We start from the raw sequence: 72,089 nt of genomic DNA, 5'->3' as shown, positions 1-72,089 counted from the left end.
CTCATGTTTCCCTTGTAATTATTCTCTCAATTCCTGTGTTTTTATGGCAAATTTTCTATTCAGCTATTTTTTTTAACTCAGAAATGACTGGAACTTTCCTATTATGTTAAATGTTCATTTTATCCTCCATAAGAATATGACTAGTTTTATTAGATTGTATATTCTCATTTGTTAACTTAGATCTTCTTGAATATCTTATCCCAAAGTCTCTATGTCTTTATGGTGATGGCTGATAAATCTTGTCATCTTCATTGTGGCTCTTTAGTATTTGAATTTTTTCTTTCTTTCTGGCTGCTTGCACCAAAAACTCAGGATTTTTTTTTTTTTTTTTTTGCCACTCACCCTGCGTCCAACCACATTGCTTAGTCTGGGCACACCTATCATTATATTGATAGAAGGGAACACATTTCTTCATTTTGACATCTTTCAAATACTTGATGACTTTTCAGATATGCATACCCTTGATAGATTGGTTTGTTTCATGGGAGTACTTAAAATGAACCCAGAGATTTAAACCCTTGCCTAGCAGGGGTTGTAGGGTTCTTTGGAACATAAGAATACCTCATCATTTTAAATGATTATCCAGGACAGCTCAAGGAAAGAGGAATCTTTTATGAGTTCTTAAAAATATTATGTATGGGATCTTTTTTTGTTTGTTTGTTCAGACTTTCAAGTATACCAATGAATCTGTTATTATCTTTCCTTGTTCTGTTTTCATTGCCAATTGCTTTTTTTCCCATGATATACTTCATATTTTCTTCTCTTTTTTCAGTCTTTTGACTTTTTTTTTATTCATTTTTCCAAATTATCCCCTCCCTCCCTCCACTCCCTCCCCCCGATGGCAGGTAATCCCATACATTTTACATGTGTTACAATCTAACCTAGATACAATATATGTGTTTAAATACCATTTTCTTGTTGCACATTAATTATTAGCTTATGAAGGTATAAGTAACCTGTGTAGATAGACAGTAGTGCTAACAATTTACATTTGCTTCCCAGTGTTCCTTCTCTGGGTATAGTTATTTCTGTCCATCATTGATCAACTGGAAGTGAGTTGGATCTTCTTTATGTTGAAGATTTCCACTTCCATCAGAATACATCTTCATACAGTATTGTTGTTGAAGTGTATAGTGATCTTCTGGTTCTGCTCATTTCACTCAGCAACAGTTGATGTAAGTCTCTCCAAGCCTCTCTGTATTCCTCCTGCTGGTCATTTCTTACAGAGCAATAATATTCCATAACCTTCATATACCACAATTTACCCAACCATTCTCCAACTGATGGACATCCATTCAACTTCCAGTTTCTAGCTACAACAAAAAGAGCTGCCACAAACATTTTGGCACATACAGGTCCCTTTCCACTCTTTAGTATTTCTTTGGGATATAATCCCAATAACAGCAATGCTGGGTCAAAGGGTATGCACAGTTTGATAACTTTTGGGGCATAGTTCCAAATTGCTCTCCAGAATGGCTGGATTCTTTCACAACTCCACCAACAATGTATCAGTGTCCCAGTTTTCCCACATCCCCTCCAACATTCATCATTATTTGTTCCTGTCATCTTAGCCAATCTGACAGGTGTGTCATGATATCTCAGAGTTGTCTTAATTTGCATTTCTCTGATCAGTAGTGATTTGGAACACTCATATGAGTGGAAATAGTTTCAATTTCATCATCTGAGAATTGTCTATTCATATCCCTTGACCATTTATCAATTGGAGAATGGTTTGGTTTCCTATAAATCAGGGTCAGTTCTCTATATATTTTGGAAATATATTTTCCTTTTAAAAATATTTTCCCAATTTGTTACTTTCCTTCTAATCTTGTTTGCATTAGTATTATTTGTACAGAAACTTTTTAGTTTGATGTAATCAAAATCTTCTATTTTGTGATCAATAATGATCTCTAGTTCTCCTCTGGTCATAAATTCCTTCCTCCTCCACAAGTCTGAGAGGTAGACTATTCTCTGTTCCTCTAATCTATTTATGATCTCATTCTTTATGCCTAAATCATGGACCCATTTTGATCTTATCTTGGTATATGGTGTTAAGTGTGGATCCATATCTAATTTCTGCCATACTAATTTCCAATTTTCCCAACAGTTTCTTCCTAATAATGAATTTTTGTCTCTAATGTTGGTATCTTTGGGTTTGTCAAAGATTAGATTGCTATAGATGTACCCTTTTTTGTTCTTTGTATCTAATCTGTTCCACTGATCTACCGGTCTATTTCTTAGCCAATACCAAATGGTTTTGGTGACTGCTGCTATATAATATAGCTTTAGATCAGGTACACTTAGACCACCTTCCTCTGACTTTTTTTTCATTAGTCCCCTTTCAATTCTCGACCTTTTATTCTTCCATATGAATTTTGTTGTTATTTTTTCTAGGTCATTAAAATAGTTTCTTGGAAGTCTGATTGGTATAGCACTAAATAAATAGATTAGTTTGGGGAGTATTGTCATCTTTATTATATTCTTTCGGCCTATCCAAGAGCACTGAATGTCTTTCCAATTATTTAAATCTGACTTTATTTTTGGGGCAAGTGTTTTGTAATTTTTCTCATATAATTCCTGACTATTCTTTGGTAGATAGATTCCCAAATACTTTATACTCTCAACATTTGTTTGGAATGGAATTTCTCTTTGTATCTCTTGCCGTTGCATTTTGTTGGTGATATATAAGAATGCTGAGGATTTATGTGGATTTATTTTGTATCCTGCCACTTTGCTAAAATTCTGAATTATTTCTAATAGCTTTTTAGCAAAGTCTTTGGGGTTCTCTTAGTATAACATCATGTCATCTGCAAAGAGTGATAGTTTAATTTCCTCATTTCCTACTCTAATTCCTTGAATCTCTTTCTCGGCTCTTATTGCCGAGGCTAGCATTTCTAGTACTATATTGAATAGTAATGGTGATAGTGGGCAACCTTGTTTCACTCCTGATCTTACTGGGAAAGGTTGCAGTTTATTTCTATTGCATATTATGCTTACTGAAGGTCTTAAATATATGCTCCTGATTATTCTAAGGAATAATCCATTTATTCCTATACTCTCAAGAGTTTTTAGTAGGAATGGATGTTGGATTTTTTCAAATGCTTTTTCTGCATCTATTGAGATGATCATATGGTTTTTATTAATTTGATTATTAACATGGTCAATTATACTAATAGTTTTCCTAATATTAAACCAGCCCTGCATTCCTGGTATGAATCCTACTTGATCATAGTGTATTATCCTGGGGATGATTTTCTGAAGTCTTTTTTGCTAATATCTTATTTAAGATTTTAGCATCAATATTCCTTAAGGAAATTGGTCTATAATTTTCTTTCTCAGTTTTCGATCGACCTGGTTTAGGTATCAGTACCATGTCTGTGTCATAAAAGGAGTTTGGTAGGACTCCTTCATTCCCTATTTTTTCAAATAGTTTATATAGCATTGGGGTTAATTGTTCTTTAAATGTTTGGTAGAATTCACATGTAAATCCATCTGGTCCAGGGGATTTTTTTCCTGGGGAGTTGATTAATAGCTTGTTCTATTTCTTTTTCTGAAATGGGACTATTTAAGCAATTTATCTCCTCCTCTGTTAATCTAGGGAGCCTATATTTTTGGAGAAAGTCATCCATTTCACTTAAGTTATCAAATTTATTGGCATAAAGTTGGGCAAAGTAACTCCTTATTATTTCTCTAATTTCCTCTTCATTGGTGGAAAGATCCCCCTTTTCATTTGTAAGACTAACAATTTGATTTTCCTCTTTCTTTTTTCTGATCAGATTTACCAAAGGTTTATCTATTTTATTGGCTTTTTCATAAAACCAACTCTTGGTTTTATTTATTAATTCAATAGTTTTTTTACTTTCAATATTATTGATTTCTCCTTTTAATTTTTGTATTTCAAGTTTAATTTTTGGTTGGGGGTTTTTAATTTTGTCTTTTTCTAGCCTTTTAAGTTGCAAGTCCAATTAGTTAATCTTCTCTTTCTGTATTTTCTTCAAATAAGCCTCTAAAGATATAAAATTTCCCCTTATTACTGCTTTAGCTGCATCCCACAGATTTTGGTATGATGTCTCATCATTGTCATTTTCTTGGGTGAAATTGTTAATTGTTTCTATAATTTGCTCTTTCACCCAGTCATTCTTTAAGATGAGATTATTCAGTTTCCAATTACTTTTTGGTCTATTTACCCCTAACTTTTTACTGAATGTAGCTTTTATTGCATTGTGGTCTGAGAAGAAGGCATTTATTATTTCTCCTACATTTAATTTTGAGATCTTTATGTCCTAATATATGGTCAATTTTTGTATAGGATCCATGAACTGCTGAGAAGAAAGTATATTCCTTTCTATTGCCATTCAGTTTTCTCCAAAGGTCTATCATACCTAGGTTTTCTAATGTTCTATTTACTTTTTTAATTTCTTATTTGTTTTGTGGTTTGATTTGTCTAAATCTGAGAGTGCAAGGTTGAGATCTCCCACTATTATAGTTTTACTGTCTATTTCTTCTTGCAACTCTCTTAACTTTTCCTTTAGAAAGTTAGATGCTATACCACTTGGTGCATATATGTTTAGTATCAATATGGCTTCATTATTTATGCTACCATTCAGCAGGATATAGTTTCCTTCCTTATCTCTTTTAATTAGATCAACTTCTGCTTTTGCTAGATCTGAGATAAGGATAGCTACCCCTGCTTTTTTGGCTTTACCTGAAGCATAATAGATTCTGCTCCAACCTTTTACCTTTACTCTGTATGTATCTCCCTTCTTTAAGCGTGTTTCCTGTAAACAACATATTGTAGGGTTCTGATTTTTGATCCAGTCTGCTATCCGTCTCCGTTTGATGGGAGCGTTCATCCCATTCACATTTACAGTTAAAATTACTAATTCTGTATTTCCTGCCATCATATTATCCCCAGATTATGCTTTTTCCCTTGACCCCCCTGAACCCCTTCCCCAATATTTAATTTATAGACCCCCCTTGTGATGCACAGCCCTCCCTTTTTTTAGTATCCCTCCCCCCTCCCTCCACGTCCCTTCCCTTATTCTCCTTTTCCTTTTCCCTTTTCTTCTCCCCCCTTTTAATGAGGTGAGAGAGAATTCTCTGAAAAACAAATATGACAATTATTTACTCTTTGAGCCTCTTCTGATGAGAGTAAGATTTACACAATGATTCTCCCCCTCTCTAAATTCCCTCAGATACGGTGTATTTTCTATGCCTCTTCCTGGGATGTAGTTTCCCTCTTTTTATCACACCCTCCCCTTTTTCTGATACTACCCCCTGCCCTTTACTACACCCCCTCCTTTTTTTTTCTTTTATATCAGTAAAATCAAATTATCCATGCGTACTTTCTATATACCCACAACAGAGTTACAGTTTTCAAGGATTCTGTGTACCTTTTTCTGTTTCTCTTCAGTCTTGTGGATGTAGATCAAATTTTTTGTTTAAGTCTGGTTTTTTTCTTAGAAACATATGGAATTCCTCTATTTCATTGAATGACCATCTTCTTCCATGGAAAAAGATGCTAAACTTAGCTGGGTAGTTTATTCTTGGTTGCAATCCTTGATCTTTTGCCTTTCGGAATATCAGGTTCCAGGCCCTTCTATCTTTTAATGTGGAGGCAGCCAGATCTTGTGTGACCCTTATTGAGGCACCTTGGTATTTAAATTGTTTTTTTCTAGCTGCTTGCAGGATTTTCTCCTTTGTGTGGTAATTCTGCAGCTTAGCCACAATATTCTGTGGTGTTCTTTTTTTAGGGTCTATTTCAGAAGGAGTTCGATGAATTCTTTCAACATCTACTTTCCCCTCTGTTTCTATTATCTCTGGACAGTTCTCTTTGATAATTTCCTGTAAAATAGAATCTAGGCTCTTTTTTTGGTCATAGTTTTCGGGAAGTCCAAAGATCCACAGATTATCTCTCCTAGATCTATTTTCCAGGTCTATAGATTTTCCCAGTAAGTATTTGACATTGTTCTCCAACTTCTCATTTTTTTTTTTGTTTTGTTTGACTGATTCTTGGGTTCTCTGTGAATCATTCATTTCTATTTGTTCCATCCTGACTTTTAAGGAGTTATTTTCTTCTTTCACAGTTTTTAGTTCTTTTTGTAAATGCCCAATTTTGTTTTTAAATGAATTATTTTGCTCTATTGAATTTTTTTCCATTTCCCTATATTTTTTTTTTGAGAATTATTTTCTTTTTCCAGTTCAGAAATCCTATTTTCTTGGGACTTTTTTATCTTCTCCAATTCAGAAATCCTATTTTCCTGTGATTTTTTTACCTTTTCTAATTCACTACTTTTGTTTCCCTGCATCTCCTGTGAATTCTTTATTTTTTCCAACTCCAATTTCAGAACGTTGTTATTCTCTATCATTGCTTCCCTTTCCTTTCCCCATTTTTCTTCAAACTCTCTTAACTTTTTAATAGTCTCTTCATGGAGAGAGTTATGTGATGGGGGGCAGGAATTGTTCCCCTTTAGGTTGTTATCTGCTGTCTCTCTGCTGTTAACTTCCTCGGGGTTGGATACCCGCTCTTTCTCTGTGTAGAAGGAATCTATGGTTTTTTTGGGCTTCTTGTTCATACTTAAAATATCTTTTGGGGTCTGTCCCTGGGGTAGGAAATTATTTATTTATTTCTTTACCAGCTTCTTCCCAGACCTGCGCCTGAGCTAAGAGAGAGCTCTGGGAGAGAGTTCCCCACCCCCTCCCTGGAAGTGCCTCAGAGGTGACTAGCACTGCTGTGCCCTGAGGGCGCTGTGTTTTAGCGGCTTCCCTGAGGTTGAGACTGAACAGTAAAGGCGACTCAAAGCCTAGCCTATTCGTCCCGGTGGGGTGTGGATGTCTGCAGCAGGTGACTTGAAAAGCCCCTGCACTCAAACTGGGAAGTGTCTGCCAGAAACCTTGGTCCCTAGTTCAAAGGTTCTGCTTCTCTGGGACTTCCGTTCCACAGCCTCCAGCCAAGCCAAGCACTATGAGTTACCGCCCCGCCCACTCTTCAATCTCTTAACTACCCAGAGGCGAAAGCCTGGATTGCCTATGTCGGCCACACCCCTGGTGCCGAGATCTGCTGAGTCACCCCCAGGATCCGGGAAGATCCAATCTACTTTTAAATTTTAAAGTGGCTTATATTTCTCCTCTGAACTGCTGTTTTATAAGCAGAGAAGAGCTGACAGCCTGTGCCAGATTCTTTTATGTCAGTGGATTCTCTGATCCCAGAGCCCTCCCCAGTGCGACCGGAGCAGTGTGCCAGCACCCCACTGTCTGCACTGGCCTCTCTTCTTCCTCCCCTGGGAGCTGACGTTTCCTGCTGAAACTCCAGATTCTCTTCAGCTGGTAAGTCGTGCTTCCAGTCCTTGTGGATTCTATCAGTCCAACGCTATTTCTGAGGCTGATTAAATCTAGTTGGTTGTGAGGGAAGAAAGGAGCTTACACAGTGGCATGTATCTTCTCCTCCATCTTGGCCAGTCTTTTGACTTTTTAAAAAATTTCTTGATGTCTCATTAGTTTCCATTTGACAAATTCTAATTTTAAAGTTTGTTTTTTTTTTTTCCCCAGTAAGATTCTGTATTTCTTTTCTTAAGGTGTTAATTCTCTTTTTTATCTTCTTCGACTCTTGCTTCTTTCTCCATTTTTCCTCATCTGCTCTCATTGGTTTTTAAAAAAAAAAATTTCAGTTCCTTCTTTGACTCTTGCTTTAACTCTTCTAGAAATTCTTGTTGCCCTTGTATCCAAAATGTATTATCTTTGGCCAAATCAGTCTTCTCCTGTATTTGTGTCTTGAACGTCTCTATCACATACTTTGCTTCACATACTTTTTGGTTGTGTCTCCTAGTTTTTAATTTTTTTATTTTATTTTATTTTTTTCCAGTCTACTTTACTCCTTGACTTTGGATTTTGTATTAGTACTGGGATCAGTACACTTTTGGAGAGGGGGAAATATAAGCTTCTGTTCTCTTATCTCTTGCTGCTTTCACAACTTGGCCTTGGGGCCTTCAAACTTTCAATGCTCCCAATGTGGGTAGAGGGTGGAGGCTTACTGATCTGAGCTCTGCAAAATCCTGACCCATGTTTGGCTCTATTGGCTTATTTCTAGTTGGGAGTTTCAGCAGCCTGGGTAGCTCGCCAGGTTCAATGAACTGCTGGTTCTCTCTTGGATTGGGATGTTGTGCTCAGGTCCTGTGAGCAGTCGCACAATTATGGCTTCTTCACCCAATTTTTACATGCTCAGTACATAGCTAAGGTTAATGCTCACAACTGCTCCTCTCTGCCTTGAATCTATGACTCACCACTGGATGGTGGTACTAGAACTGCTTGAACCCACACTTACTCAGGGATCTGCTGAGATCTCTTTTGATCTCCTCAGCCTTCTCTCAGTTCCTGGGTTCTTCTATAATGCTTCCTACATCAAACATCATTATGTTCCTGACTGTTGCCAGCCCCAGTATCCATAGATCTCTCTCTCTCTCTCTCTCTCTCTCTCTCTCTCTCTCTCTCTCTCTCTCTCATCCTGGGCTAGAAAAAATGACTTATTGTGACTTATTCTTGGCTTTTCAGATCAGAATTCAATTTAGTCCATTGTTAAGATCTTTGTTGGTTTGGGTTTGGGGGCTTTGGGGAGAGACTGAGAATCCAATGCTTTTTTTCACTGTCACATCTTGATTCTGCCTCTTTTTAGCAACTTTTTAATTGTACCATATTTACCATAGATTTTTTATGAAACAAAACTGTATTTAGAAAATAGTTTAAAGATGTAGTTAATATAAATATATAAGATGCTTGTTAGTAATATAGGCACTTGAGGAGAAATTAGAGAAGGATTTTAAATTTTTTTTGCAGCTTTTTCTCAGTTCTCAAAGGGACAGACACTTAGAAGTGTCCATCTAAATTCTTGATTTCATGGAGTATAGGCTTCCTTGAAGCAACTTGGTCTGCTTAGTGCTCAGTCCTATTATACAAAGTATAAAACATCTTCCAGGATCCAAACTCTGTAATGATATTATGGTTTTTCTCTCTGCCACAGCTCATCTCATTGCCCTATTTCCTTTCTCTTGAGAGCTGATTTCCCACCAATCAATCCAAAGGACTTCAAGCTCAAATCTGTATGAGTCCAGTCTCTTACCTAGGCTAAAAAGAGAATGAGACTACAAATCTCAGAAAACTTATTTGGGTCTGTTACAGTAGAAAAAGTTCAAGAAAATAATGAAAATCTCTCCCAATATTTCAATCGCTAAGATTCAATTCCACTTCTGTAATGTTCTCAGAAGACTCTTGAGCCATCAAATGGAGAAACATCTTGGAGAATAAAATTGGGACCTGGGAATCAGGATGACAGTAGTTTCAATTTTGCTTCACATACTTACTAGTTGTATCTCTGGAATTGTCATGAAACTCTTTTAGACTCAGTCCTTTTATCTGAAAAATGGGGATAATAATAGCATCTGCTTTATAAGGTTATTGTGAGGATCAAATAAGATAAATTAAGTATTTTGCAAAATTTAAGGGCTGTGTGTTAGCTTTTATTATTATTAACAAATAATCACAAACCTCTACCTTCATAACTGACATTTTCTACAAAGTTTATTGACAAATAAAGGTAATTTGGCATTCTCATCAATTCAAGAAACATTTTCCCATGTGTGATGTAAGTATCTTTAGGACAAAAGAAGTGAGAAACCATATTAAGGAAACATATTAAAAAAGCCGGCCCACAGCCTTCTATCAAAGTTTTTATTTTAAATTTTCTTGAAATAGCTTGGGGAATACATAGAGAAGCTATCATTATCTTTTATGAAACAAAAACCATCAGTTTAGGATATATGAAATTGAATTTTTCTACAATTTAAAAAATGCAACATCAGTCTTTACAAAGGCTTCAAGGAGAAAAGGGTTAATTGATTTGTCAGTGTTGTCCTTTAAAAAATACTTCAACTAGTCTGCTTGAAAAACATGGGTAATTTTTTAAAAATCTGAATCAAAACATTTTCATTATAAAGGCCCTTTTAGAAAGGTCTCTTTTCTTTCTTAATACAGAAAAGTACCTCTAGATATTTAGAATAAGGAAAGACATTTTTCATCTTTTAGTAGAAGCAGTCATCTTTCATATAGTAACATACTTATCTTAATATCATAGAATTTTGTATCTAGAAGCACCCCAAAACATCACCTAGGCAAGTGGTGGATTAAGAAAGACTCAATGACATTAAGATATATTTGCTCAAAGTCACACAGCTAGGTTATGATTTTATGATGTTTTACAAAATTGTCCCTAAAATAATTCTAATCATTTTTGTGAAAATACAAAACTAGGAAAATTATTAACTTAATGGAGTCTTGTCTTAGGGTAGTCTAGGAATCTGTATGTGTGTGTGTGTGTGTGTGTGTGTGTGTGTGTGTGTGTATGTGTGTGTTTCATCCAAAGTCTCTCAGGCAACTATATATTTAGGTCAGATTACAGTGATTTTCAATCAATCAGCATTTATTAAGTGCTTACTACATTCTTGATACTGTTTGTTACCTATTGGGGATATGAAAATAGGCCAAAAATAGTCCCAGCTCTCAAAGAACAATTCATTCTAATTTAACAACTAGCTCAATCTAGGTGGAGAGAAAACTAACAAACAAATATGAACAAACAAGTAATATATAAAAATAAATAGGAAATAATTAAGAGTTGGAATGCACTGGAATTGAGAGGATGGGAAAGGCTTCCTGCAGAAGATGTGATTTTAGTTGTGACTTAAAAGAAGCCTGAGAAGTCAGCAATCATAGTGGAGAAAGTAAAGTCTTCTGGTCATGGAGGACACCCAGAGAGAATTCCCAGACCTAGAACATGGAGTGTCTTGTTCATGAAACAATCAGTAGACCAGTGTCACTGGATCAAATGATATATATTAGGGAATAAGAAGGTTGAAGAGATAAAAGGGGCCCAGATCATTAAGGGATTTAAATGCCAGAATATTTTATATTTGATCCTGGAGGTGAAAGAAAGCCACTGGGGTTTTTTGAGCAGGAGGGTTATATGTCAGACCTGTATTTTAGGAAAATCTCTTTGGTGTAATGAGGGATGGATTAGTTTGAATGAGATTTGAGGCAGGTAGACTCATTTGTAGGCTATTGCAATGGTACAGTTGGGAGTCTTCTCTTAGAGAACAGAAGAGTGAGTATTCCAAAGAAATGCTTCAAAGGCTAAATTGATATCTCATGTCAACAGCTTAGATCTGGTGAATGAAAGGTGGTGAGGAATCCAGAATTACTTTTAGGTTGTGAGCCTGAGGGCTTGGGAGGATGATATTGATCTCTACAGTATATGGAAGTTAGGAGATGGGGAGTGGTTTGAGGGGAAAATAATAAGTTCTGTTTTAGACATGTTGAATTTAAGAGGTTGGCTGGACATTCAGTTTGAGAGGTCTGAAAGACAATTGGAGATGTGATTTTGGAGGCCAGCATAGAGACTGAAACAGGAAAGGTGGATCTGAGAATCATTACATAGAGATGGTAATTAAATCCATGGGACTCAGCAAAAAGGAGACAGGAATGGTCAGAGAGGTAGGAGAAGATCCAGGACACCATGGTTTCTTGAAATTGCAGAGAGAAGAAACTGTCAAGGAGGAAAGCCTGATCAACAGTATTAAAGGCTACCAAGAAGTCAAAAAGGATGAGGTTGGAGAAAAGACCATTGGATCTGGCAATTAACAGATCACTGATAATTTGGATAAAGTGGCTTTGTTGGAATGATAAGGTTGCAAATCAGAGTGTAAGAAGTGAAAAGAAAGCATGTGGAGGCATCTACTTAGACGATCTTTCTTCCTTCCTTCCTCCTTTCTCCCTCCCTCCCTCCCTTCCTTTCTCCCTCTTTTTCTCCCTCTCTCCCTTCCTTCCTTCCTTCCTTCCTTCCTTCCTTCCTTCCTTCGTTCCTTCCTTCCTTCCTTCCTTCCTTCCTTCCTTCCTTCCTTCCTTCCTTCCTTCCTTCCTTCCTTCCTTCCTTCCTTCCTTCTTCCCTTCCCTCCTTCCCTCCTTCCCTCCTTCCCTCCTTCCCTCCTTCCCTCTTTCCCTCCTTCCCTCCTTCCCTCCTTCCCTCCTTCCCTCTTTCCCTCCTTCCCTCCTTCCCTCCTTCCTTCCTTCCTTCCTTCCTTCCTTCCTTCCTTCCTTCCTTCCTTCCTTCCTTCCTTCCTTCCTTCCTTCCTTCCTTCCTTCCTTCCTTCCTTCCTTCCTTCCTTCCTTCCTTCTTTTTTTAGGCAATTGGAGTTTCTTGACTCGTCCAGGATCATACAACTAGGAAATATTGTGTTTGAGACTAAATTTGATTTGAGGTCCTCCTGATTCCAGAGCCAGTGTTCTATGCACTGTGTCATCCAGCTGCCCTATGTATATGACCTTTTCAAGAGTAGAAGAGATATAGGACAATAGTTAGTGGGGATGGGAGGATCAAGTAGGTTTGTAGGCAATAGAGAATGAGCTAGTAGGTAAGAAGAGACTAAAATTAAGTGATAAACTAGAAATAACAAAGAGGGACATCTGTTGGAGAAAGATGGAATGGAATTGCTTAAGCAATAACAGAGTTAGCCTTAGTCAGGCTGCCACCTCCTGTGAAACAAGAGTGAAGGAGGAGATAGTGGCAAAAGACCACATATGAGTTATAGAGGATAAGGAAGAGGGAGAAGAGAGAGCTTATGGCAAATGGCCTCTGTTGTTTTTCTCTGAAATAGGATACAAGATTCTCAGCAGAGAGGATGATGAGTGGAGGAACCACGAGAAGTTTAAGGAGGAATAGATTTGCAAGAGTGATTGTGGAGGATGGGATAGTAATTTGATAAAGGAGATATAGTTGGATTGCTTAGGAGCAGTGAGACCCCATTTGAGATTGTGTCACATAAATTTGTACTGGACCTAATCATAATGTTTTTGTGATTTCCCCCATCATTATTTAGCAGCATCTATTTAGAAGTGAAAGCAGTAAATGGAAGGAGTGATATAACATAAAGCTCATTATGAGCTGATAAATCTCTTGTTACTGTTTGGCTGCTATAATTGACAATGGCATTATTGAAGGAATTTAATGATCTAATGTCAAGACCCAATTTTGAATTATCTTGCTTTTTTAGATTTATATCCAAATATAAATTTTTTCCCCTCGGTCAAGAGCTTATAAAATTGAAAGAGTACTGTCTGGAGGATTTATGTAATCCAAGCCTAAGCCTTAAATCTGCCAATATCTAACTGTGTGACTTGAGCAAAACTCATCTGGGTCTCAGGTTCTACATTAACAAAGCAGAGAAAAAGTAGAGTTTGAACTCTGTGTTTGATGATCAATCAATAAAACAAGAAGCATTTTTGAGCATTTACTAAGTGCCAGGTGTAAAGGGCTAGAACTGAGCAATGGACTTGGATAATGAAGCATGTGAGACTTATTGCCAATTGGACAGTTCCCTATTAACTTGTTTGAAGGTTGACCCTCCCAAGCTGTTCTGTGCTGATTTGATTGGTGGGACAAAGAGGGGGAAGTGACGTGTGTGGGAGGAGGAGGAGGAGGAGGAAGAGGAATTGAGATGCAGAAGCTGACTCAGTCTCTCCAGGTGTTTGAGGGAAGAAGGTGTATGTGTGAGGTTGCTAGGCCTAACCCCCTGACCTTGACTGTAAAAGATCAAGAATAAAGACGTTTAGTGATCCTGACTCCAGCTGATTTCTGGGAAGACAGAGTTCAGCATTTTGGCATCCAAGCATGGGGCCGGCACCCTACTTCCACTGAAGTCCCCAGGTGACCAGGAGATTAGGTGAGTATTCTAATAGAAATATGGAACTTACCCCTTGTTAAGGACTAAACCAGCAATCTCTAGTAGCTGAGATGGGGCAGGTGTTAGCTAAAACCATTCCCTCGGCCTCAGCCGACCCAGATACCGACCCTGCTCCTGCTCCAGTCTCCCCTAGTAGTAATCCTATAGAGGATATAATTAAGATAATTGACCAGAAGAGTTTACTTGTAACCAGCCCACAAATGGATAGTCTCTTAGACTCATTGAATCGCACGTCCCCTTGGTTCTTAAAGGAAGAAAAACTAAGTGTAGATAACTGGAAGCGAGTGGGACTTGAAATGAAAGAATTTTATGCAAAAAATGGGCCTTACTCAATTACCGCAGAGGTATTTTATATATACAACGTGATTCAATTAGACTTAAACTATCAAGCAAGTTATAGGAGAAGGAAAAGTGAACAGAGGAGGAAGCGTGAGGAAAAAAAGATAGAAAATAAGCAAACTCAAGGCCTTGCCAGAGGTCAAGGGGATTTGAATGAGGAATTAGGGTGTGTTGACTCTGATTGTCCTGAAGGGACTTCAACCCCACCTAGAGAGTAGATTATTGATCAGCCCACATCAACTCCACCTTCAAGGACAGAGGGAGGAGGAGGAGTGGGAGGGGCAGTGATACCATCGGCTCCTCCCCCCCAGCAATCACCAACCCCCATAACTAGATTACAGAAAGGACTTATTGAAGCCATTCAAAATGGAAAAGAAATAGATAATGATTTCAAACTTCAAATTTTTCCCATGATTCAACAGCATAATTCTGCAGGTCAAGAAAGTAGAAGATATGCTCCTTTTAATATGGATGTCCTTAAAGACCTGAAAAAAGCTTGCACTCTCTTTGGGGCTACATCAAATTATGTTAAGATGTTAATACACAAGTTGGCTTATGAAACTTTAACTCCTAGTGACTGGAAAGTCATTGCAAAGATGTGCTTAGAACCTGGACAAAACTTGTTGTGGTTTTCTGAATTTAGTGAGCTCTGTAGGATTCAAGCCCAATAAAATAGTCAAAGTGGAGTTAATACTTCAATCACCTGTGACCTACTAACAAGTGTAGGTTCCTATGCAGATGCTTCAGTACAGATTAATTACTCCATAACAGCATTTGAGCAAATTGTTGTTGCTGCTATTAAAGCATGGGCTTCTCTCCCCAGTAAAAACTACAAGAGTGAGACCTACACAAAAATTGTACAAGGACCAAATGAACCCTTTGTGGATTTTGTGGCACGTTTGCAGACAGCTGTCACACAGACTAATGGTGAAAATGAAGTAAGGCAACTTGCTAGAGACAATGCCAATGAGGTTTGTAGAAGGATTATACTAGGACTAAATAGGAATGCTCCTTTAGAGGAGATCATAAGATGCTGTGCCACAGTGGGCACAAATACCTTTTATAGCCAGGCTATGGTGCAGACTTCCCAAGATCCCAACATAGGAAGACAGGGTCCCTTTTGGCAAGGGACTTCCAGAGAGACTCGTCAATGCTTTCAATGTGGTAAAGTAGGCCATCTGAAAGCTCAGTGTTGGCATAGAGACAGAGTGAGAAAACAGGCTGGGAGAACAAGAACCAAAACACCATGTCCAAAATGCAACAGAGGACTCCATTGGGCTTCAGAGTGTAGACTGATTCAGGGAAACGGGATGAGGGGCTTAGTTCTAGGGCCCCAGGCAAAGAACACTTGGGGCATGATGGCAACTGATGCCACACCTAGAGAGTGCCTCCAAGTTCAATATCCAGACATGACCACTCAGCCTCGAAGCCATCTGATGGGAGAAAGGGATTACACAATCAGTCAGCCAGGAAGCAACATGATGGGAGAAAGTGACTACAATTAGGGAGGATAGAGTTGTATGCAGCTGGGACAACTGAGATACCCCCTGGAGAGGTAAAATCTGTTCCTCTCCAGCCTATGGATCCCTTGCCTCCAGGGACAATGGGCTTGACCATTTCACCTGAGAGTACTTACAAGACAGTGTTCATTCATACACTGATGTGGGAAAATGGGGAATGTGTAGATAACATCCCAGTCACTAACACAGGTAGACAATGTGTGACTTATCAACCAGGGGAAGTAGTAGCATTGGTTTTATTGATACAGACCCCTAATAAGCAATCTGGTGACAGTCACCCATGTTCTGATTCCAAGCAGCAAAACCCAGGAATATACTGGACAACAGCTGTGACAGCTGACCAACCTATGCTCACCATCTATATAAATGGCATAGCATTAGAAGGACTGGTGGACACAGGTGCAGATTGCACAGTCATTAGAGGTGCCAACTGGCCCAGTCACTGGCCAAAGACTAAGGCAGACAACTATATGTCTGGCATAGGAGGATCAATAGCAGCTGAAGTTAGTGCTACCCCTTTAAGATGGATATTTGAAGGTGAAACAGGAGTTTTTACTCCTTTTATAATTGAAAAAAATCCCCATCAATCTATGGGGAAGAGACATTTTACAACAATTAGGGTTAAAAATGAGTACTTCGGTTTTTTAGGCAGGGCTGCTGTTGAAGGCCTGCCAACACTTTCACCTGTTCCTATCCAATGGAAAACTGATACACCAGTGTGGATAGAACAGTGGCCCTTAGCCAAAGATAAAATTCAGGCCTTACTAGACATAGTACAGGAACAACTTGACCAAGGACACTTACAACCTTCTCTAAGTCATTGGAATTCCTCAGTATTTGTTGTAAAAAAGAAATCTGAAAAATGGAGGATGTTGATTGATTTAAGAAAGGTAAATGAACATATGGAAACTATGGGAACTCTTCAACCTGGACTTCCATCTCCTACTCAGTTGCCTAGAGAATGGCCTCTGTGGGTTATAGACATTAAGGATTGTTTCTATTCTATCCCTCTAGATAAGGAGGATATGAAAAGATTTGCCTTTTCAGTGCCCAACGTTAACTTAGCTGAGCCTTATATGAATGGACAGTTTTGCCACAGGAATGAAAAACAGCCCTACTATGTGTCAAATGTATGTTGCTGCTGCTCTTATTCCAGTAAGAAAAGCATTTCCAAAAGTAATGTTATTACATTACATAGATGATATATTGGAATGTGCACCTGAGGAACAAATGTTAGAAGCATGTCAACAAAAAAACATAGAAACACTAAGGAATTATAAATTGCACATAGCTTCAGAAAAGATTCAAAGACATGCTCCTTTTCAATATTTAGGATATGAAGTATATCCTAAGGTACTTACGGTAAAAAACTCTCCCTAAGAATAGAGGAGCTAAACACCTTAAATGACTTCCAGAAATTGATAGGAGATATCCAATGGATGCATCCCGTGCTAGGTTTGACTACCTGTCAATTGCAACCATTATATGACATTTTAAGGGGAGATAGTGCTTTAAATTCACCACGCCAGCTTACAAAAGAAGCTCAAAAGGCTTTGAGACAAGTTGAACTGGCTTTATCCAATGTGGTTGAAAGAGTCACTCAAAAACCCTTGGAAATATCAGTTTTTGCTACACAAGAGGCCCCCACAGCAGTCCTTCATCAAGGAGACAGTGTGATAGAGTGGGTGAACCTCCCAGCACAACCAGAACAAAGCCTTATTCCTTACCCAGTGCTTGTGGCTAGAATTTTATTAAAGGCCATTAAACGAGCAGTACAATTATCTGGGACAAGACCTGACAAGATATATATCTTTTATACTAATGCACAAGTTAATGTGTGCTGGGCAACCATCCCAGAGTGGCAAATTTTATTAGCCATGGCTCCAAATTTTACACACGGGTCTCCATTAAAGATAACCAGACTGTTACATAATTGGGGATGGATTCTTGAAGAAAAGGTTTCTAAAGTTCCTCTTAAAGGACCAACTATCTTTACAGATGCATCCAAACATAATATTTGCGCTGTGTATTCTCATGACTTAACTATAAAGAGAGTAATCAGAACTCCTTTTTAGTCCACTCAGCAGAATGAATTGTATGCAATCATTCTAGCTCTTGCTTATTATCCGGGAGACATAAATATAATATATGGTTCGGCCTATTCAGTAAGTGTAGTACAAAGAATTGCCACAGCCCAAATAAAATTTGTAGCCTCCAATATATATCAGTTCTTTAAGGAACTTCAAGAGGGAGTGAGAAAGCATCCAGGCAAGATTTATATCTTGCATGTCCACTCACATAGTGGACTTCCAGGTCCTATTTTTGATGGCAATTCAAAGGCAGATAGCCTTCTAACCATGCTGGCCAGTACTCCTTTATTTCAAGAAGCACAAGAGTCTCATTCTAAATATCATCAGGCTGCCCGAGCTTTACGTTTGCAGTTTGGAGTAACAAGAGAAGAAGCTAGGAGCATAGCAAAAGCCTGTACAGCTTGCCTTCCTTTCCATGCTCCTACACTCCCTCCAAGAACCCTCGTGGTTTGAGACCTAATGAAATTTGGCAAATGGATGTGACCCATTATAAATCTTTTGGTTGTCTATCTTTTATCCATGTCGTGGTAGACACCTTTTCAGGATTCACATTTGCAATGCCAGCAGCAAAAGAGACAGCCCGAGTGGTAACTGAATTCCTTATACAAGCATTTGCAATTATGGGTGTGCCACAAGCAATAAAAACAGACAATGGACCTGCATATACTTACTAAACACTTTACACACTTTTGTGCACAGTATAAGATTTTACATACCACGGGCATACCCTTTAATCCTCAAGGGCAGGCAATAGTAGAGAGAAGAAACAGAGATATTAAGACACTCATCCAAAAACAAAAGAAAGGGGGAGCCACAGGTAACCCTAGAGAACTTCTAAATTTAGTTCTCTATACCATTAATTTTTTAATTTTTGACAAAGATGCACTGGCTCCAGCAGACAGGTTTTATAACCCACCGGAAAGGTAGTGTCCAGTGCGAGCAGCTCCACTGTCTTTAGATAATCACCAAGTGATGTGGAGAGACCCAAAAAGTGGTGAATGGAAGGGACCAGATAGGTTAACTGCTTGGGGGAGAGGGTTTGCTTGTATCTCTACAGATGGAGAAGGAATCAGATGGGTGCCAACGAGCCGTATTCGCCTTGTCCATCGGAGAGAGACAGAGCAGACCCTTGAAATGAAGGAGAAGACCCAAGAAACATCGGGTGGTTCCATTGCTGACTGTGCCCACCACTGAAAGAACCTGGCAGTTATGGCGTTTGACCCATGGACATCAAAAACTGTTGGACTTGAAAATCCTCAGGAATCATTGGATTCTCTGAGACATCATAAGACTATTGTAGAATTGAAAGTCCTCAGGAATCATTGGATTCTCTGAGGCATCATAAGACTGTTGCAGGACTTCAAACCCTGTAGGGATCATTGGATTCCCTAACATATAAAAAGACTGATGTGGGACTTCAAAAACTTGTGGGGATTATTGGATTCCCTAACATGTGAAGCAATGGACAATAGATTGGTTTTGGACTATCTCTTGGTTGTTGAAGAAGGCGTATGTGTGAATGATGTTTACATACCCTCCTTCTAGGACTTCTGGAAATCTTTTACAAACCTGTGTTGATTTATATTGTTTGTTATATCACTACTTGCATGTACAATTCCTGTTTTTTACACCACATCGAGTCTGCACTGACTGTGGGGAGAGTCATTACTAATAGCCTCTGCGTTATTGCTATGTGCTTCTGTAATAACTCCCATGCTGATGGGTTTGTGCATACTTGTATCTAATAAGGCCCTTCAACCCAGAAACCCACTAGCAAATCCCCACTTCTCTTTGGTGCTTTTCATCTTTCTTCCTGAGGTGTGATTATCTCCTTTTTAGTGCTTTCATCTCCCCTTCTGAGAAGTCGGGGGAGGGGGCGTGATCACCTCCTTTTTGGGGTTCTCACCTCCCTGAAAAGTCAGGTATGGCGCAACCACCTGTGGTCTAAAACAAAAGAAAGTGGGAGATGTAAAGGGCTAGAACTGAGCAATAGACTTGGATAATGAAGCACGTGAGACTAATTGCCAATTGGACAGTTCCCTATTAACTTGTTTGAAGGTTGACCCTCCCCAGCTGTTCTGTGCTGACTTGATTGGTGGGACAAAGGGGGGGAAGTGACGTGTGTGGGAGGAGGAATTGAGATGCAGAAGCTGACTCAGTCTCTCCAGGTGTTTGAGGGAAGAAGGTGTATGTCTGAGGTTGCTAGGCCTAACCCCCTGACCTTGACTGTAAAAGATCAAGAATAAAGACGTTTAGTGATCCTGACTCCAGCTGATTTCTGGGAAGACAGAGTTCCAGCAGCCAGGTGTACGTAGGATACAAAGAGAAAAACCCAACACTTCTTGTCCTTTTAGAGCTTGCATTCCAATGGAGAAGACAGCATCTACATGTAAGTGTGAGTGTCTATCCCTTAGTTACTGGAAAGGCAGAAAAGGACATTGTATGAGAAAAGCAGCTTGAGATAGCCTTGTAGACTTGAGAAAAAAATATACTTTTGATAAATGTGATAAGAAAATCTATTTGAAAGCTGACTTTTAAGTACTAACTAAATGTGAGGTGTTTCCAAGAGATATTATTATCCAACAGCTCATTTATATTTTCATCATCATCATCATCATCATCATCACTAACATGTAGCATGTTATGCTAAGCATTTTATGATTATTTGATCCTTATAATGTTGAGGGATAGGTGCTATTATTTCTCTCCTCATTTTACAGATGAGAAAACTGAGATAAACAGAATAGTAAGCATGAGAGGCCAGTTTTGAATTCAGGAATTCCTTTCAGATTTAATACCATATCCGATGTGCCCCTTTACTGCCAATATATATGACCATTTTCAGGGATTTGAAGAAAGTAGCTGAACAACTCTTTTTATTTTTTTCATTTTTTTCCTATCTATTTTTTATTGGATTATTCTTTTTTTTTAATTTTTATTTTATTTTATAATTATAACATTTTTTGACATATGCATGGGTAATATTTTACAACATTATCCCTTGCACTTACTTCTATTCAGATTTTTTCCCTTCCTCCCCCAACCCCCTCCCCCAGATGGCAAGCAGTCTTATATATGTTAAATATATTACAGTATATTCTAGATACAATATATGTGTGTAGAACCGAATTTTTTATTGCACAGGAAGAATTGGATTCAGAAGGTAAAAATAACAGTTTACACTCATTTCCCAGTGTTCCTTTTCTGGATGTAGCTGATTCTGTCCCATCATTAATCAATTGGAATTGGATTAGCTCTTCTCTATGTTGAAGAAATCCACTTCCATCAGCATACATCCTCGTACAGTATCATTATTGAAGTGTTCTGCTCATTTCACTTAGCATCAGTTGATGTAAGTCTCTCCAAGCCTCTCTGTATTTCTCCTGTTGGTCATTTCTTACAGAACAATAATATTCCATAACATTCATATACCATAATTTACCCAACCATTCTCCAATTGATGGACATCCATTCATCTTCCAGCTTCTAGCCACTATGAAAAGGGCTGCCACAAACGTTTTGGCACTTACAGGTCCCTTTCCCTTCTTTAGTATTTCCTTGGGATATAAGCCCAGTAGTAGTATGGCTGGGTCAAAGGGTATGCACCTTTTGATAACTTTTTGGGCATAATTCCAGATTGCTCTCCAGAATGGTTGGATTCTTTCACAACTCCACCAACAATGCATCAGTGTCCCAGTTTTCCCACAGCCCCTCCAACATTCATCGTTATTTGTTCCTGTCATCTTAGCCAATCTGACAGGTGTGTAGTGGTATCTCAGAGTTGTCTTAATTTGCATTTCTCTGATCAATAGTGATTTGGAACACTCTTTCATATGAGTGGAAATAGTTTTAATTTCATCATCTGAAAATTGTCTGTTCATATCCTTTGACCATTTATCAATTGGAGAATGGCTTGATTTCTTATAAATTAAAGTCAATTCCCTGTATATTTTGGAGAAGAGGCCTTTATCAGAACCTTTAACTGTAAAAATGTTTTCCCAATTTGTTACTTTCCTTCTAATCTTGTTTGCATTAGTTTTGTTTGTGCAGAAACTTTTTAATTAAGGGAGAACTAGAGAGCATTATTGATCACAAAATAGAACATTTTGATTTCCTCTGCTATCTTGCAAGTAGAATATTCTGGTTATTTTGCATAGTACTAACACGTGTTATTCCTGATTTCTTGGGTCAGGCCTGGCCAAAAGGAGAGTGAGAGAATGATGCTGAAGCCCTTCATGTATTCTAAGAGCCTCTGACAAAAAGGTTACACAAAAAAAATCAAAGGAGATCCTCTCTCTTTCTGTCTGTTTCTGTCTCTATCTCAGTCTCTCTGTTTTTCTTTCTTTCCCTTCCTTTTTATTTCTCCCTCTTTCTTCTCCTTTCCCTTTCTCCTCTTTTCATCCCTCTTTCTCTCTGTGTCTTTCTACCTGACTTGGATTATATGGAAAAAGGATTATAGGGAGCAAGAGAAGCATTGCACTGGTACCCATGAGACATTAAAAGAATCAGAGGGAGATCTCCAATGTATTGGAAGGTACCTGTCTGAAGATTTACAAGAGGATATAGACAGGCCTTCCCTAGATCAGTTGGTCAGAAGGGGTTGTCACCTGACCCAGTGAAGGATGAGCTAGCACTGATGAGATCATACTTAAGTATCCCATCATAGGCCCTGCTACTAAAGTGGAGGGAGTTCCTTCTTAGATCAGCTACTTTCAAGCACATTCAGGAGAGACCCATAATATTATCCTTAAATATCTCCCTCACATTTGCACGGCTTTGAATGGAGCATCTTGAATGAAGCTATTTTAAAAGATTCCTTTTTTTGTTGTCGTTATTAAAATCAGGCTTCCTCCCCCGACTTCCACATTCTCTAAGAAGTGTAGGTTTGCAGTGATGTTTACATGCTACTAGGAAGCTCCAGGGAGGAGTCAGTGACATATTCTGAATAAGGAGAGAAAAATGAGTAGATATGAGAGGGGTGTGTGTGTGTGTGTGTGTGTGTGTGTGTGTGTGTGTGTGTGTGAGAGAGAGAGAGAGAGAGAGAGAGAGAGAGAGAGAGAGAGAGAGAGAGAGAGAGAGAAAAGAGAAGAGAGAGAGAGAGAGAGAGAGAGAAAAGAGAAGAGAGAAGAATAAATGAGAGAGAAGAAAAGAGAAAGGGGAAGAGACAGAGACAGGAGAGAGGAATGGGGGGAAGGGAAACGGAGAGCACTCAGATCTGATCATTGCCCTAACTTGAATTGAGAATGCTCTGGTAGACCACTAGGTATAAGAGATCACAGAAAAGAGAAAAGGATCTCTATGTACAAAAATGTTTACAGCTGCTGTTTTTGTGGTGGCAAAAAATGGAAATTGAAGGGATGCACATCGATTGGGAAATGTGAATGGAATGGAATGCATTTACAATGGAATGTGCTATAAGAAATGATGAGCAGGCAGATTTTAGAAAAGCCTGGGAAGCCTTACATGAATTGACACAAAGTGCACTTACAAAACCAGGAGAACATTGTACATAACAGTAGCATTATTTGGTGATCAATTATGATTGACTTAGCTCTTCAACTGTATAAGATATAGATAATTTCAAAAGACACATGATGGAAAATGCTACCTGCAGCCAAAGAAATGACTGATGGATTCTGAATGTAGATAATAGAACACTATTTTCAATTCATTTTTTCCCATTTTTTCCCCTTTTGTTCTGTTTCTTCTTTCACAACATGACTAATATAATAGATGCTTTACATGATTGCACATATAAAACCTGTATCAAATTGTTTACTGTCTTAGGAAGGAAGAAAATTTCAAACTCAAAATTTTATATAAAAAAATCTTACAACACTGTCTTTACAGATAATTGATTCCAATGAAATGTGCTCAAGACATGATGAGTAGATAGATTTGGCGAAAAACCTAGAAAGACTTACATGAACTGATACAAAATGCAGATACAAAACCAGGGAACATTGTAAATAGTAACAGTAACATTATTTGATGATCACCTATGATTGACCTAGCTCTTCAATAATGTAAGATACAGACAATTTCAAAAGACACATGATGGAAAATGTTACCCACAACCAGAGAAATAACTGATGGAGTATGCAGATAATAGAACACTGTTTTCAATTCATTTTTTCCTATGTTTTTTCCCTTTTGTTCTTTTTCTTCTTTCACAACATGACTAATATAATAGGTACTTTACATGATTGCACATATAAAACCCGTATCAAATTGTTTATTGTTTTAGGAAGGAAGAAATTTTCAAACTCAAAATTTTATATTAAAAAATCTTACAAAACTGTCTTTCCATGCAATTGGAAAAGATACTATTTAAAAGAAAAAAGTGGTAATGCCTGGGATTGTTGGATAATTTATGATCAGAATGTGTGTTTTTCATTTTGATGATATTTTCCATCCAAATCTGATATGTCCCCAGACTTAGTTATCAGCTGAAAGAGATTTGCAACTTCTATTACAATATCCTAGTTGCCTTCATTGTCAACCCAGTCTAATCCAATTTAAAGAGAGAGAGAGAGAGAGAGAGAGAGAGAGAGAAATACACACACACAAAGAATCAGAGAGACAGAGAAAGAGAGAAGGACATAAAGAAAAGATCAAACTCTAAATGAAAAATGTTCCATGGAGAACTTGGGGAACAATATATTGGAAGACTAATAAGGGATACAAAGATAGGATTACAAAGATAGGAAAGATTGGGAGAAAAAGTCCTGGAATGATTATTTTCCCTCAAAGTTGTCTCATTGTCTCTGCCTCTTTTTTTTTTTTCCCCAACTAGTGAATGGAAAATTCTGGAACAACTTGGATGACAGATACCATGGGACTAACATTACCGATTTTGGTCTGTGATGTCACTTGACCCATACCATACTACCTCCTTTTTTTTTTTTTTTTTTTTTTTTTTTTTTTTTTTTTTTGCCTCCCTTCTTTTTGAATAGCTTCTTGCCTAGAATGTCCTCCTTTCTCTCGGCCTATCCCAATCCTATCATCCTTCATGACACAGATGAAATCTTCCTCCTTTATGAAATCTTTGGATACTTCTAAAAGAACTCAAGGCCACATTAATCTATATCCTCTGAACTCTTATAGTGTGTATAATCTTTTGTTATTGTTATTGTTTGTAACTTCTTTTTTTATAATAGCTCTTTATTTTCAAAAATACATGCAAAGATAGTTTTCAACATTCACCCTTGCAAAACCTCATGTTCCAAATTTTTCTCCCTCCCTTCCCCCCACTTCCCCTATCCTCTAGAAGCAAGTAATCCTATATAGGTTAAATGTGCAATTCTTCTATACATATTTCCACATTTATCATGTTACACAAGGAAAATCAGATCAAAAAGAAAAACAAATGAGAAAGAAAAGGAAAAAAAAAAAAACAAACAAGCAAACAGCAACACCAAAAAGTGAAAATGTTATATTGTGATCCAAATTCAGTCCCTGCAGTCCTCTTTCTGGACGAAGATAGCTCTCTCCATCACAAGTCTATTGGAATTTAGTCTATATTAAAAATCTCACTTAATACTTAGTATGTTCTACTTTGTGTTAGAATGCTTTTCATGTGTAGGTATCTTATTAATCTTTTAACTATATTGTTTTGAGGGTCATAAACAAAGGTTCTATTTCTTTGTATCCCCTTTAGCTTTGTGGTTGTTGTTTAGTCATATTCAACTCTTTGTGACTCCATTTGGGATTTTTCTTGGCAAAGATATTGGAATGGTTTGCCATTTCCTTCTCCAGTTCATTTTATAGATGAGGAAATTAAGGTAAACAGGGTTAAGTGACTTGCCCAGGGTCATACAGCTAAGCATTTCCTTTTTTAGGAAAGGCTAAAACATTTTCTGGGAATGTAATTTCCTACACTGTCTTATTATCATAGTTAAGACAACCAGGATGTGTCCAGACTGTCTTGATTAGCTTTAAGATACCTATGATGGGAAACCATCCTTTCCCCTAACTGCCTTTGTTAGTATCTTCCAGGGAGTCTCAATATCTCAATATACATCTTTATTCCTATTTTATTTCCCCTCTGCCCCTGAGAAACTCCCAAGATTATAGTTCTCCCATAAAAGATGTGCTTATGATGATCTTTGCTAAATCCTTTTCAGGACTAAGCCAGCTAAGAGGTATTCTCTCTCCCTCTCCTTATAGTGTCTTCTCTTTAATGATATCTTTCTTCTTACTATAGCTGACTCTAGTTAGTCTGCTACACTGCTCTATGGATTTAGCTGGCCAGTCAATAGCACTCTCACCTCATGGCATATTCCTTTAATGGCTTCTTTTGAACTCCTTTCCTTGTAAATCATATTGCTCTCTCAACTCTATTTCATATTTACCATTTCTGGTTCCTATTTTGTTTCTTTATTTTGTCTAGAACCTCTTCTCCTAAATAAATGTACCTTTTTGGCTAAGAAAAAGCCCTTGTGAATTTGTCACATGTGTATTTTGAACTAGGAACTGCTACCAGGACTTCAACATGGCTAGTAAATGTCTGAGGTTAAATTTGAACTCAGGTATTTTTGACTCTAGGCCTGAAACTCTGCTCCTCTATAGCTGTTGGCATAATGCTTTTCCATATAGTAAGTAATCAATAAGTACAATTAATTTATTGATCTGTAAAGACTTAGGGTTGAAAAATAACCCCCCTTTCTAATTCAATCATATACAGCCTGGCTGTGGCTTACATAAAAATGAGAAGGTTCTTCCTTTTTATCCTTATCCTATAAATAGATAATACTATTTGCCAAAAAAAGAATAGGAGAAAACACTTTCACTTTCTTTGTAAAGATGGGGACTATGCATGTGAAGCACTGCTAATAATGTCAGAATTTTTCAATGTTAGTTTTGTTGAACTAGCATGGGGGGGGGCTCAATTCTTTGCTATAAGAAATAGCAGAGAGAAAAGGAAGAAATACAATAAGATGTAAATGACATAAAAGTTAATAATAAACACTTAATTTTTAAAATTATATTTAAATGTTCTAAAGTCTAATAAAAGGGGAAAACCCACTTTTGTAGCGGGAGAGAATGGGCACGAATGGTCAATTTACAGCTTTATGTCTACACATGATCTATACTTTATGTATAACTCTTGAAGTATGTATGAAAAAATAAATTGCCATTGCAGGTTGTGGCAATGTTGTAGTTAAAAATGCTGTTGTTTCCTTTGAAAGACTTAAAATGGTATTACTATATTATTATAATAATCTGGAATCATATAGAGGTTGCTGAGATGCTAATAGTGAGAGAACCTGATTAGAAGTTAAAAGAAGGGGCAGCTAGATGGCGCAATGGATAGAGGGAGCTGAGTTAGCTGAATTCAAATATGGCTTCAGACACTTAACACTTACTAGCTGTGTGACCCTGGACAAATCATTTAAACCCCAATTGCCTCAGCAAAAAAAAAAAAAAAAAAAAAAAAGCACATGTGAAGTCATGCAAAATATTTTCATATTTTGCCTCAGAAAAAAGAAAGAAAAAAAAATACACTTTGTATTTTTATAATGATTATCAGTTGACTTTGCTTTTGCTTTTCAATAGAATTATTGAAATTACTTGAAATTACTTTTTTATATTTATTTTATATTTTTTATATTTATTTACATATATTTATATTTAATTTTTAATTTTTCCACAGTTACATTTAAATCAATTTTTTAACATTTGTTTTTAGAACTTTGAGTTCCAGATTCTCTCCTTTATCCTTATCTGTCCCAGCTCCCATTAAGAAAGCACATGTGGGGGCAGCTAGGTAGCACAGTGGATAGAGCACCAGCCCTGAAATCAGGAGGACCTGAGTTCAAATCTGACCTCAGGCACTTAACACTTCCTAGCTGTGTGACCCTGGGCAAGTCACTTAACCCCAATTGCCTCAGCAAAAAAAAAAAAAAAAAAAAAAAAAAAAAGCACGTGTGAAGTCATGCAAAATATTTTCATGTAAGTCATGTGAAAGAAAACATAAATCTCCCTTTTCCCCCCACCAAAAAAGAAACCCTCATGAAAAATAAAGTAAGAGAGAAAGAGAGAGACAGAGACAGAGACAGAGAGAGAGAGAGAGAATGCTTCAATCTGAATTCAGATATAATCAGTTCGTTCTCTGAGTATGGATAGGATTTTTCATCATTACTCCAGCAGAGTAACTATGGATCATTGCATTGCTGACAATAGCAGTCACTCACAGCTTTCACTTTGAGTTTTTGCACTGAAGTTACTTTGTATAACTCCATGTAATTTGCCCCTATTTATATATATTTTGCACTCCTTCAGTAGGATAGAAACTCCTTGAGGGTGATTCCCTTTCATATTCTCTCTGTTCTACTCAACTTGCCCTGCTTATCATACTTGACATACAAATTTCATCTCTAGCCTTTGGGAGTTTGCTTAGATCATGCTTGGAATATACTTTTCCTCTTCATTGCTTCTTATAATCCCTGATTTCTTTCAAAATGCAACTCAAACACAGTTTCAACCATGAATTTTTTTTTCTTGATTTTTTCCCCATCGTCAATGATCTCTTCATCTTGAAATTACTTTGTATAATTTTGCATGTCCTAAATATTTGCTATTTATATATTTGTTATATCCCCTAGGGCCCAGCTTCTTAAGTTGTGGGTTGTGACACTATATGGGGTCTTGTAACTGAATGTGAAGATTGCAAAATTAGATTTATTATCAGTAAATATTTGAATTGTACACTTATTTTATATAATATATATATATGTGTGTGTGTGTGTATATATATATATATATATATATATATATATATATATATATATATATATATATATATATATATATATATATAGTCACGTATATGTGTTTTATATGTTGCCTCCCCTAATTGGTATGTGAACTTCTTGTGAGTAAGTACAGTCTTGCTTTTTTCTCCTTTTTCTAACTCTGGTGTTTTAAATATGCATTTTTTAACCTATTCATTTTCTTTGTAAGGAGGTTGGGCACATGGCTTGGATGAGATGGAATTCTCCAACTCCCTTTCTGAGAGGAGAGTCACCACTTTACAATAGACTTCATCATATGGTCTTCTAAGGTTTTCCAGGCTTACCATTTGCCCTGCAGATCCCTGGCACTGTCACATAATATATTGGTATAACTAATTTAAGGGTCACATAAGAATTTCTCAGGAATTTAGGAAGCCTGCCCTAAGAGAGATTAAGTTCCTTATGGGAAGATACTTTATTTATTTTTTCTCTTTATTTTATCCCCAGTACCTTAGCTTTGGTGGGTCAGAGATATTCAGAGGCTATACAGCTAGTAAGCAGAGAGCCAGATGCTCCATTCTCTGCTTGATGCTGCCTCTTAAGTGTAATTAAGCTGGAGGAATGTCAATGTTCTCAAGGCAATGTAGGAAGAGTTTGGTTGGAGGGACAAAATATTCATAGCTTAAAAGTTAAGTAACAACACAATGTGGTACATTATTTCAGTCTTATAAAAAAAAACCATTTCTGTACTATAACTTATCCTCCATTCAAATGGACCTATGTCCTGTTCAGTGAAAGCACTCTGCATTTTTCTGCTTCTCCAGCTTTGAATAACCCTTTCCTTCTTCCCATTATAAATTCACCCAGCTGGAGTTCTGCTTCTTTAAGCTTTTTGTGACCACTTCAGCTCATAGGGACTCCTGAATTCCACCATTTAGTCTATGCCTCTCATATAGCTTTTTTTGTTTAACCCTGTTATTTTCCATTAGTAAGTTAGTTTCCATTTGTATATATTCTCTTTCATCAGCTAAATGTAAGTTATTTACAGTTAGGAGCTATATTTTATATAACAGCCTATATTACAGCACTAAGTTCAGTGCTGGGTAGAATAGGTACTGAATAAATATTTGTTGTTTAGTTCACTGATGATTAAATACCAGAATGAGACAGCAATACCATAATTCACTGAGCCAGTACTGAACTCAATATAATTTTCTCTCTTCTTCTCCTGACCCTTCCTTCTCTCCCTCTCTTCCTTTCTTTCTGTCTATTCTTCTTTTTGATTTTCCCTTTCTTCTTCCTTTTTCTCTATGTGCCTATATGTAGATGGATAGATAGATAGATAGATAGAATTCTTGAGACATATATGAAAGAATACAAATGGACAAAAAAAGCATTTTTAAAGCACCAGGGATATAAAAAGAAAAAAAAAAACAAGCAATACTGTACTTGCTCATAAGGAGCTCACACTCTAAATAGAGGAAACAGCAGACAAAGATCAGCTGCAGGGATAATGGAAAGGTCTGGGAGTCCTAAGGGCTTAGTGGAAGAACTGATGGTAAAAACCAGGCGTCCTTAAATTAGTTATACCAATATATTATGTGACAGTGCCAGGGATCTGCAGGGCAAATGGTAAGTCTGGAAAACCTTAGAAGACCATATGATGAAGCCTATTGTAAGATGGTGACTCTCCTCTCAGAAAGGGAGTTGGAGAATTCCATCTCATCCAAGCCATGTGCCCAGCCTCCTTTCAAAGAAAATGAATGGGTCAGAAAATGCATATTTAAAACACCAGAGTTAGAAAAAGGAGAAAAAAGTAAGACTGTACTTGCTCACAAGAAGTTCACATACCAATTAGGGGAGGCAACATATAAGATAAAGTTCAACTGCAGGGATTTTCGAAAGATCTAGAAATTCTAAGGGTTCAAAGGCAGAGCTAATGACAAAACCCAGGCATTTCTTTTTGAGGATTAAAGGAGATAATATTTACTAGATAAATGAATATTAGAAACAACTAGTAAAGATTTGAGGTTGGATTTGAACTCAGATCTTTTTGACTAAAAGCATAGCATTCTATCCATTGTGCCTCTTAGCTGCTTCATATGACTTGTAGTCTTAGTTGTATGACTCTGTTCTGACTGATCAGCTTCCAGAAACTCTAACACCTTTCTTCTCTATTCTTTCAACCTAGGACCTGTTGGATTTTTGGAAAGGCCCTTTCTTTTTTTTTTTTTATATAGCCTTTTATTTTTCTAAATATATGCAAAGATAGTTTTCAGCATTTCATCTTTGAAAAAGTAGTGTTCCAAATTTTTCTTCCTCCCTTCCCCCAAATCCCTTCCCATAGACAGTAAGCAATCCAATATAAGTTAAAAATGTGCAGTTACTCTAAACATAGTTCCATATTCATCTTGCTGTGCAAGAAAAATCAAATCAAAAGGGGGAAAAACATAAGAAAGGAAAAAAAGTAAGCAAGCAAACAACCACCACCAAAACAAAAAGGTGAAAATACTATACTTTGATTCACATTCTGTCTCCATAGTTCTCTCTCTGGATGCAGATGGCTTTTTCCATAACAACTCTATTGGAATTGAGAAAAAATGACATCTCTGTTAATTCCACCTAGCTTACTCCACCAGGCTGCAGTCACTCAATTAAATGACAATGAAGAATAGTTTTCACTTCATTGAATTTCACGGGTCAGTGGCCAGGCTTGCCTGCCTTTTGAGAAGGAGTATAAACAGCTGGCTAGCAAGGCTATCTCTTGGCAGCTTCTAAAATCTTCAATTCCTTACTTGGAAACTAAATTCTTCAAAAGTTTGCATCTCTTTCCTTTTGAAGAGTCAAGTGAAGGTAACTCTGGCTGACTTTAGGGAATTGAGGTACTTCTAATACTCAGTTTCCCTTCTCCCTTTATGTTCTTTTCTAGGGCACTTTTGCCCCTGAAACTACTTTTTCTCAGAAATCCTAGGGGAAGGGGTGAATAAGATAAGACTTCCTGATACTTGATACTAATAGAAAATGCCTACTTGGGAAACTGGAGATGAAAGAAACTTAGAAGGAACAGAAAGGAGGAATTTAGGGAAAGGAATGTGAGACTTATATTTGGATCAAGATAGTAATGTTGCTATCATGGCAATATTAATAGAAATACATTTATAGCTGTTTATAAAGTGTTTTCATGTATAATATCACATGTGAGAGGCAGGAGAGGATAGAGAGAAATTAGAAGGGGAGAGTGAAACTGGATAGATCATAAAACAGAATTCAGAGATCTTGGTACAAGATTGCATTAGTCTTGGTAAGTGATCATCAATTTCTAGTTGAAGAATCCTAGTGACAGTAAGCTCACTAAATCAAGGAGCAGATTATTTTTGGACAGTTCTCCTTGATAGGAAGCTAGTTGGTGCCATGGCATGTTGAATACTGGGCTTGAAGCTGGGAAGAAGCATTTTCATAAATTCAAATCCAGCCTGAGATACTTCCTGGCTGTGTGATCCTGTGTGCCATATTTTCTCATCTGTAAAATGGCTGGAGAAGGAAATGGCAAATGGTTCCTCAAATGGGGTCACAAAGAATTGGACACAAATGAAATGACTTGAAGAGAAGAGAGAATTGTAAGAAAGTTCTTCCAAAAATTGAATCAAAGTAAACGTCTTTGAAGTAACTTATCTTAATTCTTTATTCTTTTCTCTGGAGAAATACAAAATAAAATCTAATTCTATCCCTAAGTGATGTTCCATATGGATGAAAAGTTATATCTTTTTCATTTCCTACTACTTCCTTCAGCTAGAATCTTTTTTTTCAAGTTAAGAAACCACAATCCCTTTAATTATTTCTTATATGACAGGGTTCTTTTGACATCTGGCTACCTTCTGGATGTGCTCCTGTTTATTAATGGCCCTGTTAAAATTGGGAAATTGCATGAAACATTTCATATTAAAACAATTCAGGGCTGAATGCAAGGCATACGTGTTCTGACTAGGTCAATTCAAGAAATAATCATTAAGTGCCCATTGTGTGCAATGAAATGTGCTAGGGTCTGGTGATACATACAGTTAAAAATTTGATAGCTTTTGTTTTCATTCTAAGACTTTTGAGAGACTCTGTATATTCCTTCTCAGAGAGCCATCCCTTTATAAGAAAAAATGAAAAAATGATAATTCCAGCAAAACTAACCTATACTTCATCTTAGTTTGAGACAACATACAATATTCCACACCCATAATTTCCTTCCTTTAAAGAAGTGCATTTCCCACCCACCCCCTTGCTTTTTATTTTTTCTTTTTTTTGTGTGTGGATACTGAAGCTTTTAAAAGTGAAATATTCATATATATCTCAAGAACTCCATCTATATATATAGTGAATTTTTCTTGGATAGGCAAACAATGTGTAAACAAAGAAGTAAATAATGTATAGATTGGGGAAGGAAAGACATCTGAAAAGATCAAAGGCGGCTTGACAGAGGAATCAGCACTTCTTTGCCAAGTATTGAAGAGAAGTAAAGATATGAAAAATGCAGAGAGAGATTAGAACATAGGAGACCAGTTGGGAGGTTATTACGATAATCTAGTTGAGAGATGAGAGTCAGAATTAGCATGGTGACTATATTCATGGAGAGAAAGGACAGTTCTCATATCTGAGAACTGTTAAACAGAATCAATGGGACTTAGGTGTTAAGAAATATGGTAGCAAAGGGAGCTGTTGAAAAGAATTGAAGTGGAGCCTATGTTACTGGGAAAATGGCAGTGCTCTCAAGAAATAGGGAAGTTTGGAGCAAGGGCAAATTTCCAGGAGAAGATGAGGAATTTGGTCTTGGGATTCTTGGATTTGAGATGCTAATAGGATTGAGATACCAGCTGAGATAGGTTGAGTTGAGTAAGAAGGCCTTTTGGCCTTGAAGATACAGATTAGGGAGTCATCTAGGTAGAGATGATAATTAAACTCACTGAAGAGATTAGCTCACCACAGGACAGAGTGCAGAGAAAGAGATAGATAAAAAAGGTCTCAGTACTGGACTTTGTGGGACATTCTTGCTTAGAAGATGATGACCTAGTAAAGGAGATTTGATAAAGAGAGTTAGATAGGGAGAAGGGAAATCTGGAGGGAATCATGTCATAGAAACCAAGGGAAGATAGAACATCTAGCTATAGGAAGGTGATTAAGTGCATAAAAATTGTAGAGAATTCAAGGAGGATGAAGCCAGAGAAAAGCCCATTAATTGAACTTAACATGTAAGATATTGCTAATAATCTTTGAGAGAGAGTTTCACTAGAGTTCAGAAGCCAGGTTGAAAGAAATTGAGAATTAAGGGACTGTCTTGTTAGAAATATTAACATATATATTTTAGGCAGTTACAAATTGGCTTAAATAAATATACTATTGTCCAGCTTCTTCTCTTCATCTTCCCCATAAAACCCTCATGAGAAATTTTGTCAAATGCTTTTGCTGAAATCCAGACATACTCTGTTAATAGAATTTCCTGATTTAGAATTCTGAAAACTTTGACAAAAAAAAAAAAAAAGAAAAGAAAAAGAAGCTTATCAGGCATTATGGAAGAAATGAAAAGTATAAAATGGAAAAGAGAAGAAAGAGAGAAATGAAAACAGTAGAAAGGAGAAAGGGAAGAAAGAATGAGAAGTGAAAAAGGGAAGAAAGGAAACCATTCTTCAACTGTGCCTTATATAATAACCCAAAGTTTCAGGAAACATAAGTCAGAAACAATATTCCACAAAGAAATACTATGCTACTTCCCAACCATCAATCTGGCTGTTCAAGAAACATTTCCTGTGCCCTATTCACTCTAGAGTATAAGCTTCAGAGAATTTTGGTTGATTTCTTCATCATTGCTTGAGAATGACAACCTAATCACTAGAATATTTGATGAGATTATTTTCCTTTGTTTTTTGTTGATATAGTATCCTTGTATAAAATGAGTTTAGATAACATTGACAGTTCCCAGGTAAGCTGGAATGGGGGCTTGAGCCAACCAAGAATATATTTATTATCCAAAGGCCCCAAATTGAACTCAACAATTCATGTGATTTCAGGGTTGAATGGCACACAGATGCCATTCATGGGAATTAGTGAAACTCTGAACTCTGAAACTCTGAAACATAGCTTACCTAGATTCTAATGAAAGAGACCATCACAAGATGTTATTTGCCAGAAAAAGATTTCCTCTGTGTAGTTTCTGACCTATAGGTCCTATTATACTTACCTTTCTCATGTTCCCTCTAGGCCATCTTTAGAAACCTTAAACTTTAAACAATGGGGGAACTCCACTGTGACTCTGCAGAATTTCTCACAAATGTATTCAGTTATTCCCTCATTCAATAAACATTGTGTCTCTTATGAAAAAAATATACTGTGATAGGCACTGAAGGCAGATACAAAGATAGATAAGGTATTGTCCATGCCTTTAAGGAACTTAGAGTCTATTAGAGGAAGAAAATACATATACAAATAAATATTATATGAATTAGAATACTATAGAAATAAATCATTCAACAAGGAACATAGGCAAACCAGCCTAGCTGAAGCAGGAAGATACCCTGAGGGAGAAATAGGAAGCAGTATGTACCAGGAGTGCTAAGCCACTGTCACCACCTCAAATATTGGTTCTTCCCAGCAATCTGAAACTATGTCCAAATGGCTATAAAACTGTGCATCCCTTTCTTTGATCTAGCAGTGTCACTACTAGGTCTGTATTCATTTTTATTTGTTTTTTTATAGCTTTTTATTTACAAGACATATGCATGGGTGATTTTTCAGCATTGACCCTTGTAAAACCTTCTGTTCCAATTTTTCCTCTCTTTACTCCCACCCCTTCCCTTAGATGGCAGGTAGACCAATACATGTTAAATATGTTAAAGTATATGTTAAACACAATATATATATACATATTTATGTAGTTATTTTGCTGCACAAGAAAGATAGGACTTAGAAATAAGGTAAAAATAACCTGAAAAGGAAAACAAAACTGCAAGCAAACAAAAACAGAAGGGGTAGAAATACTATGTTGACTGGGTCTGTATTTCAAAGAGATCGTAAAAGAGGGGAAAGGATTCACATGTACAAAAATGTTTATAGCAATTCTTCTTGTGGGGGCAAGGAATTGGAAATTGAGTGGATAACCATTAGTTGGGAAATGGCCAAATAAGTTATGGTATATGCACGTAATGGAATATTATTGTTCTATTAAAAATAGTTAGCAGGCTGATTCCAGAATAGCCTGTGTAGACTTATATAAACTGATACTGAATGAAATGAGCAGAACTAGGAGAACATTGTACACAGTAATAACAAGATTATGTGATAATCTACTGTGATGGACTTGGTTCTTCTCAACAATGTGGTGATTCAAGAAAATTCCGATAGTTTTGGATGGAAAATGCCATCTGCATTCAGAGAAAATTATGGAGACTGGATGTGAACCAAAGCATAGTATTTTCACCATTTTCTTGTTTGTTGTGGGTTTTTTTTATTGTGTTTTTTTTTCACTTTTAGTCTTGACTTTTCTTGCATAATATGACAAATATGGAAATATGTTTTAAAGGATTTCACAATTTAACTTATATTGCTTGCTGGCTTGGGGAGAGGGAAGGTAAGGGAGGGAGGAAAGAAAAAATTTGTAACACAGTCTTACAAAAATGACTATTAAAAACTATCTTTACAGGGGCAGCCAGGTGGTGCAGTGGATAGAGCACCAGCCTTGAATTCAGGAGGATCAGAGTTCAAATATGATCTCAGACACTTAACACTTCCTAGCTGTGTGACCCTGGGCAAGTCACTTAACCCCAGCCTCAGGGGAGGGGGGGGGGAAACAAAACAAACAAACAAACAAAAGTATCTTTACATGTATTGTGAAAAATAAAATATTATTGAGAAAAACAAATTCCTCTTTTCATACACCAATGGAGACAGCCCAGAACCTTAAGCCCAAGAGTCCTGGGAAAAGTAGTGCCTTCCAGATAATCATTCCTATTTCCACTTTGGCCTCCATAGTCACAATTAAGGGGAACATCCTCTGTGGAGAAGGAACCTGCCATCCTCACCACCTTACCACCAACTAAGTGGCATTAAAGAGCACTTAAGAGTCATGATATCAGCATCCCCTATGCCTCTGTCCTGCTTCCAACCAATCCCAACAGCAATCAGCCAGAGAATCTCTGTGGAGATAAGAACTGAAAACTGATTCTAAATATGTCTGAATATGTCTCTTTAGCTGCTATGGTTATATCTATTAAAGAAAAGGAAAGTCTAAATTACTTATCAATGTAACGGAATTCAGTACAATGTATTTTTAAATACTTCATGCAAGCTACTGTTACCACCTTATATACACAATTTGATACAATACAAAGTAGAATGTGACAAAGTTCCAAGAGGAATAACTTTCAGCTTGGGGAAATCAGGGAAGACTTCCTAATAGAGGTGACAAAATAAATTAGACCAGCCAGTGGCAGGTAGGCTGCAATCTTGTTTTGCCATTCTAATTCATTTCGCACCTAATAGGTGCTTTTTCAATTGGATCGGACTTTAAAGGAAGAGATATATTTCATGAATGGAAAGGGGGGAGAGAAAATCCCAGACATAATAGATAACCCTTGTGAATAGAGAGAGGAAGAAGAGGGCAAAATGAGAAAAGATAATAGATTTATTTGGAGCTTAAAAAAATGAAAGGAAGTATGAAAATAAGATCAGAAAGAGGCCAAATTGTGAAAGTCCTTACATGCCAAGCCAAAGATTTGTATTTTAATCTAAAGGCAATAGGGAACCACTGAAAACTCAGGCAAATGACATAGCTAGAATAGCATATTATGGAGATTATTTTGTGAATTTGGACTGGAGCCTAGAAGCAGGAGGAGATGTTAGGTAGCCATTTTCAACAACCATAATATAGCAATGGACCTAAACCCAACCCATATGTGCATTAGCTTGCCAGATCCCCAGAGTGAGGTTGTTTCTCTCTCAGGTTCTAGGGGGTAATCCTAAAGCATCAGGGAATTTTTCCTAATGCAGTCAGCTTAAAACTCTTCTTCCAGCATATTTCCCCCAACATCAGCTATCAATTATATTTCCCTTATATCATCAATGATTAGTTCTCTAAAATAAATTTGATCAATTATCTCTTTAATATCATCAATAAGAAATTAATACCTGGACTACCTGCCATCTAGGGGAGGAGGCGGGAGGAAAGAGGGGAAAATTTGGAACAGAAGGTTTTGCAAGGGTCATTGTTGAAAAAATTACCCATGCATATGTTTTGTAAATAAAAAGATAATAATAAAAAATAATTCCCATTTCTCAGGAAACTGGGCAGACAGGGACTAAGTGAAATTTCCATGGTCACACAGCTAGTAAATATTTGAAGCTGAATTTTAACCAGGATAGACATAGTTTTTTAAGTAAAGAAAACTGTTAAAAGAACATAGGATATGAGTAAATGTAGGAATGATTGCCAATAAATGGAGAAGCTTGATTAGTAAAACCATTTATTAAATCCCTATTCTCCATATTAAAACATAAAGAACAACAACAAAATAAATTAATACTAATTAGTTTTTTTGTCATTGTTATTGCTGTTTTTCGGAGTGATGTTTGCTGAAAACATAATGTAAGACCCTAAGTACAAAACAGCCTCATGAACTGGGTCATACTCTCCTCTTTAACACTTTGGATTCTAAGAAAACGGGCTCACATTGAAATAGATGCTGCCATACAATGGGCACCCTTCTCCCTCTAAGTTCATTTCTGAAATTGGTGCAGCTACCGAATCAGTCCTTACTTGTTGAAGGGCATGCATCATGTTTGCTAGGTTGATCTACTACTATTCTTAGTCAAGCATATGGCTCCTCATAAGGCTGCACTTCTCCTTCACTGGTCTGGCCACCAGAAAACTCTGATTTGAATTCCTCTTTCTGCACCTCTGACAACTTGCACCATCAATCTTTAGAACCTGTAAAGCTGCAGTCATTTCTAATACTCCTTTACCTAAGAGCAGGAGAAATGGCATGACAGAGACAGAAATAAGAGCAGAGCCATGAGCTCACGAGCTGTAGACTTAGATTTTCTCTCTTAGAACACTCTACCCAGAGGCTTATTGCATTTCTTCCTTCTCACTCAAAGGCAGCAAAAGGGAGGGAAGGTGACTTGGCCAATTAGTGCTTAGATCCAGCTTAATAGCTGATGAAAAACACTTTCCTTCACCACATAGTAAATGGATAGGAAATAGTCATAGCATATATGCTCATGCTCCAAAGTGGACTTCCATTGCTCATGTCTGGAAACAGGACCTCCAATCTATTTGGCTTCTCTGAGCTTGTTCTCAGGAATGACTTATCACTGGCCAGTTCCCTATTACAATAGCATGATAACTTTTTTTTTTAAATAATAGCTTTCTATTTTCAAAATATATGAAAAAATAATTTTCAACATTCACCCTTGCAAAACCTTGTGTCCTAAATTTTTCTCCTTCCCTTCTTCCCTAGACAGCAAATAATTCAATATGGGTTAAATGTGCAATTCTTTTAAATATATTTTCATATTTATTATAGCATATTAACTTTAGAGCTGTAAGGGGCCTTAGAAAGTATTTACTTCAAACCTTTTATTTTAGAAATGAGGAAATAAAGCTCTAGAAGAGGTTATGTGCTTTGTCTAAGATTACACAGTACCAAAGAAACAATTTGAATCTATATGCTCAAGGTCAGAAGTAATGAAGCTTCACCTAGGGCAGTGGTAGGCCATGTTGAGAGAAGGCATTAAGGCCGGCTAGGTAGTGCAATTAATAGAGCACTGGGCAGGGAGTAAGGAGGACCTGAATTCAAATCCAGCCTAAGACCCTTATTAGCTGTATGACCCTGAGCAAGTCATTTAACCTTGATTAGGGAGACAGAGAAGGCAATAAATATGACACAAATTGTGGAGACTAATCTGACACAACCTAGCAATTGATCAGTTTAGTGGCTAAAAGAAGTCAAAGACTTTGTGAATGAAATAAATAAACCAGAAGAGAAGAACTAAAAATATTCAGAGTTTTGAACCTGAGAAAAAATGGTTCCATCAAGCTAAATGGGAAAGCTGGGAGAAAGGACAGGTTTGGGGGAGAAACTGAATTCAATTCAGGGCATATTGAGAACATGGAGCCATCTTACCATGTTCTCCACAGAGCTCATTACAAGCCTTCTTGTAATGGAACACTCCTGGGGAAGATTAATCTCACACCCAGGACTGCTACTCTCCTGTATACATGTATTCCATTTCCTCACCTCATTCACTCATGTGCCTTAAATAACCTCAAAAAACAGAAGCCAGCAAGTTGAATATATATTCTCTTGTGTCATCAGTAACAAGCCTCTTCAATAATAATCACATTGGCTACAATACTCTTCTTGGGTTTGTTCCAATTACAGGTAGTTGATGGCATGGTGGATAAAGTGTTGGGCCTGGAATCAGGATGACCTGAATTCAAACTGGATTCAGGCATTTACTTAGTTGTGTGATCCTAAGCAAAGGTTTGTCTCTCTCCTGTGTGTTGTCTTCCCCCTTTAAAGCATAATAAGAGAAAGGAATTTCTTTTTACTTGTGATTATATCCTGACTTGTTTCCTTCTTTCTTTCCTTCAATGCTGAGGAAGTCAAACCGTCTCCTGATTTATACAGATGATAATCAAGTTGTAGACTGAATAATAATAGCTAACATTTATGTAGCACTTAAAGGTTTGCAAAACATTTTGTATGCTTTATTGAGCCTCATTAAAAACCTTGCAAAGTAAATCATTTTGCTGATGAGGAAACTGAAGCTGAGGTAGTTAAGTGATTGTTGTTCAGTCTTTCAGTCATATCTGTTTATGACCCCATTGGGAGCTTTCTTGCCAGTGATATTGGAGTGGTTTGCCGTTTCCTCCTCTAGTTTATTTTAAAGATGAGGAAACTGAGGCAAATAGGCTCAAGTGATTTGCTCAGGGTCACATAGCTAGTAAGCATCTGAAGTCAAATTTGAATTAAGGTCTTCCTTCCTGACCTCCACATGTGCTACTCTACCTGCCTGGTTAAACAGCTTGCCTAGAGCCAAATAATAAGGGGTTTGGGAGTGGATTTTGAAACCTAGTTTTCCCAACTCTAAGACTAGCTTTATCCATTCCTTTCACTGCCTCCAATAATTATTCAGATTTAAAAAGCTGGTCAGGGAGGATTAGTAAAGAAAAACATTTGCTTGCCTGCTTAATATGACTTTTATAATTTTTCAGTCCCTAAAGAATGTGGCAGTTTTGTTTTCTTCTTCATTTTTTCCTTTTTTGACCTGATTTTTCTTGTGCAGCATGATAATTGTGGAAATATCTATAAAAGAATTGCACATCTTTAATATATATTGGAATACCTGCCATCTAGAAGAGGGGGTAGGGGGAAGGGAAGAAGGTGAGGTAAACATTTGGGTGTTCCAAGGTTTTTCAAGGATGAATGTTGAAAACTGTCTATGCATATGTTTTGGAAACAAAAAGCTTTATAAAAATGAATTTAAAAAATGGCAAAGAGACGCCACCATGTGGTCATTGAAATGAAAATATTTGGAGGATTTAGGGGCAAAGGGACTATAGAAATACTAGGTTTAGGAAAATGGACTTTTAGTTTGGTGGGGAGGATTCATCAACCATGGAGCTGAGAAGCAAGAACAAATAGCATTCATTCTGACTCTTTGCTTCCCCCTTTTTTGGCTCGAATTTATATCATGCTTTAAGATGCAAGGCATTTTACAAATATTCTCTTGTTTGATCCTCACAACAACTCTGATGTAGGTACTATTATTACCCCCATTTTATAAAGTAACTGAGACAAATAGTAGTTAACAAATAGTAGTTAAATGACTTGCCCACATAGCAAGTATTTGAGACCAGATTTGAAGTCAGCTATTCCTGATTCCATCTATCCACTAAGTCACCTATAATGTTTTTATAATTCAATGTACTGTATCTCCCATGCAACCTAGCACAGTGGTGATCACTTTTGATTATTTGTTGAATAGTTTGTGTTTGAATTTGAAGCTGATGGATAGTATAAGGATTTACAGCCTGTACCAATGTGATAATGATGAATTTATTCTCTTGTTAAACCTTCTATTGTGAGGTCCCTTAACATTGACTCCTGTCACATCAGGTCTGGATGACTAAATCCTCTTCATTTTTGTAAGTCAGAAACCTTTTCTGTCTCCCTTTTGTTTGGCATTTTGTCATACATTGTCATGAGTTGTTGCTGTTTTAGTGTGTCTGTGGTCAGTCTCTCCAAATGCTACCAGAGAGGACCCAATCTCTTTCTGTGGCAACTTTAAAGGATTGATACATCCTTGGACTGTTTAGAACAGTTCCTCATTTATGAGCAGGTTGAAATAGATGAACCATTATTACACAGGTCTCTTCCACCTCTAATATTAATTGACATCTGTATGGTATTTACATTTTTGATAAAAGTAGCTTCCATTAAATTGAGTGGATGTTCATCAGTTGGGGATGGTTGAATATAGTATATGAATATAATGGAATGGATTATTATTTTTGCTGAGGCATTTGGGGTTAAGTGACTTGCCCAGGGTCCACAGTTAGGAAGTTTTAAGTGTCTGAAGTCAGATTTTAACTCAGAGTCCTCCTGACTTCAGGGCTGGTACTCTATTCACTGTGTCACCTAACTAACCCATGGAATATTATTCTATAAGAAATGATGAGCAGATCAATTTCAAAAAGCCTTGAAAGACTTATGCGAACTGATGCTGAGTAACTGAACAGAACCAAAGGAACAATAGGATGATCAACTGTAATGCACTTGACTCTTTTAACAATTTTGTGACTCAAGGCATTTCCAATAGACTTTGGATGGAAAATGGCATCTTCATCCTGAGAAAGAACTATGGAGACTGAGTGTGAATTGACACATATTATTTTTTTACCTTTGTGTGTGTGTGTGTGTGTGTGTGTGTGTGTGTGTGTGTGTGTGTGTGTGTGTTTGCCTTTTCTATCTTATGGGTTTTTCTTTTTTCTGTTTTTTCCCCTTTACAATATAACTACTATGGAAATATGTTTTAAAATAATTGTATATGTATAACATGTCAGATTGTTTGTCTTGTGGTAGGAAAGGGAAGAAAAGAAAAATATCTGGCACAGTGTCTGGCACATCAGATTGCTTGCTGTCTTGTGGCAGGGGAGAGAAGGAAAGGAGAGAGAAAAAGACTTAAAACTCAAAGTCTTACAAAATGAGTGTTGAAAATTATCTTTATTTGTAATTGGAAAAATAAAATACTATTGAGGAACAAAAGTAGCTTCCATTAAAGTACATGATCTTATTCAATCCTCACAACAATCTGGTAAAGATGGTACAATTGTTTGAAAATGAGGAAACTAAGGTTCAAAGAGTTAATTGTCTTCATCAAGTCTCACAATTTATGAGTAAGAAGTAGAATTAGGATCCAGGTCTTAGAGATTCAAAGTCCTGTTCTCTATTCACTACCACCTCCTGTTTCTATTCTATATTTGAGCTCAATCTGATCCTGTAAGATATATGCTATATTCTTATTTTATAGATATGGAAGTGAGGTTGAGTTATATGACTTGATCATGGTCACACAGTTAGCAAGTATCAAATCAGGGATTTCATCCCATCATGCCCTCACTCCAAGTTACAATGTCCCCCCCTACATCATTCTATTCTTCTAAATTTTATGATCCTAAAACTCAGTCCCCTCCTGGAGCAGAGATTTGGATTGTAAGAATCTGAAGATGATTAGGAGACATCTAGTGAACATATTTAATATTGATATTGAAATTTGTTCCTGTGGAATCATAGATTTAGAGCTGGAAAGTACCTAAGAATTGTCTAGTGTAACCCTACTTGTTTTATAGATGAGGAAATCCAAACCCCACGAGGTTAAGTGGTAAAGTGAATAGAGCACAAGGCTTGGAGTCAAGAAGACCTGAATTCAAATCCAACCTCAGACCCTTATTAGCTGCATGGCCCTGAGCAAATCACAAACTCTATCTGCCTCAGTTTCCCTGTCTATACAATGATCATAATAGCACCTACATCCCAGGGGCCTTGTGAAAATCAAATGAGAAAATATCTGGCACAGTGTCTGGCTCATTGTAGGTGCTTAATTAATACTTACTTCCTCCCTCCTTCCCTTCCTTCCTTCCATTTTTCCTTCATTCTTTCCCCAAATCACCCAATATGTAGTCGGGGCTGGGATTTGAACTCAACTCCTCCAATTCCAAATCTATTGCTCTTTCTATACTACCCATTCCAGTTGACACTTTTGGCCAAAAGAGGTTAGTAGTTGATAATTGAGAATTGATTTATCTTGTAGTATGGATTTGGGGGCATGAGGTGTTACAGTGGGTAGAGTCTCAAGCCTGGAGTCAGGAAGATTCATTTTCCTGAGTTCATATCCAGCCTCAGATACTTATTAGTTGTGTGACCCTGAGCAAGTAACTCAACTTGTTTGCCTCCATTTCCTCATCTGTAAAATGAACTGGAGAAGGAAATGGCAAGCCACTCTGGTATCTGCCAAGAAAACTCCGAAACTGAGTCACAAAGAATCATGACTGAAAAACAATTACAATTTATTGTGTTTTGTAATTATATTGAGTATGACTGACTTGCAAGCAGTTATGGTGTATGGAAAAGATCCTGAATCAAGAGGCTTGGTGTTAAATTCTAGCATTGATAGGTATGGATGGATAAAAACAAGGGCACTGTCCTTGAGCACTCTTTTGGGGGCTTAAGAGATAAAATCTATGAAAACTGACCACATCATTGACTGGGGGATTCTGTATAAGAGGGATAATCTCCAAACAGTATTCCTGGGTGATTCTAGTGATTGCACAGTAAGTGCTGCCCCTCCAGAGTTTATTCCAGGGCATAGGATTGGAGTTGCTGTTGTCCCCCTTCTTTAAGGCTTCGCAGTGATGCTGTTTTCACAAATTACTTGATGTTGCTCCCTTGGGTAATCTCACACGGATATGAAGAATACAGGAAAGTCTGGGAATCAAGCCCAGATCTCCTCTTTTAGGATTTTCAAGGGTTAGGAGCCCCGTCATCATCAGGGAAATGACAAGGGCGACACCTCGTGGAGACAAGTAATAACTGTTTAGTCAAGCCCTGAACTATGTACATTGTGAAGAGCAAAGAAATCAAGGGGCGCCCTGTTAGCAGCCTCCAGATGGACGCTGCTCGATAAGTCCGAGAGGCTTTCTGGATGAGAGGTCAGCCATTTTCACAATGAGAAAAAATTCCAGGCCATGAGCAAATGGCCTTGGCCAATGATGATGATGGATGATGGTGACATCTCACATTTATAAGGCAATTTAAGTTTGCCTAAAGAGCTTTATATAAATTATCTCACTTGGTGATGAGCATCTTCCATTTTCAAGACACTTCATGTTTCTCCAAGTGCTTTCATCTATGTCATATCCCTGGATCCTGACCACAGCTTGGTGAGCTAGGCAGATAAAGTATATCTCATTCTATGTAGCTACTGCTTATTCACATTATTGATTCCATTTTAAAGATGGGAAAACGAAAGCTGCTAGAAGCTAAGCAATATGTAGCTAAGAAAGAGAACAGGAAGGATTTGAAACCAAATCTTTTGCCTTCCTGGTACAGTAATCCACTGGATTATACTGCCTCACAATAATAAGGTGGTCTTAGAACAAAATAACTCCACTGGCTTATTATTCCTTACAGAGTTACTCCTAGAATCCAAGATAAGCAGTTCTCTTCCTTTTCCTCTCTCTTAGTTGTGATGAGAATAAGTAGAAGGTTTTCCTCCTTTTCCCTCTCCCTCTCTCCCTCCCTCCCTCTTTCATTCTCCCTCTCCCCTTTCAGTCTCTCCCTCTTCCCCTTCCTCCCCCTTTCCCTCTCTCCCTTTTCCATTCTCCTTGTCCCTCTTCTTTCTTCTTTCTCCTCCTCCTCCTCCTCCTCCTCCTCCTCCTCCTCCTCCTCCTCCTCCTCCTCCTCCTCATTCTTCTCCTCCTCCTTCCTCCTCCTTCTCCTCCTTCTTCTCTGTCTCTCTCTGTCTCCCTGTCTCTATCTCTGTCCTATCTATCTCTCTTTCTCTCTCTTCATTGTGCTACTTAGTTGCCCTTAGCAGTGGTCTCTTTGAGGACCCAACGTTATTGATAATCAAAAGACTGAAGAGGGAGGGACTTCCAGTAAAACATTTGGAAAACAATATATTCAGGCTATTATTAAGTGCTGACATGAAGTGACATAGACAGTATATTCCTTAATGTTGAGAGGAAGGAAAGAGATCAATTTGGTTGGCATGGTTAGGCAAAGTTTCAAGGAGAAAGAACTTTATTGGGGAATTGATGGACAGGCAGACAGATCTACATGAGCAGAGGTAGGGAAATGGGAAAGAGCTATGCTTATATCTATAAGAAATCTTTTCTGAGTGATGAATTGCTGACAGGGGAATAAAGGGAGGTGGAGTGGATTGGTGGTGACAAGTTATACAGAATCTTAAAAATGAAAAGACTTCCTTGGAGTACTAAAATCTCTGGACCAAAGGATATGGACAATTTAGTCATATTTTTAAAGGAAATTCCAAGTGTTTTCCAGACTAGTTGGATCAGTTTATAGCTTTAACAGCAGCTTATTAATGTACCTATTTTTCTTTCCTCAGTCCCTCCTTAAGATGATAACCTCATGAAGCTGACCTTTATGTGGATGACTGCATCTAATTATTCCAGGAAAGCTTCAGCAATTGCCCAAGGTATCTAATTGACCTGATTGAATATTTCCATTTTATGCCACCTTTGTCAATTTTCTGAATATGAGATGAAACCTCACACTTGCTTTGATTTCTCATTTTTCTTTTGATTAGCAATTGGGCATAATGTTTCATATAGTTGTAGTGGCTTATATTTCTTTTTTTGACAATTGTTCATTCTCTCCTTTGTCCATTTGTCCAGTGGAGAAATCCTTTTGACTTTATATATTTGCTATAACTCTCTAAGAAAAGCAAAAACTTCACATAGTCAGATATCCAAATAAGGAAGAAAGCCTATGGCTTTCTCGCACACAGAGAGCTGTTTTTTTCTTTTGAGACTTTGATGGAATGGATATTTCACTGCCAGAAGAAGATTCTTTGCTTCATGTCAAGCTCTTTGGAATAGAGTGGAGCTATTCCTGCAAAATGGTTCCTTTATTTTTAAGACTTTTTTTTTAATTGTATTTCCTGGTTTCCAGTGGCCATAGAATAGGCCTTACTCTAATCAATAAAGTGTTCCAAGCCAATATCCTCTCCAGGAAACCAAATGGAGAATCTTTTTGAACCCCATCCTACAAACAAAAACACCCAAATCCTTGCTTCACAATCATTAAAAGCTAATTTTAAGATAATCCTGGAGAGACAGCTAGGTGGTGCAGTGGATAGAATTTTGAACTTGGAATTTGGAAGACCTGAGGGAATTCTGTCTTAGTTACTTAATATCTATATGATCCTGAGCCAATCAGCTAACTTTTTTCAGTCTATTTCCTTATCTGCAAAATGGAAATAATAATAATATAACAACTCTTTCACAGGGTTATTATGAAAATTAAATAAGGTGACATATAAAGCACTTTGCAGGCTTTAAAGTAGTCTGTCAATGCTATTATTGGAATTGCTGTAATCCTTGTAAAGGGTGGCAATAGCTATTTCCTTGTTGCCCCAACAGGTTAACTGCTCTGATTACCTGGGGGTGAACACATGAATTTGATCTTTATGTAGATGATTGTGTCTGTGTATTGTAGGAAAGCTGCAACAATTGCAGAAGGTATTTAACAGGCCTTGATTAGAGATGAAACTTATTAAAAAACCAAAGTAGAAACTATATGTAAAGCCTAGGGAAGTCTGTGGTATTATGGAAAGAAAAGTGGCTTAGAGTCAGGGGATCTAGATTCAGATCCCTTCTTTATATGGCCATTGGCAAATCATTAAGTTTCTCAAAGTCTCAGTAGAATAAAGGAGTTGGACTAGAGGTCTTCTGGTGTTTAGATGAACTCTGATGCTACGGGAGGGGGGAGAAGCAAACATTTATTAAGCACTTATTGTCAGTTTAAAATTGTGTTAAGTGCTTTACAAATATTATCTTATTTGATCTTAAGAACAACCCCAGGAAGTAGGGATTATAATTATATATTATAATAATAGGCACTATTTTATAGTTGAAGAACTAAGGCCAACAGAGATTGAGTGACTTTTGCCAGAGTCGCACAGCCAGTGTCTGAGGCTGGTTTTGTATGCCCAGCATTCTGTCACCCAGCAGGTTGTATGATAACTTGTATATCAAGAGAGCCAGCAGTATGATAACATTTACCTTGGTTGGAAAAAGAACATCATGGGAAGACATTCCACATAGTGTAAAGTCAATAGACTGAGTCTAAATTTATACAACACTGATAAAAAAGGAAGAGTCTATAAAGATTGTTGCAGAAATGTTTAACTCTTCAACGTTACCATCAATGATCTATGTAAGAATGCTGGCCCGTGGGCAGCTAGATGGTGCAGTGGATAGAGTACCACCAGGAAGATTTGGGTTCAAATCTGACCTTGGACACTTAACACTTCCTAGCTGTGTGACCCTGGGCAAGCCACTTAACCCTAATTGCCTAAGCAAAAAAAAAAAAATACTGGCCCACAAAAACTATGAAGAGCCAAAGCTATGCAAAGCCAAAGCAATGTAAAAAGGATGAGTAAAATAATTCTGTAGCTATAAATAGAATAGAATATTATTCTTTTGTCAGAAATCATAAATATGAGGAATTTAGAGAATCATGGAAAGACTTGTATGAACTGAAACAGGATGAAGTAAATAAGAACCAGGATAATAATACACACAATGATTACAATAACAAACAAAAATAATAATGGAATGAAGCCAAATCTCTATCCCAGTCGTCCTGCTCTATATCTAGTCACTGGACTCAGATGGCTCTAGAGGAGAAACTGAGGCAGGTGACTTTGCCCAGCTCTCCCTCACTTAAATCCAAATCATTTGCAGGTCATGGCACCACCTCCCTGATGTCATGATCCTCTTGGAGAACAAAGGAAAAAAAACAATAGCAACTGTTTTCAAGTCCCTTCATAGCTTTCTTAATATTATTCCCTTATATGGTTCTTGGAGTTTAATTATTAATTAATATTAATAATAGCAACTGCAACAACACCATTATGTAGTGCTTTGAGGTTTGTAAAACATTTTACATATGTCTTTCACTAGATCCTCTCAGTAGCCCCATTAAGTAGGCGCTATTATTATGATCACCATGTCATAGATGAGAAAACTTGAGACCAAAATTGGTTTAGGGACTTATTCGGGGTGATACAACTAGAAAGTATCTGAAGCAGGATTCAAAATTGGGTTTTCCTGATTCCAAATCCAATAGTCTATTCAATATACCACTTAGATTTGGGTTCAAGTTCGTCTTCAGATGCTCACTAGGTGTGTAACTTATGGTCAAATCAATTAGCTTCTCAGTTTCAATTTCTTCATTTATATATGTGAACAATAATTGCCTCAATCTCATAGGGTTGTGGTGGCATGAAATAAGATAATATAAATCACTGATAATCTTAATGTGATTAATAAATGATAATTGATATTATTCAAGTCTTCACTAATCTATCTATTTTTTGTACACTTATTTCATTCGCCTCAGTTTAAAGGGCAGTTAGATGGTAGAGGGAGAAAATGTTGGTCCTAGAGTCAGGAAAATTCATCTTCCTTAGTTCAAATCTAGCCGCAGATATTTACTAGTGTGTGATACTGGGCAAGTCACTTAACCCTGCTTGCCTCAGTTTCCTTATCTGTAAACATGTCCTGGAGAAGGAAATGGCAAATCACTCTTCTATCTTTGCCAAGAAAATGATTGAATGAGAACTTATTTTTTTAAGCCTTATTATCAGAATACTTTTTTATTCCTTCTCTATTTTTATTTTTTATTTAACTTTTTTCAAATCTTTAATTATATTTTATTTTTTCAAATACATGCAAGGATAGTTTTCAACATTCATCTTGTTGAATGATAGCTTAAACATATAATTGTATTACTTTCCTGAATTTTCTAGTTATTTCATTTATGTTATTCTTGATTCCCCAACTCCTAAAGGGCATGGACAATTTGCTTCCCTTATGGTGTCTGGCACATAGGTAGCTGACTGAGTAAATTCATATTTATTGAGTTATAGCATCCCCTGAATCATTGAATCGCAGGATGATGAAATTTGTAAAATAATCTAGTCCTATATCTTCATTTTACAGTTGGGGAAACTGAGTCCCAAAGAGTGGAAACTAATTTGCCTGAGGCCACATGGACAATTAGTGGCAAAAGCAGGATTCTTTTCTGGACTATTGATTGTTTTTCCTGTAATTGATATTTCCTATTTGCATAGTGTTTCAAGACTTCCAGAGTTTATTAATCTTAACTTTATATGCCCCTATACAAGTCTGACTTTATCTTCTTTTTCTTGATGATCACATTTTCTGCTATGGGACGTATCATTCACCTATTCTTAATTGTCTATACAGGTTCCTCTGCTCATTCTGGTAAATTTCTATCCATCGTTTCTCTGGAAGTAGATAGAATTGATTAATTTTGTAGCCACCAGGGGGCTGCAGACCATCTTTGTTAGGAAAGACAGAATTTTAATCTCATCCAGCAGGTTAATTCATTCTGTTCCGTAGAGAAATGCACTTTTTAGTGAATTCATCTTTTTAGGCCTATCTGTTTGCATTTTTAATAAATCAAATATTTCACAGGGATCTTACTGTTATGTTTTTTTTATGGTGTGGCCGGAGTACTGTGGGTAAAATTGTTTTCAAGTTAAATAGGTTGCCTTTTTTTTTTTTAAATGGGGAGACTTAGGGGGTTCATTAAGTATTTGCACTAGTGCTTACCAAGTCTTCACAGATCTCTTTTCTGAAGAAAATACTGACTTCCCTGTGGGTTCTGATGTCTATGGCTGTTGTTGGATGACCATCTGTTTAGGGGAAATTATAAATCTGGCCCCTAAAATCTCACAACGAAATGATTACTGCTTCTCAGCACAATTCACATCTAAAGCATAGGACTCCCACTAACACAGAGAAGCTATATTACAGGTGTTTGTTAATACATGCCATCATGACCTGGCAGTGGTGTAGAATGTGTCAAAAATTAAATAAAAATATGATATTTGAAACAATCTGATATTTTAATTATCCATTGCCCTAGCAGATCTGATTTTTCTTTCTTTCTTATTAAATTATTAGAAAGCAAAGTACGTGGAATAGATTGTTTTAGTCTTTGGTAGAAATGTCATCCCTGGTGCACACTTTAATTTTCTGTACTCTGTATAAGGAGTTTGGTGTCCCCAAAGTCTTGGTCAGTTTTTAGTTTTAATAGCTTAAGGCTGCAGTAAGACTTTAAGGATACCTTGTAGAAGAACCATCCTATTGGATGGTCTGGGTTCTTTGTAAACCTCTAATTGAAGTTGTCATTCGCCATGTTGTACAGCTTCCTTTAGAATATAAAGTTTAGAACAGAGTCCATGTGATAGATGAAAGATTCTTTGGGCTTAGATCCAGGGGAGGAAATAAAAGTTGTCTTCATGCATGAATTTGTGTTCTTTCTCTTGTCAGAAAATGAAAACTACAGCCCAGCTTATTTCAATTGTACTTTTGATCCCAGGAAATAAGGTCAAATGCAGTGCCCAGTTATAATAATCAGGTCATTTCAGGTGCCTGTTAACATCTGCTTCTGCTTTCCTTTAGGTAATGATTCTTCTGTCTGAAGAGTGCCAAATGCACCATGTTTTAAATTTAATCTGCCTCCAGTTCTTCTGAAAGTTGGCAGGATCTCGAACATTTTGGGTGGCAGAGTAAGGACTTTGTCAGTATTTTCATTTTTATTCTAAGGGAAGTTGTTTAATTGTGTTCAACTCTCTGTGACCCCATTTGGAGTTTCTTGGCAAAAATAATAGAGTGGTTTTGCCATTTCCTTCTCCAACTCATTTTACAGAGGAGGAAACTGAGGCAAACAGGATTATTAGGATGTCAAGGCAGGAGTTGTAAGACTGTGCTAGGGCCATGATGACCTTTCCCTGCTCTGTTGTAGCATTGACTGTCGGTTCCACTCATTTGGGTAAATGTGCCATACTGCCTTGTGTTGTGATGAGCACTCAATTGGCATCAGAGGACTGGTCTCTCCTGTTTACTAACTGTGTGCCTTGTTTTTAAATGAAAAAAATTAGATTAATTGATCTCTAAGGTCTCATATAGTATAATAATATAATTCTCAGCACAAGATGGTGTTCACTATGTGTCTTTGGAGAATAAGGAGGATTGGACTAGATGGACTCTGGGAATGCTTCTGACTCTAATCCTATGATCCCTTGACATCAGTCCTGGGTTCCTACTGCCAGAATTATTTCTAGGAAGTGAAGAATCAAGATCAATTCTCCTAGACTTGGAACCCTACTTCTCTTTTCAGACTCAGTAGGGCCAGTTGGCCAGACCCCATTAATTCTCTCTCCTTTTGCTTAGTTTCATCTGTGGCATTTGGAAATCTTTGTGCAGATCAGCACCTGAGACAAACATGTTGCCTTTTTCCTGAGAAGGCCCCATATCCAACTTCTTGCTAAAGGATTGGTCTTTCTTTAGCAATGAGAGTCATCTCCCAGCTGTGTACCAAATTCACAAATTTTAAAAATAGCCATCATACCTTAAATAGATCTAGCATAGCAAAACAGCTCAGCTGAGGCCTCAGGGGCTGGAGCACTCACTCCTCCCTATCTGGTACCCAGCCTTTGCCATTTGTGGAGTTAGAACAGTGCTAGGGAACCTCCCTCTGGTGCCAGAGGACTCCTTCTTTCCCATACCATTGGCACTTCAGCAAAACCCCTACTCCCATGTCCCTAGGACGGTATTAATTATAGTAAATTAAATGTAGACTCAGAAGTCTAGGGCTTCCAAAGTACGTAAGGGAATAGGTAAAAGAAGTACTTAAGGTGCAAAATGAATTGGGTGGGACATAATTTATCCCTAACTCACAAAAAGGGAATGCTAAGCATAGAAGAATCACAAGTATTAACAGAACTATTAGAATAGAATTCAGTAACAATTTTTAAGCTATAGTTCTAACCATTTTAGAAGCTGACATCTTAGTGTATCTAAAGTTAATATCAGCAGTTTTTAAAGAATATAATCCAACATTTTATATTTCGTCTAAGCACTACACTGTCCTACTCCTTCAAATCCATGTCTATCATCCAGTCAAAATTTTATTAGCTATTATATATGACTTCCAAGACACTCCCCTTTTTTCTTCAATTAGTTCAGTGTCTCACTTAAAGTCTTTCTCTCCTCTACTTCTGCCCTCAAATTGAGAACTCCAAGGTACTTCAAGATATTAATACTCCCTCAAACATGCTAAGCTGCTAGTCCCTTAATTTACTCATTTCCCATGACCTGTTTCTCCAAACTACCTCAACTACACACAGAAATGATCATATCCTTGATCTTGCCATCACCTATAAATGTCTGGGCATGGGGGAGGCAAATCTAGACCTGTTATTTCCTTGTTACAAGTAGCTCCCATGGGTACACAATGATGTCAGTCAGCAACTTGTCTGTAAGTTTTAGAGGTTTATAAGTCTCATTTAGAGGTCAAATAAGTTCCCTGGAAGTCACACAGTATATGTCAGAAGTAGGGCATGTACCCATATCTTCCTCATTCTAAGGCTGGTCCTCTGTCTCCTCTGCAAAAGGTATAACAGAGAAAATTCTCGTCCAAATCACTTCAGTCTTATGTGGAAACTTTATTTTATTTATTTATTTTTTTTTCCCCTGAGGCTGGGGTTAAGTGACTTGCCCAGGGTCACACAGCTAGGAAGTGTTAAGTGTCTGAGACTAGATTTGAACTCAAGTCCTCCTGAATTCAGGGCTGATGCTCTATCCACTGTGCCACCTAGCTGCCCCTTGTGGAAACTTTTATTAAATAAATGTAGTCTATAGTCATTATTTTTTGAAAAGGAACTGGGAGCAGGAGTGCTTGGTTGAGGAAGAAAACAAGCCTCTTTCCTTTTTCATCTTTCTGTTTCTCTCTGTCCCTTTCTTTGTCTCTGTCTCTGTATCTCTCTGTTTCTGTGTCTCTGTCTCTATTTTTCTTTCTCCTTTTTTCTCTGGCTCCATTTATATTTGTGTCTCTGGGTCTCTTTTTCTCTTAGTCTATTTCTATCTCTGTATTTATTTCTCTTTCTCTTTTTTCTCTGTCTCTCTTTTTCTCTCTGTCCCTATCTCTATGTCTCCGTCTTTCTTTTTTTCTCTTTCTCTCAACAAGCTACTCTTTATCCATGGCTTTCTGAAGCCACTGGGTCAAAGGGGGCTTTCTCCTATTTACTAAGTTTCCCTCTAAAAAATGCTACCTCAATTTGTGTGGTTTGGATTAATTTAATTCTTTCTCTACTTTTAAGGATCAATAATAATAATAAGTGTCAATAAGATACCTTTGTTCCACTTGAGTCCCCACTTGGGAAAAATCCCAGTGACTTAGAAAGGGACTTTCCCTTTCTCTATTTGTGTCCTTGGGTGATCCTAGCTATCAGCTATTTTTGGTCTTCCTCTCCCCTTACAAGGACACAGACATACAATGAACAATATCTCAGAGAAACCAATGCTTTTGGTTTGAGAACACAGGATAAAATGCAGAAACCAAAAAGACCCTTAAAGTTTTAAAAGAAGAACTAACTGTATAGCTCAGCCCAAGAACCAGAGCATGGTAAGGGATGAGAAAATAGGAACTCATACCTGTCTGGTTCTCAGCATCAGAGAAAGCTAGCACTGCTGTTCATGGGCTCCAAATTGTTTAGCTTGCCTTTCCCTGGGTGAAAAAAAAGAGGCAGGGGCAGTAGTGGCTGTGGCAAAGCTGAGCATCCACCCTTCTCCCTGGTTCCAGACTCCAGACTCCCACCTTCTCTCGTTCTCTCCCTGGTTACTTATTCTGGAACTTCCCTTATCTCCCTATCTACATGGCTGCTTAGTTTTCTGCTCCCCTTTAAGATGGAGGAAGTCACAGCCTTCACTCTTTGGATCAGAATATACTGAGGATTTTTCTCATCCATCTCAGCTGCATTCTAATTTTCTGGGCAAGAGAGGGCTATGTACATATGCTATACATATAATGACTTAAGAAAAAGAAACAAAGCAAAATGAAGTAGTAGTTGTCATAACACACACACACACTGCATACTCCTGAGATATCTCTCTGTCTGTCTGTCTCTTTCTCTTTATCATATCTATTTCTATCTTTCTTTCAGTCTCTGTTTCTGTATGTCTCTTTCTTTCTCTCTCTGTCTCTGTCTGTCTCTATCATCTTTCTTTCTGTCTTTCTTTCTGACTATTTCTGTATGTCTCTTTGTTTCTGTCTCTCTGCCTCTGTCTCTCTTGGATATACTGGATCTGGAGTCAGGAAGATCTAAGTTAAAATCTGATCTCAGACATTTATTGACTATGTGATATTGGGCAAATCACCTGTTTGCCTCCTGTTTTCTTAACTGTAAAACGGACTTAATAAAGAGAACCTACTTAGCAGGGTTATTATAAGAGATAATTTTTATAAAAATGTACACAGCAAATTGCCTGGCACAATAGCTGTAGCCAATATTTATATAATATCCTGCTATGTGTCAGGCACTCTGTTAAGCACTTACAAATATTAGCTCATTTTCTACTCAAAACAACCTTGAGAGGAAGATGCTATTATTATTCTCACATTACAGATTAGGAAATTGAGGTAGAGATTAAATGGCTTGCCCAGCATCACACAGTAAGTCTCTGAAGCCAGATTTGAACTCAACTCCTCCTGAAACCAGGCCCCACACTAGCTGCCTCAGTAAAGTAGATAGTATATAAATGCTTATCCTTTCCCTTCCTCTTCTCTACAAAGTAAATGCCCACAAAATCCTGTTTAAATGTACTGAGGACACATATAGTTTTTGTCATTATTAAAGCTTTTTATTTTCAAAACATATTGCATAGATAATTTTCAATATTCACCCTTGCAAAACCTTGTGTTTCAATTTTTTGCCTCCCTTCCTCCCACTCCCTCCCCCAGATGGCAAGCAATCCAATATATATTAAACATGTGCAGTTCTTCTATGTATATTTCCATAATTATCATGCTGCACAATAAAAATTAGAGCAAAAAGAAAAAAATGAAAAAGAAAACAAAATGCAAGCAAATTACAACAAAAAAAGTAAAAATTCTATGCTGTGATTCACACTCAGTTACTACAGTCTTCTCTCTGGGTGCAGAGAGCTCTCTCCATCACAAGACTATTGGAACTGGCCTGAATCACCTTTCTGTTGAAAAGATCCATGTCCACCAGAATTGATCATCGCATAATCTTATTGTTGCTGTGTATAACAGTCTCCTGGTTCTGCTCATTTCACTTAGTATCAGTTCATGTAAGTCTCTCCAGGTCTCTCTGAAATCATTCTGCTGGTCCTTTTTACAATAACATCCCATAACAATAATATTCCATAACATTGATATACCATAATTTATTCAGCCATTCTCCAACTGAAGAGCCTCCATTCAGTTTCCAGTTTCTGGCCACTACAAAGAGGGCTGCCACAAACATTTTGGCACATACAGGTCCCTTTCCCTTCTTTAAGATCTCTTTGGTATGTAAGCCAAATAGAGATCCTGATGGATCAAAGGGTATGCACAGTTTGATATCCCTTTGGGTATAGTTCAGAATTACTCTCCAGAATGGTTGGATTAGTTCACAACTTCACCAACAATGTATTAATGTCCCAGTTTTCCCACATCCTAGCCAACATTCATCAGTATCTTTTACTGTCATCTTAGCTAATCTGAGAGGTGGGGCACATACAATTTCAAGGAACCCTGAACTTATGAAACTTTATGGTAAAGAGGGATCTGGAGTCTGTCCTTTGATGACTTGAATGATTATAGCATAAATTTGGACCCACAGTATTAAAGATTTGGAAGAGCTCTGAGGGGTCATCTTGTCTACTTCCAACCCAAAGCATGAATTATGTTTATAAGGTCCATTATAGACATTTATCTAAGTACCCAATGATCTCTGAAGATTAGGAACTCAGTACTTGTCAATGCTGACTATTCAATGCTGGACAGCTCTAGTTTTTTTTAAATAATATTTCATTTTTTCCAAAGACATGTAAAGATAGTTTTCAACATTCATTTTTGTAAGATTTTGAGTTCCAATTTTTTTTTCTCCAATCCTCCCTTACCTTCCCCCTCCCCAAGACAGCAGACAATCTGACATAGGTTGTATATGTATAATCATTTTTAACATATTTCCATATTAATCATATTGTGAAAGAAAGATCATGAGATCATGTTAAAAACATGAGAAAGCACAAAACAAAAAAAAAAGGCATAAATGGTATTTTTCAATTTGCATTCAGTCTCCATAGGTCTCTCTTTGGATGCTGATGGCATTTTCTATCCCAAGTCTATTGGAATTGTCTTGGATTGGCTGAGAAGAACCAATCCTTGATCATCCCATAATCTTGTTATTGCTGTGTGCAATTTTCTGGTACAGTTTTCCTGGTTCTGCTCACTTCACTAAGTATCAGTTATGCAAATCTTTCCATGTTTTTCTGGAATCAGTCTGCTCATCATTTCTTATAGAACAATAATGTTCCATTACATTCTAAAACCACAATTTATTTAGTCATTCCCCAATTGATGGGCATCTACTCATTTTCCAATTCCTTGCCACCATAAAAAAAATAGTACTAATTCTTAAAAATTGTAAATGTTATTATCTTTTGTTTTTATCTCTTTATTTTTTAACATCCTATTCTTATGGAGCTGTCTCTTGTAACCAAAAACAAAGAAGAGAGAAAGAAAGAAGTCCAGCAAAACAGGGAACAATATACACTAAATCTGGTGGTATATGAACCATTCTGCAGCCATAATCCTCCAACTCTGCAAAGAAGCAAGGGAGGAACATTTTCTGACCTCTTTTGAAGGGATGAAGTTTAATTATATAGCACTCAGTTTGGGGGATTTTTCTTCGCATTGTTGTAGTCCTTGTGAATTTTGTTTTATGGGAGTCTTGCAATGCTCTCCTGAATTGACAACCAGCTCCAATTAAGAAAATTTCCTTTATATTCAGGTGACATCTGCCTCCTGCAACTTCCACCTATTGGTCCTAATTCTGCCCCATGCCTGTGAACTTGGCTGTTGCCATGGAGAATGATGGGGGAAGGCTGGGCTGCTCTGCAGTTGAAGGAGAAAGCGGAGGACTTGGCTCATCACCAAAACCCAGAAGAGCACAGAAGATCTGATTGTGGCAAATTGGGGTGACTCTTTGTCTACCTTGTCATCCTGCTTCTTGTCTGGTAGTAGGCAGTGGCAGTGGGAACCAGACTTTACCCTTCACTAGCCCCCTCTTAGGAAATGGGGTGATTCTTGCTTGGGGCACTGTTTATCCTTCACTGTTACTCCCACTTCTAGCCTTGTCAGCGTCCCTGAGGTTGTACCAGGCTCCTGATTTTGCTCTGATTATTCTGCCTTCTGAAGAGACTTCCTGGATGCAATGCTTTTCCCTGCTCCTCGACCTGGAGAGTATTCTATCAGTATCCTGGACTCTGCTCACTTTAGTACTTGATGGTTGCCTACCCAAACTCAAGGGGGAGGAAGAGGAGAGGACTAGTTCTTCCCTTTAAGGGGGAGCAATTTTAATTCTCTTTTATATGAAGGATTGGTTTGGAAAGTCTGTATCCTTTATAAAATGGATTTCTTAAATATATATATATATATATATATATATATATATATATATATATATATATAGATTAAATATTAGGGATTTTCTTAAAAGTTTAACTCCCTTCCAAAGGCCATCCCATTGTTCATGTCCACAGAAGTCTTCTCTCATGTATGAGAATTTGATGATGGACTCAGAGGGGCTGGCACTTTAAAAAAACAGTAACAACACAATGAGGACTGTCATTTCCTTCCAGATTAATGCAAATTTCTACCGAGAGACTCCCTCAGATCTCCTTTCCCCATGCCCCTGGCCAGGGACCCGGCAGCTGGCTTTGGTGAGGCAGGTTATTTTCCTGGGAGCTGGGACACTGGGACTGGCCCAGTGGGCCCAGACAGGCAGCCCATGGGAGAGCCCTGGCCATCTCCTCATGTGGGTGAACGAGCCAGAAGCAAGATGCCAATTAAGCTTAACAACATTAATCTTTGGGGGCTAAATGGAAGAGATAATTACTATGGTGACACTCTCACACTTTCAGAATGGAAAAACAATACTTTTCCTTGAGCAAATGTTGAGAGTTCTTCCTCTTCTTTCTCCTGAAGGATTCTTTCTTCACAAAGGAGAAGTACTTGCAGAGCTGATGTGAAGATGGAATGAGACAAAGGCCAGTGTCTGGCACACAGCAGGCGCTTAACCAGTGCGTGTCCTGTCCCCCCTGCCTTTCGTTCTTGGAAGAAGAGAAGCTCCCGAAGTGGAAGTTTTGTGTGTATTCTCCCATTTTCATTAGTGGGTAACTCTCCATGACCCCATTTGGGGTTTTCTTAGCAAAAGTCTTGGAGCATGCCATTTCCTTCTCCAGTTTATTTTACAGATGAGGAAACTGAGGCATACGGGGTTAAGGGACATGCCCAGACTAATAAGTCTGGGGTCAGATTCGAACTCAGGAAGATGAGAGTTCCTGATTCCAGGCCTAGCATTCTCTGCACTCTGGCACCAGCTAACTGTCTCTCAGTTGCAATAAGTTTGTTGGGGAGAGGAGTTTGGTTCCTAGATTTCACTAATATGGAAAATTCCTTCTTTTGATGCAGATAAACCACTTGTCTGCATCAATCTTAAAAAGTTACTTCACCAGTCCCTGAAATCAGGAGGACCTGCGTTCAAATCTGGCCTCAGACACTTAATACTTCCTGGCTGTGTGACCCTGGGTAGGGTACTTAACTGCAGTTGCCTCAGGGAAAAAAAGAATTACTTGAGGGGCACAAAGGGATTAAGTGACTTGGTCATTTAGTAGATGTGGGCCAGAAGTGTAATTTTTTCAAAATTAAATCTTTTTATTTTTAAAACATATGCATGGATAATTTCCACCCTTGCAAATTTTTTTTCTCACTCTGTCCCTCCCCCAGATGGCAAGTAATCCAATATTTGTTTAAACATGTGTAATACTGAGAAACTTTTAATATGAAGAGGTGAGGGTAGCTGACAGAATGGGACTTGTCCAAAGCATTGTCCAAACCCAGGGAGGGAACTTATATGGAGTTTTAGCTAACTAGGGTTTAACAAAGGCAGATAAGGGGGGCAAGGATGCTGGGAGGACATGGACAAGCCTTAATTCCAGGAAAGGATTGTAAACTTAACCCTGACAGGATGGGTTTCAAGATAAGAACGTCACTGACAGGAAACAGCAAGGCAAAGGTCAATACTCAAAAGGAGGGGGAATTATCCTAGCAAGGATTGAGACAAAGCACCTGGAGTTTATGAGTCAATGAAAGGTGGTCCAAGACTTTTTCAGTCCTGAGGACAAGGAAGGGGGGATGACCATAATTTTTATTTCAACACTTAATACACCTGAGATTCTTCTATACATATTTCCACAATTATCATGCTGCACAAAAAATTCAGATCAAAAAGGGAAAAAATGAGAAAGAAAGGCAAAATGCATCAAACAACAAAAAAGTGAAAATGCTCTGTTGTGATAACACTTAGTCCCCACAGTCCTCTCTCTTGGGACTGGCTCTCTCCATCACAGGTCTATTAGAACTGGCCTGAATCATCTCATTGTTGAAGAAAGCCATCAGAATTGATCAGTATACAGTATTGTTACTCTGTACAATGGTCTCTTGGTCCTGCTCATTTCATTAAGCATCAGTTCATGTAAGTCTCTCCAGGCCTCTCTGAAATCATCCTGTTGGTCATTTCTTACAGAACAATAATATTCCATAACATTCATATATCATAATTTATTCAGCCATTCTCCACTCAGTTTTCAGTTCCTTACAACAATAAAAAGGGCTGCCACAAACTTTTTTGCACATGTGGGTCCTTGTCCCTTTTGTATGAACTCTGAGATACAGTCCCAGTAGAGACACTGCTGATCAAAGGATATGCCCACTTAGATAGCCCTTTGGGTGTAAGTTCCATGTTGTTCTCCAGAATGGTTGGATCAGTTCACAACTCCACAGAGGTGGAATTTGAACCTGGCTGCCATGATGTACCACAGTGCCCAATACTATCCATTATCATTTTAATAAGAATTCTTTGTAAGAAGCACTGTGAGACAGGACTCTGAGCTTAGAATGTACTAGACATATTCAAATCCTGCCTAATACTGGGAAACTCATTGAACTTTTCTTGCCTCAGGCCATTCAGGACACAGTCTGGCCATTGTATATTTGGTTGACCCATTTTTTTCCCATCTGGAGTACTCTATATTTAAACAAATGAATAAAAACATATGCAAACAAGCAAAAAAATGCCCAAATCTAAGACTTCTTCTTCTGATGTATTTTTTAAAAATTATTTATTTTATTTTTAATTTATGGAATAAAACAAGCATTTCAGCATAACAAATGGCATGAGATAATTGCACATGCAACTAAAATCTATTATGTATAATTGACTATTCCTTTTAAATATATAATGAAGTTATCCTGTAAATTTATCTTTTATATATTTGTATTTGTGTACTGTGATCCTAGGCCTATTGAATACCCACTTGTAGACTCAATATCATAGCATATTCTGGGAGCCATCCTAGCTCTGATTAGAAGGGGATATAGCAAGCTTTATGTTATTCAGTGCCTAGTTTGGCCTAGTTTTGAAAAGTAGAGGAGGGAGTTTCTAAGTCTGTTCGTCCTAAACAGAATTGTAAGTGTCCTGGAAGCAGACATTGACCTTGCCTTCTGCTATTTTTTTCCTACACTGAAGCCAGCTTAGCTAAGCAAAGGATCAGTTGTCTCTTTTCTAGTCAATCTTAGAAGTTAGACAAGGGCTCTGGGAAACTGAGGGGATGCCCATCAATTAGAGAATGCCTGAATAAGTAATGGTTTATGAATGTGAGGGAGTATTATTATTCTGTGAATAATTATGAAGAGGATAGTTTTAGAGGGATCTGGAAAGATTTATAGGAACTGAGGCAAAGTGAGCAAAATCAGAATAATGTATACAGTAACAGCAATATTGTAAAGATAATCAATTGTGAAAGACTTAGTAACTCTGATCAGCACAAAGACCTACCACAATTATAAAGGACTCATAGAGAAACATGCTATCCACTCCAAATGGGAAACAGACAGATTCAGAATGGAGACTATATATATATATATATATACACACATAACATGGCTAATATATAAATTTATTTGACAGATTTATTTGACAGAACTTCTTATTGTAATGCTTTTTTTGCTTTCTCAATGCGTGAGAAGAAGGAATCTGAATCTGAAGATAAAATAAAACCAATTTTTTTAAAAAAGAGGAAAAAGACAAGATGCTGAGTATTAGGACTCATGAGTTCTGTTTAGCTACACATTTTCCTAACATAGGGTTCTCATGCTCCAGAAACTCTGTGTGTATGTGTGGTCAAGGGGTAATTTTAAAGGATTATTTTATAACTACTCTTCTGATTATATCTTCTTAGCAAATTCCTTTTTCAAAAACTAATTTATGTCTATTGGTTGCTAATGACAACATATCAGATGGGAGCTTGTGAATAATAGTATTAGAAGCATCAGCTCTCAGAATTACCTGATGAAAGGGGAGAAATTCTCATCCTTCTCTGGGAACCCAATGTGATAGTGCAGGTTTAAAGAATGAATGAAATACAAGCACGATTTTCCAATTAACAGAAACAGAGTCCCGTGGTCACATAGCCAACAAAAAGTCTAGGATTAGATAGAATCCATATCTTTTTTGTCTGAGGCAGCTAGGTGAAGCAGTGGATATAAATCTGACCTCAGACACTTCCTAGCAGTGTGATCCTGGGCAAGTCACTTAACCCTGCTTGCCTCAGTTTCCTATAAAATCTATAAAATGAATTGAAGGAGGAAATGACAAATCATTCTGAAATCATTGCCAAGAAATCCCCAAATGGGATCGTGAAGGGTCAGACATGACTGAAATGACCAAATAACAATTTCTTGGCTATCCAGTGTTCTTTCAACTGAATTTTCTCCAGTTACCCCCCTCCTCGAGATGAAGGTGGTTCTTCTCCAATGGAATTTGGCTTATCCAGATTTAAGGAAGGGATTCAACTTTTCCCTGGGCCAACTTATATCTTCAGCTGCTATGAGAAAACTGGTGTTCCTTTTTCCCTCACTCCTCTCATTGCCTTCTCATCATGGGGGACTGGCATCATAAATATGTTCATTGTTCTCTAGAGCCCTTCCCAACCCCTGAACCCTCATTAACTGCTCGATGGTTTGGGTTCAACACATTTTTTTAAGCAGCCAAGATCTTGCATCAAATCACAAGAAGGAAACCACAAGTCTTTTAAGTGGTTCTGTTTACTTTCTTTTCTCTTTTCCTTCTTCTCCTCCCTCCTCCTATTACTCCTATCCCTTTGTTTTCACATTGCAGTTTTTAGTGATGGACTATATAGGTTGGAGAGAAAGGGGAGGGAGGGAAGGAAAGACAGAGGGGGCAGGGAAGGAAGAGAGAGAGAGAAGGAGAAGAAGAAGAGGAGGAAGAGGAAGAAGAGAGGAAAAGAGACAGAAAACGAGAGACAAAGACAGAGAGGCAGAGAGAGAAATGAGGACGAGAGAGAAAAAGAGAGAGAGAAGGAAGAGGAGGAGGAGGAGAAGAAGAAGAAGAGAGGGAGAGAGACCTAAAGAGAGAGAAAAAAGAGAGGCAGAGAGAGAGAGAGAGAGAGAGAGAGAGAGAGAGAGAGAGAGAGAGAGAGAGAGAGAGAGAGAGAGAGAAACCACAAGATCAAATCCCAGAACAAATAAACAAAGGTTTGCATGGCATAGCCCTCTTGGCACTCAGCTAAGGCATACCATCCCTGTTCCCGGCCCTGGGGACCCAGCTCCCACCCGTTCTGGAATCAACTCAAAGCCTTGGCCCTCTAGAGTCTGGGCAGTGAGGGCCCTGTGCACTCCAGTCTCTGGAGCCAAGAGGCAGAGGCAGAACTCACAAGACAGCTGTGTGCTCCAAGTGGCCCCAGGGTGGGGTGGGGGTAAGGGGGGAGGGAAGTTGGAGTGGAATTAATTTCTGTAAATGTACAGGATTAGTTTCTCTTTGAACTCCTTCAAATGGAGCCTCTTGCCACAGAAAGGCTTTCCCACCTTAGAGTTCTTTAGTCTGGGGGTGCCCTAGGCAAAGAGGGTCTCTTTTCTGGTCTGGTTGAAAGTGACCTCTAAGCCTCTCAGGGCACGACTTTGCCCAGGTAGCCCCTCTACACTCACTGGGATTCCAAGCCAGTTTTGGTGCTGGTCTAGGGCTCATGGAATTTTTTTTTAAAGTGTGTTTTATTAAAAGATGAAGGAAGGGGACATGAGGTGCCCGGCCTCAGAATCAGGAAAGCTAGGGCTTGAGTTTCCTCAGACACACATAGGCCGTTGCAGAACCTTTCAGAGATGCAGGAGACCAAGGTTGTAACTTATAGAATAATTGGTGAACTGCATCAGTAGAGTCCTCACTAAGAGCATCCACCTGAAGAAATGGCAGGCTGTGGGCTGAGCACAGTGGAAAGATTACCACATTATACATCCTAGTGGGTGTTGCCACCTAAATACTACCAATGGGGGCAAATTCCTTCTACAACAAAGTCAAGGGCTGGACTAGTTGATCTCCAATGGTCCTAACATCTCTAAATCTACTCTTCTTAGACCAACAAAAGTAACATGCAACATCAATGTAAACAACTGAACTTGTTTAATGACTTACTTGCATTTAAATGAATTGATTTCAATGAATGAAAATTCTTTGTTCATTATCTTTCTTTATTTTTTTAATTTTATTTAGAATTTTTTTCTACAGTATATATGCATGAATAAATTTTTTAAATAACATTATCCCTTGTATTCATTTTTCCAAATTATCCCCTTCCCTCCCTCTACTCCCTTCCCTAGATGACAGGCAATCCCATATATTTTACATGTGTTACAATATAACCTAGATACAATACATGTGTGTAAATCCAATTTTCTTGTTGCACATTAAGTATTGGATTCGGAAGGTATAAGTAACCTGGGTAGATAGTAGTGCTAACAATTTACATTCACTTCCCAGTGTTCCATCTCTGGGCGTAGTTATTTCTGTCCATCATTGATCAACTGGAAGTGAGTTGGATCTTCTTTATGTTGAAGATATCCACTTCCATCAGAATACATCTTCATACAGCATTGAAGTGTGCAGTGATCTTCTGGTTCTATTCATTTCACTCAGCATCAGTTGATGTAAGTCTCTCCAAGCCTCTCTGTATTCCTCCTGCTGGTCATTTCTTACAGAGCAATAATATTCCATAGCTTTCATATACCATAATTTACCCAACCATTCTCCAATCGATGGATATCCATTCATCTTCCAGTTTCTAGCTACTACAAAAAGGGCTGCCACAAACATTTTGGCACATACAGGTCCTTTTCCGCTCTTTAGTGTTTCTTTGGTATATAAGCCCAATAACAGCAATGCTGGGTCAAAGGGTATGCACAGTTTGATAACTTTTGGGCATAGTTCCAAATTGCTCTCCAGAATGGCTGGATTCTTTCACAACTCCACCAACAATGTATCAGTGTCCCAGTTTTCCCACATCCCCTCCAACATTCATCATTATTTGTTCCTGTCATCTTAGCCAATCTGACAGGTGTGTAGTGGTATCTCAGAGTTGTCTTAATTTGCATTTCTCTGATCAGTAGTGATTTGGAACACTCTTTCATATGAGTGGATATAGTTTCAATTTCATCATCTGAGAATTGTCTGTTCATATCCTTTGACCATTTATCAATTGGAGAATGGTTTGATTTCTTATGAATTAGGGTCAGTTCTCTATATATTTTGGAAATGAGACCTTTGTCAGAACCTTTAACTTTAAAAATATTTTCCCAATTTGTTACTTCCCTTCTAATCTTGTTTGCATTAGTATTGTTTGTACAGAAACTTTTTAGTTTGATGTAATCAAAATCTTCTCTTTTGTGATCAATATTGATCTCTAGTTCTCCTCTGGTCATAAATTCCTTCCTCCTCCACAGGTCTGAGAGGTAGACTATTCTCTGTTCCTCTAATCTATTTATGATCTCATTCTTTATGCCTAAATCATGGACCCATTTTGATCTTATCTGGGTATATGGTGTTAAGTGTGGATCCATATCTAATTTCTGCCATACTAATTTCCAATTTTCCCAACAGTTTTTCCCAAATAATGAATTTTTATCCCTAATGTTGGCATCTTTGGGTTTGTCAAAGATTAGATTGCTATAGATATACCCTTTTTTGTCCTTTGTATCTAATCTGTTCCACTGATCTACCGGTCTATTTCTTAGCCAATACCAAATGGTTTTGGTGACTGCTACTATATAATATAGCTTTAGATCAGGTACACTTAGGCCACCTTCCTCTGACTTTTTCATTAGTCCCCTTGCAATTCTCGACCTTTTATTCTTCCATATGAATTTTGTTGTTATTTTTTCTAGGTCATTAAAATAGTTTCTTGAGAGTCTGATTGGTATAGCACTAAATCAATAGATTAGTTTGGGAAGTATTGTCATCTTTATTATATTTGCTCGGGCCTATCCAAGAGCACTGAATGTCTTTCCAATTATTTAAATCTGACTTTATTTTTGTGGCAAGTGTTTTGTAATTTTTCTCATATAATTCCTGACTATTCTTTGGTAGATGGATTCCCAAATACTTTATACTCTCAACCTTTGTTTGGAATGGAATTTCTCTTTGTATCTCTTGCTGTTGCATTTTGTTGGTGATATATAAAAATGCTGAGGATTTATGTGGATTTATTTTGTATCCTGCCACTTTGCTAAAATTCTGAATTATTTCTAATAGCTTTTTAGCAGAGTCTTTGGGGTTCTCTAAGTATACCATCATGTCATCTGCAAAGAGTGATAGTTTGATTTCCTCATTTCCTACTCTAATTCCTTGAATCTCTTTCTGGGCTCATCCTGGGGATGATTTTCTGAAGTCTTTTTGCTAATATCTTATTTAAGATTTTAGCATCACTATTCACTAAGGAAATTGGTCTATAATTTTCTTTCTCAGTTTTCGATCGACCTGGTTTAGGTATCAGTACCATGTCTGTGTCATAAAAGGAGTTTGGTAGGACTCTTTCATCCCATATTTTTTCAAATAGTTTATATAGCATTGGGGCTAATTGTTCTTTAAATGTTTGGTAGAATTCACATGTAAATCCATCTGGTCCTGGGGATTTTTTCCTGCGGAGTTGATTAATAGCTTGTTCTATTTATTTTTTCTGAAATGGGACTATTTAAGCAATTTATCTCCTCCTCTGTTAATCTAGGAAGCCTATATTTTTGGAGGAAGTCATACATTTCACTTAAGTTATCAAATTTATTAGCATAAAGTTGGGCAAAGTAACTCCTTATTATTTCTCTAATTTCCTCTTCATTGGTGGAAAGATCCCCCTTTTCATTTGTAAGACTAACAATTTGATTTTCCTCTTTCTTTTTTCTGATCAGATTTACCAAAGGTTTATCTATTTTATTGGATTTTTCATAAAGCCAACTCTTGGTTTTATTTATTAATTCAATAGTTTCTTTACTATTGATATTATTTTTTACTTTTAATTTTTATATTTCAAGTTTAATTTTTGGTTGTGGGTTTTTAATTTGGTCTTTTTCTAGCTTTTTAAGTTGCAGGCCCAATTCGTTAATCTTTTTTTCTCTATTTTCTTCAAATAAGCCTCTAAAAATATAAAATTTGCCCTTATTACCGCTTTAGCTGCATCCCACAGATTTTGGTATAATATCTCATCATTGTCATTATCTTGGGTGAAATTATTAATTGTTTCTATAATTTGCTCTTTCACCCAGTCATTCTTTAAGATGAGATTATTCAGTTTCCAATTACTTTTTGGTCTATTTATCCCTAATTTCTTACTGAATGTAGCTTTTATTGCATTATGATCTGAGAAGAAGGCATTTATTATTTCTACCTTCCTACATTTAATTTTGAGATCTTTATGTCCTAATATATGGTCAATTTTTGTATAGGATCCATGAACTGCTGAGAAGAAAGTATATTCCTTTCTATTGCCATTCAGTTTTCTCCAAAGGTCTATCATACCTAGGTTTTCTAATGTTCTATTGACTTTTTAAATTTCTTTCTTATTTGTTTTGTGGTTTGATTTGTCTAAATCTGAAAGTGCAAGGTTGAGATCTCCCACTGTTATAGTTTTACTGTCTATTTCTTCTTGCAATTCTCTTAACTTTTCCTTTAGAAAGTTAAATGCTATACCACTTGGTGCATATATGTTTAGTATTGATATGGCTTCATTATTTATGCTACCTTTCAGCAGGATATAGTTTCCTTCCTTATCTCTTTTAATTAGATCAACTTCTGCTTTTGCTAGATCTGAGATAAGGATAGCTACCCCTGCTTTTTTGACTTTACCTGAAGCATAATAGATTCTGCTCCAACCTTTTACCTTTACTCTGTATGTATCTCCCTGCTTTAAGTGTGTTTCCTGCAAACAACATATTGTAGGGTTCTGACTTTTGATCCAGTCTGCTATCTGTCTCCGTTTGATGGGAGCATCCATCCCATTCACATTTACAGTTAAAATTACTAATTCTGTATTCCCTGCCATCATATTATCCCCAGATTGTTCTTTTTCCCTTGACCCCCCTGAACCCCTTCCCCGATATTTAATTTATAGACCCCACTTGTGACGCACAGCCCTCCCTTTTTTTTAATATCCCTCCCTCCTCCTTCCAAGTCCCTTCCCTTATTCTCCTTTTCCTTTTCCCTTTTCCTCCCCCTCTTTTAATGAAGTGAGAGAGAATTCTCTGAAAAACAACTATGTCAATTATTTACTCTTTGAGCCTCTTCTGATGAGAGTGAGATTCACACAATGTTTCTCCCCCTCTCTAAATTCCCTCATATATGGTATATTTTCTATGCCTCTTCCTGGGATGTAGTTTCCCTCTTTTTATCACTCCTTCCCCTTTTTCTGATACTACCCTCTTCCATTTACTACACCCCCCTTTTTTATATTAGTAAAATCAAATTATCCATGAGTACTTTCTATATATCCACAACAGAGATACAGTTCTCAAGGGTTCTGTGTGCCTTTTTCTGTTTCTCTTCAGTCTTGTGGATGTAGATCCAATTTTTTGTTTGTCTGGTTTTTTTTTTTCTTAGAAACATATGGAATTCCTCTATTTCATTGAATGACCATCTTCTTCCATGGAAAAAAATGCTAAACTTAGCTACGTAGTTTACTCTTGGTTGCAATCCTTGATCTTTTGCCTTTCGGAATATCAGGTTCAAGGCCCTTTTATCTTTTAATGTGGAGGCAGCCAGATCTTGAGTGACCCTTATTGTGGCACCTTGGTATTTAAATTGTTTTTTTTTCTAGCTGCTTGCAAGATTTTCTCCTTTGTGTGGTAATTCTGCAAGCTTAGACACAATATTCTGTGGTGTTCTTTCTTTAGGGTCTATTTCAGAAGGAGTTCGATGAATTCTTTCCACATATACTTTCCCTTCTGTTTCTATTATCTCTGGACAGTTCTCTTTGATGATTTCCTGTAAAATAGAATCTAGGCTCTTTTTTTAGTCATAGTTTTTGGGAAGTCCAATGATCCTCAGATTATCTCTCCTAGATCTATTTTCCAGGTCTATAGATTTTCCCAGTAAGTATTTGACATTATTCTCCAACTTTTCATTTTTTTTGTTTTGTTTGACTGATTCTTAGGTTCTCAATAAATCATTCATTTCTATTTGTTCCATCCTGAATTTTAAGGAGTTATTTTCTTCATTCACAGTTTATAGTTCTTTTTGTATATGCCCAATTTCATTTTTAAATGAATTATTTTGCTCTATTGAATTTTTTTCCATTTCCCTAAATTTTTTTAGAGAATTATTTTCTTTTTCCAATTCAGAAATCCTATTTTCTTGAGACTTTTTTATCTTTTCCAATTCAGAAATCCTACTTTCTTTCGATTTTTTTATCTTTTCCAATTCAGAAATCCAACTTTCCTGTGATTTTTTTAACCTTTTCTAATTCACAAATTTTGTTTCCCTGAATCTCCTGTGAATTCTTTATTTTTTCCAACTCCAATTTCATAGCTTCTCTTTCCTTTCCGCATTTTTCTTCAAACTCTCTTAATTTTTTAATAGTCTCTTCTAGGAGAGAGTTATGTGATAGGGTGCAGGAATCGTTCCCCTTTAGGCTGTTATCTGCTGACTCTCTGCTGTTAACTTCCTTGGGGTTGGATATCCGCTCTTTCTCAGTGTAGAAGGAATAAATGGTTCTTTTTTGCTTTTTATTCATATTTAAAAAATCTTTTGGGTCTGTCCCTGGGGTATGAAATTATTTATTTATTTCTTTACCAGCTTCCTCCCAGACCAGATGGATGCAGCGGCCCCTGCGCCTGAGCTAAGAGAGAGCTCTGGGAGAGAGTTCCCCACCCCCTCCCTGGAAGTGCCTCAGAGGTGATTAGCAGGGCTGCGCTTTGAGGGCACTGTGTGTCCTAGCAACTTCCTTGAGGTTTAAGACTGAACATAAAGGTGACACAAAACCCAGCCAATGCGTTCTGTGGGGTGTGGATGTCAGCAGTTGATGTGAAAAGCCCCTGCGCTCAAACTGGAAGTGTCTGCCCAGAAACCCGCGGTCCCTATTTCAAAGGTTTCGCTTCTCTGGGACTTCTGCGGCTGAGTTCCACAGCCTCCAGCCAAGCAAGGCACTGTGTGTTGCCTTGGGCTGTGTCCACCTGCTTTTCAATCTCTTAACTACCCCCAGGTGAAAGCCTGGACAGCCTAAGTCGGTCTCACCCACAGTGCCAAGATCTGTTGAGTCACTTTCAGATTGGGGTGGTTCTAGTATCTGGCTTCATATTTTAAAGTGGCTTGATTTCTCTTCTGAACTGCTGTTTTATAAGCAGAGAAGAGCTAACAGCCTGTGCCAGATTCTTCTATCTCAGTGGCTTCTCTGATCCCAGACCCCTCCCCAGCATGATCAGCATGGTGCGCTACCACCCAACCGTCTGTGCTGGCCTCTTTTTTTTTTTTCCTCCCCTGGGAACTGACCTTTTCTGTTGAAACTCCAGATTCTCTTCAGCTGGTAAGTCGTGCTTCCAGTCCTTGTGGTTTTTATCAGTCCAGCACTATTTTTGAGGCTGATTTAACTAATTGGTAATGAGGGAAGAAGGGAGCTCACAAAAATCATGTGTATCTTCTCCACCATCTTGTGTTCATTATCTTTCACCCTTTCTTTTACATGGGCTCCCTTATTTTTCTTCTTTTTTTTTTTTCTTTTTCATTATTTCAAAAAGATCTTTCCAGACTTCTTTGTATTTCTCATATTTGAATTATTATATCCTATTACATTAAAATACTTCAGCTTATTTAAACAGTCCTTTACTGCAGAAAGTTTGTTATTTTCATTTTGGGGCAATTAAAAGAAATAAAAGGATCCTGTCAAGGTCTTGCTTAAGAACTTTAGAATTGATTGTATAACATGGGAGACACTGATTGGCATAGGACCGCTCAGTATGGGGAGCCCTCTTCAGAGAAGGTGCTGTGCTCTATGAGTAAAGCAGAATTGAATCAGCTCAGAAAAAAAAAATATGACCTGCGCAAAGTTAAAGAAGTCACCCCAAATGTTCTTAGGGACTATGACTTGTGGCAGAGCATTCTGAGCTCAAGTTGGAAGCATAATCAGACACACTGTAACTTGACTCTAACATCATAATGTCATTTTGGTCCCCTTTGAGAATAAAGGACAACAACTAACTAACCGAATTGTTTTCATTTGGGGGCAATTATGTGTAAGGCTGCTGTGATATTGGTGTCTTAAAAATAATCAAAATTCTGTTTCCAATACTAGGGTTATTGGGTTAAAAGCATAATCATTTTTGCAGTTTTCACAATATGCTGCTAGATTGTTCTTCAAAAAGATTCTACAAATTTGCAATTCGAATTCCACCAAAAGTGAATGAAATTATCTGTTCTTTCACAATGGGATTATAATAGGATTTGCTCTTGGAGAGCATCTAGTCTAGTGCCTTGAAATTAGGAGATTGGATTAGTTTTTAGTCCAACCCCTAATTTTACTAATCAGAAGGTTGAGCATCTAAGAGGGATGAAGAAACTTGCTTGAAGTTTTACAATTTGTTAGGAACAGAGTTTGCTTTTGAATCTAAGTCCTGTGGTCTTTACACCATAGCATATTACCACTTCTAAGTTTCTATTTCACAATTATTTTATAATGATTTCTCATTGTGGGTATCAGAGAAGAGACAGATGTGGGTTTAAATCCTGGTTGTGCACCAGGTTGTTACTTTGGACAGCACATCAAACTTTACAAGATCTTCATTTTCCCATTTATAAAATAAGAACCCTGGACTCGGTTCCTTTGTGTTCCAAATACTACAATAA

General features: G+C 37.5%; 1 long non-coding RNA gene across 1 annotated transcript; it reads left to right on the top strand.

Annotated features, from left to right (window-relative positions):
• The first annotated feature begins 16,910 nt into the window (after positions 1–16,910).
• On the top strand, positions 16,911–58,230 carry LOC141549638 (uncharacterized). The gene is made up of 3 exons (XR_012484407.1): positions 16,911–20,122; positions 46,140–46,229; positions 57,651–58,230. It is a non-coding gene; the product is annotated as an uncharacterized LOC141549638 (long non-coding RNA).
• The last annotated feature ends 13,859 nt before the right edge of the window (positions 58,231–72,089 follow it).

Source organism: Sminthopsis crassicaudata, chromosome 1 (assembly GCF_048593235.1).
Source record: "Sminthopsis crassicaudata isolate SCR6 chromosome 1, ASM4859323v1, whole genome shotgun sequence".
Taxonomy (NCBI): Eukaryota; Metazoa; Chordata; class Mammalia; order Dasyuromorphia; family Dasyuridae; genus Sminthopsis; species Sminthopsis crassicaudata.
Note: the sequence above shows the minus strand (reverse complement) of the source record. Positions and strands in the feature narration are given on the sequence as shown.